A 72,089-nucleotide genomic window follows, 5' to 3' on the forward strand; every position below is an offset into this window, starting at 1 on the left:
CCACCACTTATCACCATGCACCTGCAGTGTCCAAGGCCACCCGTGTGACCAGCTTCCAGACCGTTCATCCGGGAGTCCCACACACTGTGGCCAAGGTGTCTACATACACGCCTGCAGCCACAGCCGTCCACACCGTCCACGCCTCAGTGCCAACCGCTGTGGTTGGCGCGGTGCATCACGTTCCCACTTACACCTACCTTCCTCGCTACAGCCATCGCGTTGATGCCCACCCACTGCGCTTTCCCTACGTCTACGGCCTTACGCCGTATGGTCTCAATTATGGCTACGGACTCAATGCCTTCACTCACGTGACACCCATCAAGAAATGTAAGAGCGAATCTTCGTCATCGTAAGGGTCAAGCTGTGCACTTTATTCATTACGAGCAAGGAGGTTGTTGAGCTAGTGAAATGATGCGATCATTTTGAAGAATGGTTCGATTCCTCACATGTACCAATGTTACCCAGTGATCATTTTGCTATGCTTATAATTATGGGTTCAAAACCTACTTTGATAGGTGATATTTTAATTCAGCATCTATCTTTTCTGACGCCCTGTTTCACTTTTTTAAGCAGATAATCAGCTTGCTATATACTTGCATTTTTTTTTTTCAAGCATCCTGAACACTCTCTCAATAAGCACCAGAAAAAAGAATTGTGTACTAATCATTATCTTCCTACTAATTACTAATTGTTTATCTATTCATCTTCCTTACAGAAGGACAACGACGAGCCCACCGACAAGACACCTCCACCGCCCGAAGGCAGCTTCATCAAGATTTCAGTGAAATTATATTTCAGCACCACGAACGAGCTTTATTAGTTCATTTGAAAAATAAAGACGTTTTGTTGCTGCATTTTTCCGTTTATTGTGTTCGTCAGAATCTCCTACCTACGCGATCACAGCAGGCTAGCTGCCGTACTCGTCGCGTTTATAAAAGCGATGGAAGGATGCATTCGTGAGTGTTAAAATATCTTGCACGCGCAAGAAAATAATGCCTGCAGTAACCCTACTATCTCTCCATATCACCACAGTTTTTAAGGTGGGAAGGGAAACGTTAGCACCGCCTTCCTCCCACTGTTGTCCTATATATAAAAATATATTGCGTACATCAAAGTGGAGCGCAGGCTATGAACTGTGTTGTTTTGACCACGAAGCCAAATCAGACGTAGTAATGAATATCTCTTTCAATAAGCCTATACCGGTTGCCAAAGATTTCGGAAGAGATTAGGCAAGTTGTGTGCTCATGGTAACCTCTAAACACATCCTCCTTTGTCGCAGCCTCGTCAAATACACCACACTAGCTGAGGCGCGGTACGCGCAGGCACAGATTTCTTTTTTTTATGATGTATAGAAGTGAACATGATTTTGGTGATGATGCTACTCACAGCGGCACCATTTTAGCAACACCAGAAAGACAACTCATAAACTTTCAGAAGTTTCTTTATGATAGGTTTGTCTGACGACAATACCGTTTAGTCATTAAGAAAACTGCGCTCGTTTTCAGTTGTGAGAGCTCATCATAACCTACCGAAAAAAAAAAGTTATTTCTCTGATTTCACTTAACTATTGTCCCTTGGCCTTTCATTCAACTATATCATAACGTTAAGACAAAGAAAACACAAACCGAAAACAATAAGTAGACCTGCATCTCGTGTAACCCAACAGCCAAAGGAACGCACCCGCCATCAGAGTGCGGTTGCTGAAACGGGAAAAAAATTTCCTTCCTTTTTCTTCCTTCTCTTCCTTTCTTCGTTCCTCATTTCCTGTCATGAACCTGTTGAGGAGTGCGGGAGATTTGGAGAATAGGTGTTTAACTGTTTTTCTTTTCTTCAGGCATTAAACAATTATCTACCTTGAACTAAGCAGTGTTGAATAGTAGCTTAAGAGCGTGAAGTTTGTTGTTCAAGAAACCTGCTCGATCGAGCGACTAGTTGCGTTTTCATCGTTACTGCTTCTACTTGTCCAGCTCCGTTGCTTCTTACAGTCTTTCTCTGCGTCTTTTTTTTATTTTTTCTATAAGGTGGGGGGGGGGGGGGTATTTCATGTTTTAACTTCCTGTAGTATTGGCATAGCCAGAAATACTTTCCAGGGGTTGTTTACAGCCGCCGGTCGAAGAAAAATGAAAAACAAGAAGGCCGCACGAACAGGGGGGTGTAGCGCTAAGAACATTTCGGGGAGGAGGAGGGGGGGGGGGGGGGTGGCGTGTTTTGAAACCGAAATATCCCCATTGGCTGGGACTTTGGCCAGTACAATCCGTATTGTATAAATTATTTAGCCTCCTAGCAGTCTACACAGAACCTTGCCTTTCGCCCGCCCAGAACACTTGTGGAGCCATGTCTTTTATTGGTTTCTGTGGCGCTTTAGAACAGTTTTTTAATACTATTTTTGTATTGTGCAGATTTTCTATGTTATTGTCTCTCCAACTCTTCGAAGTACGTAGCAAGAGGACTCCGTCATCTGGCCTATATATCGGAGTTTACAACAGATATCCGTCACATCAAAGGCACTGGCAACGAGACAGCTGACGCTCTTTCACCCATCACCTCTGTTGGCGCATCTCCATCTGCGGTCAACTCGGAATGTCTTGCACGGGCGTAGCTAGACGACCTTGAGCTGCAAGCCTTACGTGACCACCCCGATTCCTTCCGCCTGAGACTGGTGCCTCACCCGTTTGTTCTCGGATCTCTGTGGTGCGACACGTAAGTCTCACTACCTCGACACTTCATTCCGGCTGCCTTTCATCGAGCGTTTTCTCACTCACTTCACAATATTTACCATCCCAACATTCGAGCCACGCAGCGCCTCCTAAGCCAGCGGTACGTCTGGCCGAGAATTAATACTGAAACAGCTCGACTTGGTGACACTCGACCTAGATTGCGACCTGGTGAGAGTGCACTGGCACTCTTCTCACAATGGTTGAACGCTTAACCTGTTGGCCTGAAGGCGTGCCCATTCCGGTCATCACTGCGGTAACGGTGCGCCAAAGCCTTTGTTTAAACGTAGGTTTTCTCTCTCAGGTAGCCCAGCATTGTTACGACGGATCGTGGCCGGCAATTGGATTGCATCCTGTTTACTTCCCACATCAATATGCTTGGCACAAAACACTGCCAAAACACCACCCTTCCACCAACGGCATGGTCGAACGGTTTCAGCGTTAACTCAAGGCTGCTCTCACTGCGCGCCTGGACCTGGAGCACTAGGTCGACCACCTTCCTATAATACTTCCGGGCCAACGCACCGTCCTTTGTCACGAATTGGGCTGCTCAAAGGCCAAACGCGTCGTCGGTGCATCCTTGCGGCTTCCCGGCTACTTGTTCGTTCCTTTAACTCCCTCGTTACCGCCTCTACAGTACCTCTAACGTCTTCAACACTGCATTCAGCATATGCACCAATGCCCACATCGATCTTCTGACCGGCATATATTTGTGTATCCTGATCTAGCTTCTTCCGCCCACGTTTTTCTCAGGTAATACGCTGTAAAGGTGCCTTTTATAGCCTCTTACGACGGATCACACCTTGTCCTCCACAATAAGCCCAAGGCTGCGACCATCGTACTGAATGGTCGTGAAGAGGTGGTGTCGCTGGACCGTCGTAAGCCAGTCTACATCTAAAAGCCTCCAGCTGAGCTTCCCTCGGATCTCGTCGTTCCTCCTGCCGCTCAAGTAGCTTCATCTCGACCTCGCATACGTGTTCATTGCACAGTTCCGTCTGGGCGGGAAGCCCTGTAGCATCCACGTAGCGGAATGTAGAGGACAAGAAAAGAAAATAAAGTCGAGCTCCGCGTGCCCAGGGCGCAAGCCGCCTACGCGCAGTTCGGTCCCGGAAGCCTGACACGTTTCACACCTACTTCTGGCGTTCCGCTGTAACCCCGTGAAGACCGACAATGTCCAGTTTGCTGCTCACAATTTTGTTCCTAAATTTTCTGCGAACTTATTTGCATTTGCTGTTTTAATTTACTTCTCTATGTGTAATGGCCGATTTTTTGCACACCCTTACGATATTTTCATTTGGTATAGTTAATAACGTTTAACCTATATAGTTCTTTATGGGGAACTTCTACGGCCTGTAAATAATTATGCGTATTGAGTATTTAAAACTCTCTATATTTCAATGGTTCTATGACTTCTATCTTGGCCTATATTAATAAAAAATAAAAAAAAAAACTACTTACCTGACATTAGACTCCACAAACGTCATAGGCAATTAGACATCTGCATGTTATTTCCTGCCTGTCACTGCAACGGCGGCCACATTATCACCTTCTCGATAGATTGGTATTGCACACATTGGACAGGTTGGGACGAAGTAAAAAGTTTGAAACATTCCAAGCCTCAGTCTGCACCGCTAACGAGGAAATACCTAATTCATTTGGAGTGTACAAAAAAACATCGCCAAAGGACCACTGACATTTCTCACACTCGTAGGGTCGATGCCTCACAAGTGATGAAAAAATAGGAAAGGGGAAAAATTTGCAACTGGTGGGTTGAGGGAAGGGGGAAGGAAGGTGTGTGTGTGGGGGGGGGGGGGGTACTCCTGGGGACCTTGGACACTCCCGTGATTCCCCTACGAAATATCGGAAAGGGTCGGGATATGAGAGCAATCAGTAAATGTTTGTCAGATATGGGTTATGATAGTTTGGAGAAGAATGTAGAAACCCAGTTTTAGGTCTCATGTCTTTATTAATGCTTGTCTAATTTTCAAGTCTGTCGGGCCAGAACAAAGAGAGTCCCGTTACCCTTCCAGTGATATAGCCTCGACTCACTGGTGCCTTCCATCGCTGGGTGCATCCGTACTCTGACACCGGACACAGGCATCGACTTCCGGTCTCACAGCCCATACAAGCCAATGGACCCTGTCGTCAGGTATTCCGACTCCAGGGGAACTCACTCGACATATATACGCTCCTAACCGTACAGAAGAGAGCTTTTTACGGCTCCCAACCACCCCGAAACTTGTCCGTTATCATTTGCCTTAAGTCAGCCTTCTCACGGTTTACACAGGATCTGGTCCTGCTTTACTCCACTGAGCTTCAATTATGATGCCACCAATCATCCATGAATACATTATTTCCTCTAATACCTTGCTACTCACCTACCAAGGAGGAAGTGTTTAAGGCTGACTTGACTAATAACTGGGTTTAGCATGGGATGTCTGCGCCTACTCGCCAGCTCTCCACAATATCGGCTACTTTCGACTCGGAGACTACTAATCTATCGTCCCAGGCCACCTTTTACAGTCATGCGCATTGTCTAAGTCCACTTCCTCAATGAAGTTATACAAAGCCCAGCAACAAGTGAGCCCCCTCCCCCTCCCGCCTTCTTCCCGTACCAGAGGGAGACCGAAAAACCTTTTGAATTTTACGTCTCCTTGCAGGGTGGAATCCCAGGAGTCCAACATGAGTTGAAAATTCGTCTCGCCTCCGCTTAGGCATCGGATCTAATGGGTGCTGCTAGTCCTCGCAGCTCCAGTGTAGTGATTAGAGCCCCAGAAAATTAGTCCCAGTCACAGCGACCTCCAACACTGACGTTGCTACTGGACATTAGCAGGAAGCCAAAACCATCACAAATGCCTCCAGTAGCCAAGGAAGACCACGAGCAGGATCCGGTCGGCTTTTCAGGACGAAGAAAACTGTAACTTAGCGATATTGGTTCCAAACGTTGAGAATAACCGGATGCAACGAGAACTAATCACAATGAGTTTTCGTATTGTATAGAAGTGGGACAAGTATGAGAACAAACACAACACTGACTCCTTGCTGTGAAGGCAAGGGAGTGATTTTCTCATCGTGATTCGTTTATTTTCAATGTTTTATTCTTTCTTTTCGTTTTTTTTTTTTTTTTTTGCTGTCACCAACTATTAGAACTACTGGCTACATTCAGCATTCACCAGGTAAAGCTTTATTCAGCTTGGATAAACGAGACTTTGTGGCTTGTGGGTAGCATGCTTCATCTCACAATCTGAAGGGCAATGCTCGCTTCCCACCATATCTAAATAACTAAATTTCTTTTTTTGGTTTCAATATTTCCTCTTGGAGGCAGGGAAGGTTTCTGTGAAATGGCAAAAATCCTAACATATTCGGCATGACATTTTATACAAATAGTCTCAGTATCCTGCCAATTGCCAGGCACTGCTCATGATGCCTCCGCCAGCTTTCGTTGCTTATGAGCCATATAAAACTTTCGTCGTAATAAAACATCATTAAACATGTCTGCAACTCACCGCGATGTATTTGTCTAATTCAGGTCGGCTGTGAACGCCTATTGTTGCTTTATATCAGTTCACTGTGGCAGTGGTTTCCAAGCTACAACTAGCGCTGCTATGAACAACTTCTCGTTTAGTATTCAAACCAGCCACCTCACAGTGACTTCCTAAGATGGCACCAAAAAATTTCTGCGGATAAATTTTATTCGCCCAGAACTTTCCAAGTGGCCGGGATATGTACACGCCTCCGAAAGTAGTGCTGTAAGCAAACACATGGTAAACGCTTTAAATGCAGCCTGATCCCCTTTCCGCATGTCTAAAAGAGGATCTAGTACCCGTGAGTTAAAAAAGAAACGCGAGAGGTTAAACAGCGATAAGGAGCGCTTTTTTTTTCATGTAGTACTTAGGCGAATCATGACAAAAAGCCAAACGAAAACTAAAACAATAAAAGCAAGGCTATCTTCACACGTCCAAAAGTGCAGGGCTGAATCACTCAGCTCTGCACTCGACTTGCGATGGAACAATAGGAACACACAGCAGAAACTGTAGATTTCTCCTGTCGCCCTGGGTTGGAAAATTATTAACATGAACGCAACCAAAATCGTTAGATAAGTTAAATATTACAACACTAGCTTTCTTGACCATGTCATGATGGTGAGCACTGAATTTCAATGAGCTTGTGCACCATAAAGTGCGAAAAAACTGCAAGTTCGGCTCCCTGAAAAAGCACAAATAAAACTACAAGCACGCAGGAATTTCAGCAACATTAGCATGTCTTATCAAACTCCAGTCTCCAAAATCATTTAGTTTCGGTATGCCACTCAGATAAAACGCATGCGTGTCTTCCGCTACTAAGTGCTTTGAAATAGAAAGCGAAAATAAAATCCTCAATACAAACCAACGGATTCGACTACTCCGAATGAGACGAGTGCTGGCGACGACAGCAAAAACCCTGCCTACACGCGACCCATTTTGAAAGGGTATCGAAAGCACTCATCGCGTCGTCTCCTGTACAGCAGCATTAAGATAACTATCACGCATTCTGAGTAGCGCGCATCGATATCTCGAGCAGATCACCAGCCACCCTTCATCACCACGTGGAGGTTATGACGCCGCATTTGTGTATATTCTTACCCGCTGTCTGAGCGGCGGAATGGACGTGCGTATTTTCTAAGCAAGCGGCAAGCTCTATATTTAAGTTGTGTTTCTTAACGTGCATTAATTGGCAACTAATCCCACGTGCTTTAGCACGCCTTCTAAAAATAAATACTATCTCGTTTCTTCAGGTTACGGACCGCTGCCCTCCCCACTTTCCTGCTTCTATATCCTTCTCCCAATCTTATGATCACCATCGTGTTGCCACTAAAGAACCCTTATAGTAGGCTAATATTTTTCCCTTGTCCCACCCTTCTCTCCCTCGATGCATGACAAGCTGTACAAGCCGGGAATAGTGGTATCAAGCGGTATAAAAGAGGGCCTGAGGACAGTCCTCGACATCATCCACTATAGGCTCCTCCACAAGCTCCTCCACGAGCCCAAAGGAACAGCAATCATGTTGACTGTGAGTACAACTTTAAGACATTTCTTGTCACCTTATTCCATCACAAACTTGAGGGTCCGCTTTCGTGTAATGAATGTAGGCTGCAGCGGCCAACAATTTTTTTAGACATAATGGCCGTCTATTGTTATATCGAAGTTCCTGCCTTCTGTTCCCCTCCTAAGCCTATTAATAACCGTAAAGTACACAGTGAAATTTTACCGTTAAAATACGTCCTTACTTCAATTGCCATATTTTGATCTTATTAGGATGGGCAGTATTTGCACGCCATAATGTTCCTTTCTAAATAGTTCCCTTTGCGTACGTACTTCATTATAATGTTTATGACTTCTTTCCAGTCCTGCCTCGTTATTGCTCTGGCTGGCTCTGCCATTGCCAGCCATGTTCCCACCCTCGCCGTCCCGGTAGCCAGTGTCGGCACCACCTACCATCACGCAGTAGTTCCAGCACCATACCTGGCTGCCGCTGTAGCTGCCGTGTCCACCGCCTACCACCACGTGCCTGCTTTATCTAAGGCGAGCAGGGTAACCAGCTTTGAGTCGGTCCGCCCGGGTGTCCCCCATACCCTGGCCAAGGTGTCCAGCTATTCGCCGGCAGCCACCGCTGTCCACACTGTCCACGCTTCCGTGCCCACCGCGGTGGTCGGAGCCGTTCACCATGCTCCCCCTTACACCTACCTTCCTCGCTACAGCCATCGCGTCGATGCCTACCCACTGCGTTACCGCCAAGTGTACGGCCTCACACCGTACAGTCTCGGCTATGGCTACGGCCTGGGCGGCCTTGGTTACGTGACTCCTCTAAAGAAATGTGAGCTTAACTTCAATCGTGAATATTTCCGCTAGCTATGCATTTCTCTATTTCCTTTAATAGTTATAACGGCAGACTGTTCTGTCGCATGCGATGTTCTAAGAACGCTTCTGAAGAACGCTTCTGGAAAGAAGTGAAACAGAACTTTGAGACAATCCCTTTTATTGAACCTATTTATGGGTCAATTTTCTACTAGGTAACAATAAGTTCCCCTTAGGATATATGATATATATTATCACCCCCATCTGCACTTTCATCTCAGATGGCTGAACGTTAGAAAAAAAACTCAGAATGAGATCGAAATACCCCCTCCTGCACGCGCCACCTGCGACCATTATAAATCTTCAAAGTCCTTAATTCGACTTGCCCAATGGGATATGTGGTGCTGAGTGCTACGTTTACGCCTTCTTGAAACATGCTAGTTGCGTTAACAGACTACAGGTTATTCGCTGTCATTTTCCGTGACCTCTTGAATTCTACTTCTTCTTGACTCTTGATTTAAGACTCCACTAATGTATATTCGCAATTAACTTATCATGCTTTCTCCCTGTCACTTAGCCGTTCTCCTTATCAACTATCCTACCGAACCCCGAAGCACTGTTTGCAATTTCATTTCAAGCCTATTTGTTAAACTCTGAGTTGTGCGAATACAGGCAAGACGACTCCTCTACCACTGTGCACTTAAAGGTTAATGATGAGCTGATATTTTATCCGCACCTTCATAATGGGTAGCACCCCACTCCCCTCCCTCATCCGTCCGAAATTTTTAATTCCCTAGCTATGTCTCTACCATGGTTACGATGCGCGGTTACTATTTCCGTTAAATGGGTGTATATTCTTGCTGCATCGAACATAGAGCGGCTTATTGCATGCCGTTCTTCTTTTTGGAAACTGCGAAACATTCCTTCAGTTTTCTTCACATTCATTTTTATATTCATGGTGCAGCTGTCAGTACAAATTAGGCACAAATTAATTCGCCACTTTCTTGTTGTTATGAAGAACTAACATTATACCTTTGCTCTTTTCCAGAGAGAAAACGCCCTTCCGATCGAACGAAAGCCTGCTCGCCTGCAAACCTGAGATGCCACCGAATGTGATATTGCCAAACTCTAAGCCTCCTCTCTGGTCCAGTACCAAACGGAGATTTTAGTACCCAGGATAAATAAATACATTGTTGTTGTTTTCATAAGGTTTGTTCATCATGTGCTCTCTATTATCTCGCACTGTCATCTTGTGTACTCCTACGACAAAAGCTAGAGCCAATTTAATGTCAACAGCATAGTCTATGCGCCCCGCAACAGTTGTGCAGGTTGTGAAAAAAAAGGTCGTGGATACTGGTAAACCGCGCCTCGATTGTATCTCAGAGTTACGCTCAACTCAATTCGCAGCCATCCTAAACATGTCTACAGTGACAGCTATGTACGGTGTCACCACGAGTTAAGGAAGCCCTGTGGCCTAAATTAATATAAGACGCCCTGCTACGACGTCCCTCAGCGCCCATTTGTAGCTTAATGGATGGTAAACCCGAATATTTACAACTTACCAAAATGTGGTGCGATTCAGCTATATGGTAGCCTTCACGATTGCTGTACCAGAGCAAGCTGGTGAACACAGACCATCACGAATAGTGATCACATAATTTAAAAATAGATGCCGGATCAACGTCAGTACTCTACCCGCGCTACCGTCCATTTCTTGGCGAGGACCTTTCATGGACTTAACCATTTGCACTGATTCTATTTTTTCATATAACACCTCACCTTTCTGCATTAAAATTAAATTATACTAGACATTTTCTCAACAAGGTGTAGTGTCAAAGTGGCATTATTTCAGGCTGTTAAGCCGCATCCAATAACTCAACCAATTACAAGCGGTATTTATGGGACAAAAAGGGCAATCGATTCAGCTGAGTGGGCAAAAAAACGAAGTATATGCGCTAGTGCGTCGTGTTTCATTTCGCTTTCGGTTTGAAACAGGATTTCAAGGTAAGGCTTCAGGGAAAGGTCAGAGATATTTATGACTGGGAACCTTAGTGATAGCGTATGCACAATATAATTTGGAACCGCTTAACGCACCTCAAGAGTGCAATATGTTCTCTGATCCATTTATACCGGGTGAAGATTGATAAAACGAAGTACATGTAATGCACAACGGGCTAAAGTGTCAATTAGGCACGCGGTGTAATTAGCTGCGAGAATAGCATAGCGATCTCGTGCTGTGACGAGCGGGGAGAATCTTTTCGCGCTGCTGTGGGATATAGAACCCCAGTCTAGGAGCAGTTCTGGGGATATTTATTTATGCATAAGCATTCTTAGGCGAATGCTGCAGCAAATCTGTCCGTTCGCAACCTAACGCATAACGTACAACCTCAGTACCTCAGTATACGGTGTCATGTCCAGCGCAAGTTAAAGGATCCCTGGTAGCCAAAATTTCCAGTGCTCTTCACTATGGCCCCTCTCATAACCTATGTCGTTTTGGGACATTAAACACCGCAAACCAAACGACACCATGACTTTAGTGCGCAACAATTGTCATCAAATAATTAAGCATGTTCAGTCACGTACTGTACAGGTGGCGAAGCATGAGCTGTGCGTGAGTTTTGACAGCTGTCAGAATACTTAGTGCAATTCAATATTGCTGCCAAATTAGCTCATTATTCATCAGTTCTTACCTAATTATTTAAGTGTTGAATAGATGTTTACGTCTTAGATAAGAAATAAATGCTTGCTACCTAAGTTATATAAATAACTGACTAGAATTGCGAGATGACAATGCAAAGGCGAAATTAGCGCTGGTTAATACACACCAGACGTGCAGCTCTTGCACAAAACAATCGCAAAAATTGCGAGAAAATGATAAATCACATGGAAAACGTCTACGAATGTATTGGTAGTTTCTTTAGAATTTCTGGACATTTTTTGGTTATTTCCTTCGAGATCAGAGCTCCTTCCCTTCGAACCGGCTATGCGCCTGTCCTCCAGCTGAGTAGCTAGCGGGGGCACAAACGCACGCAGCCCGGCTTAGGGGCTCAGCGCAGGAACTAATACGAGTGCCTTAAAAGCTCTTGCAGAATTATTGCTCAGCTTCTCTGACTTATTCGACGACTGCCCCTGCATGATATAGTTTGTTTGTTTTTTCGATTCACTTAGACATTACTTTTATTTCACTATTCATGATCGGCACGTGCGCCGTCCTCATCCGCCTTCAATCTTTCTCAGCGTCTGAGGCCTTTACCTTGGCAAACTTCCAGCATAATGTCGAGAAATTAAATGACATTAACAAGAAATTGAATAAAATCAAAGCGGAATAATTTTATTTCACCTTCTTAGGCCATCTACAGCAATGCCGCGTTACTTCTTGGCGGCATTCTGCTTATTTGGTTGGTTTCTGTTCTTGATGTGTTACTGAAAATGTCCAGCTCCTTATAAAACTTCCATATTGGTTGCTTTCTAGCATGTATTGAGGGTCATTGATCAGTGTTACAGATTCCAAAATATCTTTGAACAGCCACACCGTGGTGAAGCAAATTTAGCCTCTCTTCCAGTTCCGACTTTTTTTCTTTTTTACTGGTATTCGAATTGTATTTTACAAACCAATGTAGCTACCTCAATAGCCAACCTTTTAAGAGCATGTAGAATACTCGAATACGTGTGCTGACCTCGGTAAATGAATCAAAAGCAAACAGGCTGCCAGGAATCAATGCTCACTGCATTCCTTCGAACGCCATGCTGACTTTCCTCCAGAGTACCCATCTGTAGCACAAAAAATGGCACACTGTATGCGAAACAGAACATGGGCATATCATATCATCGGTGAATCAGGGCTCGTTTAATTTTGCACATAGCTTTAGGGCGGAGGCGGCGTGAGATCTTCCTCTCAATAAACGCAACAATTCGCTCCTTGCAAAAAAGATGGATAACGCCACCACGTAGAGCGCTTTTTTATTGCATGCGAAGATTCCACGTGCCCTATTTATGACGCATGTCAGCTGCTTATTATGCATGCTATCAAACAGACCGTTTTCATGCTACCAACATGTTTTAGTTAAAAGTTTGAATGGCGTTAATAGGATTAGAATAGCACTAGACGTGGCAGGGCCTGTGTCTCAAAATTTTCAGTCATTACAATTCTCAATTAGTTCGCAGGAAAGAAAGAGATTATTTTTATGCATTAGATAATGATTTTACCTTTTAAACATGAAAATATCTCAACGGCAGGAACATGCGTTTTTCTGATCATTAGAATGGTTCGAAGGCCGAGTTTGAATTTCAGGTTGCTTTAATATAGCCAACTCATTTTCTGTCATAAACTAATAATTAAATATGCATATCTGCACTTCTCCAGAGTAAAGTGAAGTAATACTTTTATTCGCCACTAATACATTAGGTCAGATTTTAAAACAATAGTTTCTATTTACCACTAACCATCATTCGGCATGAGTGCTTACTTAGAAGCTCAGCGACTGACGGTAACTGAGCCGACTAAGTTCACACATGTAGGTTCCTTTGTTACGCAGGTAAAAGCAAAACTTCAAAACAATGGCAACAATAAGAAAAATTTTTTTTTTGATCCAGAAGATAGGAATTCAGTACATCAGAGGTGCCTCGAGTGCGACCCCTGGCCCAAACTAGAGCGTCGTTTGTCGCCAGGATTCTGAAGCGATTGAGCTTTAAACTACTCTCAGTCTCGCGGTGAATGCTGCTGCTAGCGGTATAACAGGACAAGTTGCTTTCTTTATGGTTTAAAATGGAATTTCGTCCGGCTTGCTTTTTCACTGCTATGCTGCTAGAAGGGTTTCATTTGGGAGCCTCATTGTACCTCCAGGCGTTACAAGTAGCATTTTGCAAGTAACAGGGGCGAGTTTCGGTGTTGTGGCACTGGCCAGGACCTCGACCTTCCATGCATTTACTAACTCCAAACTGGGGTCCAAACGTCGATTTGTCCCCACAGCATACGCACTTCACACTTCTTCACTAAAGTTCCAACAAGCAGGAGCTTCAGACAGTACTCTTGATGCCTCTAGGAGTTGTGCACAGTCTGAGTACTTAAGCATGGGCTTGAAATTGGTGCAAGGTTTTAACAGCTGGGTGCACAAAAAACACCGAGAATGGATTGTCCAAAAGACTAGCTAGAAAATTTAATTGTCTACAGCAGTGTAGAGAAGACTTCCAGAAATCTGGAAACAGAAAGACAGAAAGCTGCCCCACATAGGGATAGTACTTCATCATGTCGGCTGAATCAGTTTTGAGGTGGGGAAATTATAGGTGCGGAGCTGGAGACGCGTGGTGCGAGAGGCACGTCATCAGTTTTCCTGCGTGATTCTGCATCGTACAGCCTTGCATATACATTGCCACACGTATAGACATCACGACAGATGTATTGCATTTGAAGCAAGCTGCTGCCCACCAAACGCATGCAGTGTAATAGTTTTACTAGAGTGACCTCCTCACCTCCTCCTTAACGCTCCGCATTTTCTTTCTCCGCGACGCTCACGCACCGCATTTGCCAAAAGTAATTAGGCTGCACTGTTTACTCTTCAGCCTTGAAGTTAAGCGTTTATAGGACATGTCAAATTATTAATCACCTGTACGGAAATGAAGCCCCTCACTTGTATTTTTAAAGACCTTTTTTTGCCTTTTGGAATAGTTGAAGGGCTCCAAACACAGTTGATAAGCAAACCCTGTAGCCTGGTTACTTTTGGCAAAGACGGTACCTTGGGCCCTTAGCAACGCTGTTGCTAGTGGCCCAAGTTTTCATAGCAACAGCGATGCCATTGCTAAGGACCCCACTTGGCTAACCCTACATTTTGACGTCACTTCCGCCGCACTTTCTCCAATGCATTGGGAATGGCAAGGGCCTCTCCTTGGTTGTTTCCTTCCTCCAAGACTGCACACAACTTGTGCCCACAGATAGAGACGCGTTAATATATTTTCTTCCGTGCAGAAAAGCTAACTTCCAGATTTGTATAAACTGTCTACGCTATTCACTCGTGGCAAGTTTTTTTTTTTCTTTTTTAAACATCCGTTTTAATAAAACTTGCTGCTAGACATTACAGAATTAGACGCTAAAAAGCGGTATCTTTTCTCTGTCGGTGCATCTCTTCAATCAAACGACAGGAGTCTGAATGCTTGACGTCACGAAAAAAGAAAACATAACCGCTGGCTAGCACAAAAATCCGCGCTTTAAAACAAGAAATTATTTTTAGGCTCAACGGCAATCACAGCCGAATTCTTTTCGAGTCTCGACCTCAGTGATGCAAGTCAACGCGGCATTTTGGTAGTCACATTTAAACCTCCAATCGTAACCAAAACGTGCCCAGTTATCAGGCCTGTCTTAGTATTTGGTAAGCAGTGCACGCGCTGTTTTGTTCATTCGCTATTTGGCACCGCTCCTCCTACTAACTCGTATACTGCACTGCCGTCAGATTTACTGGCTAAACAGGTCGCCATTGACAGAATGTAAAAGCTCTTTAGCACGTTCACAACAAAAGTTGTCTGTTTTCCTTTGGCGCGTCAAGAACACTCTTTATCGCAAACCAGTTGCAGTAAGCTAAGGCAGCTTAATTTTCTTTCGCACATTTACTTTTTTCACATTAACGCACCTTTCAGCTCATGTATTCCAGTACATTTGTCACTGCATCGAATTATCTCTATCCACTAAACTAATCTCGCCAAAGCTTCAGCAATTTGTTTTTTTCGCCTCAACTTCTATTTTGGCTTTTTCGACTAGTTAGTTTTAAAAATCGGGACACGACAACCGTCACAGCAGAGCGTATAAAAGACGATCCTTGGTGGAGCATCCTACAGACAGCATTGGACGTCCCTAGGAGCGCAACAAGTCAGGACCATGATAAAGGTATTATCTGCAAACGTTTATCGGCCCACGCTGTGCAGTCAACATCTGGTGCACACAAAGTGATTGAAACTTTTAAGTCGAAGCCGCGTTTTACACAGACGCTGCAGTAGATATGAGCACCTTGTTTTCTATGCTACTAAACTGAGCCTCTTGTCAGTATTGCAGACTTCCAGTGTAAGGACAACCAGCTGCGACCAGTTCGAAGCCATAAATACACATACTTTCCTGCCGATAGGCCTTGCACCTTGTTGCAGAAAGCTAGCGTCTGATACATAGGCGCTTCTTTTTCTAACACCTCCCCAGAAACTTTCCTTCGTGCGCTCTCTAGGTCCGATTTGGTTTATGGAGTTTAACGTCTCAAAACTACTCAGGCTTTTGGAGACGCCACAGCGGAGGGCTCTGACAATTTTGACCACTTGGGGTTATTTAACGTGCACTGACAACGCACAGTCCACAAGCATCTTGTTTTCGCCTCCATCGAAAGGCGGTCGCAGCTACTGGGATTCGATCCCGCATCCTTGGGCGCAGCAATCGAGCGCAATAAGCACTGTACCACCGCGGAAGGGATCGTGCGCCCTTCACGACACATAGCTCTGCTCAGAGACAATGTACGTCAAATTCGTTTGCAGCACTAGCACTAACATGATTGTGTAGCAAACTTTTGATGCAGTCGTTCCTGTAATAGGTAGACATTCACAGCGCATACAAACAGACCGCACAGATTTCGCGGCGGCGTCATCACTGTCAGATTAGTTGATGGAGGCGAAAAGCAAGGCGCCCGTGTGCTGTGCGATGTCAGTGCACGTTAAAGAACCCCAGGTGGTCTCAAAGCCTGAGTCGCTTTGGGACGTTAAACCCCACAAAACCAAACCAAACCAACCAATTGTTGTCCCTCGAGAGTTAATGTCGCCTTATCGCATACGGAGACATCGAAAAGCGCAGTAAGTTTCGTGTCCGTAGGGTGATTAAGGGTGCGAACATGCTTCACCATTCCAGTTCTTCCTCGTCGTTGTGCTGGCCAGCGCGGCCTGGTCCAGCAGCATTCCCCCGCAAGCCGGGCTCGCTGTCGCCGGCGGATACCACCCCACCGTGGCAGTCGCACCGTACGCCGTCCCCGCAGTGTCAACTGTGTACGACCAGGTGCCTACAGCAGGCGAGGCGTCCCGTGTGACCAGTTTCGAAACCGCCAGGTCCGGTGTCCCACACACCGTGGCCAGAGTGTCCGGCTACGCACCTGCCATCCACGCCTCTCTGCCCACGGTGGTGCCAGGAGCGGTCCACCCCATTCCCGCATACTCCTACGTACCAGGCTATAGTCAACGCCATGGTGCCGACCCTCTGCGCTACCGCTACGCATACGGCGTCAACCCTTACGGGCTCGGATACAGAGCGGACACTATCGGCTACGTGGGCTTCAGCTAATCAGGTTAGCGCGCCTCCTCTTGTATTTTGCCATATCTTGTTCTTCAGAATCATACGTAAGACGTAGCTTGGACTACTTTATTATTGTGAAGTTTATGCAAGTAATATATATAAAGGCAAAATAATGGCCCGATCAGTATGAGCGTTGTACACTCCTGCAGCATTTAGGAAAGGAGCGCAGCATAATTAACTCGTTCCTTCGACTTTCCTTTATGTGCAATGTTGTCTCTTTCTCTGGTGTAGCTGACATCGTGAATGAAAGCTTGTTGAGACAACACTTGCCTTAAATATATGCCGCAATGAAGAGAACTATTCTTGACTTTCTAAAGGCCTTTGCGAGAAATATTTTTTCAGTAACGAATAAATGCAGCTTTTTATGACATAATTAGCATCTGCAAGAGGAGGTCTCTATTTCGCCCAGTAATAATGAAGCAAGTATTTCGGTTGCGTAGTTTCTCTTCAAATGACCAAAACGTTTTCGTGGAGTGTATGGTATAACATGCCACGAACTATTGCTTGCTTCTTTTCATATCAACATGCATATTATTTAAGCCTGTAATAAAATATATTGCAGTGAATTTTCACGTCTGTCCTGCAAAACGTGATATTTTATTTTGCCTTCTACCACAGGAAGAGCACTATTGACGATGCTCCGCAAGGTCCGTTCCCGGGACGGCTGACGCTGACGTTGGCCGTGTTAGCCCCGCAACTTCGCCATAGTACCAAGCCTCAAAATGAAGATTGCCATCAAATTGCTGAAGGAAAATAAACAATTTTAGCGAACATTTATATTTTTGTCTTTTCAAATATCTTCTACGTCATGCTACCTTTCCTCTGTGTTGCTGCATCACATCTTGTTCAATACATATGCATGTAAGGTACTCCAATTTAGTGAACACATTTTTATTAGATGTAATTTGCTAGAGGTTGAATTGAAAGGTGTTAACAAGTTATGAGCCAACAAGCGGGAAGTTATGACCTGAGTACAATCTAACCAGAAAAGTGATTATCTGTATGCAATGAAACACTTCGTTATAAAAAACTGTGGTAATTAAAGAGGCAAACGAGGCGAAAAAGAAAGAAAGGCAGGGAGGTGAAAGAAGAGAAGAAACCGCTTTCTTCTCTTAATTTAGGGAAGAGGACCAAATATATAGATATAAAGGTGAAGGAGGAAAAGAATGTTTATAAGAATGATTTTGAGGGCAGAGGAGGGCAGCATTTGCTTCATCAAGTTGCTATAAAGCTTGACATCATGCCTATGAGCACAAATGCCAAATCTGTACAGCGCTCTACCTGGTCCTTTGCAGAGCGTCGGAAGAAGGCTAGCCCAACTATAAACATTGGCGCAGAACAGACGGAATTCTTTCAGTAGAAAAAGAGCACTTCTTGTCCTCTGCCGCTTTTTTTTTTTTCCACTTGCCGACTGCACGAGAGCCCTCAAGTTGAAGCTTGGAACGACTGATGCTTTTGATTGTTCGTTCATGTCACAAGGAAAATATTGAAGGTCACTTGAGCTCCTCCTTTAATGGTATGACGCGATAGCGTAGTCTATCATTCGACATATAAAGCACCACTTAAAAAAAAAAAAACCGTATGAACGTGTATGCGTGGCGTAGGAGGTTATGGCTTACTAGAAAACAGTGTAATACCCCTTAAATGAGGCCTTTGAGGTATCAATAAATAAATAAATAAAATAAAAGTGTACAGAAAAGTTGGCTCTTATTCAACCTTCCCACCTTATATGAGCAAGTAGTGTTGGCAGCCCCTACCAACTTCCTGATCTAATGTGGTCGCGTTGAGTCGCGCAAGCCATCCAATAATCAGTGCTCGGCCATGTCAGCTGTCAGCTATCATCTGTCAGTTCCATACCTATGATATTTCGCTCACAAAGCCGACGCGTGCAAGGATGCCAACGCCGGATTTTGAGCGCAACCTCCACTTTAACAATAACGCTTTAAAATGTAGCGCGGGTGTCAAGGAATGAGAAGGCATAAACACACGGCACTGTTTTATTCCAGTTGTCGTTGTCAAATGAACTAGCAGTCTGGATGGCAAGCCATTGCTAGTTTCAGAGCTTTTTTTTTTTTTTTTATTGTTCTGTTAACAGCTATATGTGCTTCTGTCCTGCCCGTCCTTTTCTTTTACGCTCGGGTTTTTTTCTTCCTCAAAATTTGAAGCTTAAAGATAGCCCATGCACATTAACAAGCATCCTCGATTAAAAATGAATTATTTAGCCGTACTACTATTGTTTTGTTGCTTTCGTTAACAGTTCGCACTCGCTGGAAAGAAGCATCAAATTTTCTATTTTCCTCTTTGAAGGTTCTGTGTGTGTTCGCTTAACGGACTTCGCTTGTACCTTAGGTACCAATAGTTCGTCCCTTGAAGAGGCGAAACCGCGACAACCGTGATATCTAATGACCGGAAGACTGACATTATGTGAGAAAAAAAAAAAGTAGGCACATGAATGTTCGCTTGGTGAAGCATGCGAAACCCCTTTTCTACGCAAGCAGTTTCGCAAATAACATAATGGAGCTCATGCTGAATAATAGAAACAATTGTGGACCTCATTCTTCAAATCAAGAAGTCAGACTGCTGTAAGTAAAGAAAATCACAGAAAGATATGCGCAAAAACTATAAGCCTGAAGTCAAACGCCCATTCAATGCACCAAGTTAAAATTGCGGACAATGTACTGCTTTTATTGGCTGGGATCCACTTTATGAAGCTCATAACATTATTCTAAACCGAGAAGTAAAATGCATGATTTGCTAGTAGCGCAGAGCACGTGATCATTAGAACCTGCCTTCAATATAAAAGCACGAACTGGTCTCCCGTAACGCTTTGTTGAGGTTGAGGTTTCTACTCTGTAAACTGTTTTAGCTGTCGAAGCACAGAAGGATGACACCCAAAATGAAATGACGGACGATTTATAGTGCTATTTAGTGCGGATGTCAGGTGCGCCAGCACTTCGGTGTCGGTACACTACCAAAATTATGTGAATCACCAGACGCCATGGATATAAAGCCTCCTCACTTTAACCGAGCCATAGTAAAGCGTCTGCATGACGTATAAATATAGCGGTTATGAGATCGGGTCCAAAATCCAATCAGGACAAGTGGGCCCAATATTGGTGCTACGTTGGCAATATACTGGTCATATGTTCTACCCGGCATTGTCAACAAATTACCAATATTGGGTCAATATATTACGAGCATGGGGCTCCGATTCTCATCTCAAAAGGGCTGTCCACGTTGGAAGCTGCTGCTAATTCGGCCATGGCATGTCACCTGACGTCATGCAAACCCACCGTGGATACAGACGCGATTATGTTGTACGAACATGTTCCTGCACAAGCCCAGATACTTCAAACATCACACGACCGTTGAGAGGATCGCTGGTGCTGGCGCACTAAACCCATGGCGGGAACCTATCACCAGCTGCGACAATGTGGTAGCATAAAAGCCTGCTCCTAACAGGGTTGCTATCCACAGGGTTCATCCCATGCTAATCATATCCCGGACTCCGCCTCGTCTCTCCTAGAAGCTTACAATATCTCTTTTTCTCTCTCCCCTAGCCCACCTACCAACTGTGGCAGTTGGCATGTCACAGCTGACACTTCGATATGCCGACCCAGCTGGTGGCCGATTGCAGTTGCAACTTGCTATTGAAAGCAAGCAGGGAAGTATGTCACGCCGGATGCCAACAACGGCTTTTTTTCCACAATAGCTGACTACTGCGTGCTAGCACAATAAAGTGAAACGATGTCAGCTTGCGTGGCAGCTACAAGGCAAATGCATTACTAGGTAGCGAAAGTCCCCCAGACGTCCGCGTTACGACTGAGCGTGGCGACTGTTTCGTGCTGCCAAAACATTACGTCACAAATAAAACACGTACGTGAGAATGAGCTCATTTGGAGCAAAATATGAATTATTCTTTTATTGTAAAACATATTGTAAAAAAACATAGGGCTATTGACGACGAGTCAGGATTGTGCTCGGGCATGCATGCCGGCAAATAATCGGCACCACATCTTTGGCTCGATTTAACTTGGCAAGGGCTTTGGCTGACATATTAAATCAGCCTAAAATGATGGCATTTACGTGGGTTAGCCCCAGCCGACATCAAGCATCATTCAGACTTCTCTTTCATCGCCCATCATGTAAACGCATGCGGCGGTCCATTTCAGCAGGCAGCACTTAATAAATGTAGGCAATACAATAACCTTGCAGTCCTATGCAAACAATTAAGATAGCTTTAGTGATTTCAGTCCAGACACAAATGAGAGATACAAAACAATGTTGTGCAACATGGAAAGCCGTGCTTTAAATCCCGATTGCATGCGCAGATGCGCCGAGACATTAGAAATCTTGAACTGTAGGAAGGAGACCATCTTACGTTTCTTAGGTGCGGTCTTCGTTCAATACTAGGGATAGTAAACCACCCAGAGCGTAGCGTCTGCAAACGACGCACATGCGGATTATAAAAGGACCATGACACTTGTCAACGAGCAGCGTACTATCCAATGGAGAAAAAAGCGCAAATGGTATATAACAGAAGCGCGAGGGCTATAATGGCAAATAGATATAAACTCTTAGACGATAAATTGAAATGCGATTCCTTACTACTTACTATGATATGTTATTGCTCCCGAGAAGTACATATTAACGGCGGTACAGTTCAGTTCCATTCGGCTCAGATTTCTAGCTTTGCACGCTTGTATGAATTTCGCTTGCGCTTCATTACAATGCAGACTGAAGTCAATCGAGGCTAGACATTTAGTGCAACTTCACTGCTTAATATATCTATGAAAGGTTGCCGTTCAAGTTAGGATCCACAAAAACTGCTTGAGTACAATCAACTAAGGTTGGCGCGGTAATGCAAAATTGTAATCGAAGAGAGAGAGAGAGTAAACTTTATATGTTTAACGGAATAGCGTGGGTGGTTTCCTCAGTCCAGGATACCATTGGCCTGGGCTGTCTCCTGGGCCCTGGCGAGCAGGCTGCGCTGCTCTGAGAGACCCGTGTGGGCCAGCTCTGCCTCCCATTCCGCTTGGCTGAGCGCTCGAGCTTTATATTTCTCTAATTGCTCTTTGCAGTTCCATATCATGTGAAGGATGCACAGCAAAGGGAGCTAAAGGAAGGCTTTGCGGAATGCAATACGCGTCTTAAGAGGAATAAAACATCACATCCACGTAATGTGACGCTGTCAAAGGAAGGCCACTCGTACAGGTAAGTATCTGTAGAACTAGCCGCCACTTGTAGCGACGTGTCTGGGAGGCAAGGCGCAGCCGCAACATGGTCGCAACGTCCGAGATGACACGTACGCAGCGGCAGTTACAATTCTCAACGCGCACTCAGTGCCATAGCCTTCCTGAAAAGCTTTAACACGACCAGCAGCAAGAAATGGGGAACGTTTGACACCGATAACCTGCGTTGCACACAGACACTTCCAAAAGGCAACACGACAGCGCTGAACCGACGCCGCTGCCGCAGTCTCTCCGCCTGTAAAGAAATAAAACGTGGAGTTGTAAACCTGGGCAAGTTACTCAGCGAGCAATATATGACCGAGACAGGACACTAAAAGCCAGTTTGAAAAATAATAAAAATATGACACGTAAACTCCTAATCACAACCTAAACTTCATTTATGCGCATTAAAATATTTGCCCTCCTGCTTTTGCATTATCAATTTTTTTTTCATGTTCAAGTAAGTTCTCACTACATCCCCCAGGCACCTTTTCATCGCTCCTGTAAATCGATGCCACCGGTAATACAAGTGACTTCGGCACGCGTTTAGTCCCTAGTAAAGCAACCGCGTTACTTTGGCTCCCATCCCAAGGCAATAAACGTTAGGAAAGCCGGCTGTCATTTTGTTACTTTAGTGTTGTGAATTCAGCACAACTTCCCGCATTTTTTCTTTTGGTATAGTATCATTTCACGATTAATGAAGAGACTTTTTAAGACATCATCTGTTCACCTGCGCATAACGTCACAGCATACTCAAACGAGATCTTAGTGTAACAAAATTGATTGCCGGAAATATTCAAGCCATCAACACGAGGCATTTTCTTGCCTGCCCCTAATGTGTCGCGTTGAATATGATTCCGTCGTGAAAAAGCCTCCACTGACGAATACCACAAGTACATGGTCAAGACCGCTTTGACCTAATAAACACAATGTATCTCATTTTCTTCCCCGTGTATGCGAGACCCATGGAGAGAGATGCGAACAAAAAATGAAGTACGCAGTGGGCTCCTCGGATGAGCAACTCAAGTAAACGTGTACGCTTTGCGCGATTTACATATAGAGCTAGATAAAACTACATATTGCGAGATGGACAATAATATAAGTGCGCAACAAAGACGAGACAAAGAGGAGAAGTGGACAACGACGGCACACTTCTCCTCTTTGTCTCGTCTTTGTTGCGCACTTATATTACTGTCCATCATGGTTCACCAACTCGCCCAATCAGCCGTTCTTCTATATTGCGAGAACAGGTACAGCTGCATCTCATGGCCTGCAGCCTCCACAGTAATAGCGTGTTTCACGCGAAGAGAACTTTTTGTAGGAGACGAAATTTCGATTCTGTTTCAAAAACTAACAAATAATTGTGTGATGAAAACTAATCTGGAGACTCTCCACACTGGGGGAACACTTTGTGACACCATTATACTACTTCAATTATTCTAACAATAACACATAAAAATTACTTTTAGCTATCTATAGAGCGTTTATTATTCTCTTTTCAGTATATTCATTGTTTGAGTCTCGCATTTCTTCTAGCGAACTCTGCGGCTGCCGCATCTGGTGTTTGTGAGCACAGAGTAAAATGTTTATTAAACACTTTTAGTTCACCTTCCCACCGCCAGGCCCCATACAGAAGAAGATTTTTTTGCCTTTACCTCAGCATGGTTTATGGTTTATGGTGTTTAACGTCCCAAAGAGACTCAGGCTATGACAGATGCCGTAATGGAAGCTCAGAAATGCCGACCACCTCAGGTTTTTTAACAAGCGCTGACATCGCATATATCACACGAGCGCCTGCTTAGCGGCTTCATCGAAAAGCTGCCATCGCGGCCGGAATTTGATCTCGCATCTTCGGGCACAGCAGTCGAGCAGCAACACGGCGGGGCAGTGGAAATATGAACACGTCACTTATTACATTATATATTTGATACAGGAGTCGACATTCACACTGTCAACACTGTGTAGAATTACAAGCGCTGCTATGGCACAGCAAACTTTGCACCCTGGGCACGCAGGTGTGCCCTCCACGAAGTTATTTCTGCCTACGTAGGTATTCATATTCAAGTCATCCGCAATCAACGCACAGAGCGGCACACGTGAGTCACCCTTCTTAACACCAAAGACTCAAGCTGCAAGACTTCCCAGCAAGGCATCCGACGCATACGAAAGTTAAAATTAGCCGGAGCGCGGTAATAACAACAGGGGAATGAGTCGATAAGAGACAGGTTAGTAGAGCTGTGCCATAAGCGCAGTGCGCACTGACCGGATGACTTTCAAACTAATCACGCATGCAGGGCGACACTTTGCTCCCGAAGCAAGGTCGGAGGCCACCGGCCCGTCTATCTACTTGCTCAGACACAGTGGTTTATCAAGTTGAAAGTATAATCTGGCAAGAATTAGAAGTCATCATATTTACTCGTCAGGTTTGATCCCTCTACTAAAAGTGGTCGTCAGTAAACGCAAGGTGCAGTAACATACACCGGAAAATAGCGCAAACCGAAATTGTGGACGGTAGATTTTATTTTTACTTGATTTTTGCCGGGGGTTCGTTTTCGAATGATTCCGGTCGCTGTATGGCCACTTTTCAACTTTCCATCACATTCTAAATATCATGCTGATCGATTCCACTCCTTCCAAGCAATTATCACTCTCACTTTTGGTGACATTTTCTATCCTTATCTCCCTTCAGTCTATTTCCTCTTCATATAGTGTTCATTGCCATACATTATGCCCAATGTATTATTCATCTCAACTAAAAGTGATTCCTCGGCAATCTGTTCCCATGCATTGCAGCGCTTGAGCATGCTTTTAAACTCGAGGACCCGTGTGGTATAAAAGGGAGCACAGGGCACCCAACCGCACATCATCCCCGAACATCGAAGATACGCCAATAACAACAACATGCTCGCCGTAAGTTTTCATGCTACGTAATCGCACCGCTGAATAGTTGGCTTCTTGTCCAGGAAGTCCTGAGTGTTACTATCTGTACTTTTGTAACATGGTTCTGTAGCCAAGTGTTTATTATAAAGAAATGCACCATGAAAACTTGTCTTCAGCGTTTACAAATGCCATATCATTGTTCTACGCCAGACGGAGGCACCCGCAATATCCGGTAGCAAAAATGAAACCGTCAGCTTCCGTCATGACTCACAAAACTCACAAAGATGAGATATATATGACCAAAGACCGGCGGCATTTCTTCTTGTCATTGTCAAAATTTTTGCACTAGCTTCATCAACAGTATGCTCAACCAACTAGCCCGACAACACGCACTTTTGAGCACAGATCAAATCTCGCGTGCCCCTCTCGCAACTGTGTTTCGATCCTGTCTTTGAAAGCACCGTATTACGTTTCCAGGTTGAGTATTTGGTATTCCTTGCGATGTCTTTGGCGATGGCTCCGTTAGTGTTTCGAACCGTTTTTTTTTTTTTTTTTTGGTGACTGGATTTTTCCAGCTGTGCTTCATCGCGGCTCTGGCCAGCGTGGCGTTCGCCGACAAGGTCGCAGTGGTGCCGGTTGCAGTTCCTTCCGTGGCCACCACCTACCACCATACTCCTGCCGTGTCCAAGGCCACCCGGGTAGTCAGCTACGAGTCTGTGCAACAGGGAGTCCCGCACACCTTGGCTAAGGTGTCCACCTACACGCCCTCTGAGACCACCGTGCACACTGTTCACTCATCCGTGCCTACTGTTGTGGCCAGTGCCGTTCACGTCCCAGCTTACGCTTACGTACCACGTGACAGCTACCGCTACAACGCCCATCCGCTGCGCTACCGCTACGTTTACGGTCTGGCACCTTACGGACTCAACTACGGCTACGGATTGGATACCTACGGCTACGTCCACCCCCTCAAGTGTAAGTATATGCCGCCTCTTATACCGGTAGCAGAAGATACGCACTACGCCTCAAAAAACTGGGAAGGGGGGGAAATAAATAAGGGAAGGAAAATAAATAAGCAAACAAATAATTGAAGCATCAGAATGCAAAAAGAGCATTAGATTAAGCTACCAATCAGTAATTCCACACTGTTCATATTATTTCGCTTTAGACAGAATGACCGTCCTTGTTAGTCTGTTTAATGCTTCCTGTAAAAGGGTTCAAACATTTTCCAGTTAATTTACAATACTTGGAAAACAAGCAATACGATCTCCAGGCTCTTTATTATACTCAGAAGTATTGGCAAGAATGATTCAGCCACCTCGTACATAAAAAATTACTTTGAATAAATATAGATTTTCTTAACCGGCATGCGAATGAGTGGCTCAACAACGCTGTTCATTTGTTGTTGTTGTTTTTCTTCAGAGGCAGCCATTCTTTTGACCATTGCAAAAATGAATCATCGACCCGGACGCCACTACACCTTGCCGAAAGCGCCTCTTGGAAAACCACGTCCTCTTATCAAAATTGATGTATTTTATATGTCGCAAATAAACAATGTTTACAATGTTTCCGAATATACTACCTTGGGCTCTTCCGCCATTATATATTATACAAAAACGCGCAATTTGCCACGATATCGAAGCACGTTTGTCGACACAGCTCTGAAATCCTCTCATTTCTTCCTGCATTTTAAAAATGAGAAATATCGGCGCGATAGTTTAATGCTATAGCCGTGACAGCGCCTGTTTTCTCGAATTCTGTGGCCGCACCCTGCATCGACAAACTGTCACATGTGCAGAAGAAACTATTGAGTATACATTGCTTCCTTGTACCAGCTAGTAGCCATCCATATGTGCAGACAAAATAAGTAACTCCAAGGAAGTGAGACTCCGGCATAACGAAACTATAATATGAATGCATCTACGGTCGAACTTGGTAGCAGACTGTTGAAGAAATAGTGGGCTAAATGCCTCGTAGTGTCTTATATAGGGCCAGAAGAACGTGGCCTTCGACATACACTGCAATTTACATAGCCCCCAATAATGTGTTATAGGTAAACTACACACAGAGCGCCCGTGCTTTGCCACATTTTTGCATGTTTGTAACATATTCGCTTCCTTCATTTCATTATCTACAGATCACAAAAGAGAAAAGACCTGTGTGCTAGCAGTAAACGAACATTTTCTCCCACACCATATTAAAGCGGTGAGAAAATATACGGAAATAATGTGCACTCAATTAAAGCAAGAAACTTTTCGGTCGTGCGTTAGCAGAGAAAACAAAATTGAAAAAGCGCTTTTAGAATCACAAAAGCAATATAGTGACTGGTTTAATGCCTAGCGATCATACTGGGATCAGCTCACTGCTAAGGTTTTTTTCACGTGACATTTACTTTCAACTTCCTGCACAATGGTAAACTGCGCCTACTTTTTAAGAAAGAGCAGCGAAGATAGCGGTATGCTGAACATTTGCTTTTTTATTTTGTCTTGCCACTACGCTTAACATTCACGGAACAGTAAGATGGCAAGCTCGGCCTGAAAGTACACAGGCATCTAAAATTTGCCTCTAACGCATATTAAGCTATTTGTTTAGGCTGCAGTGGCATCAAAGGACATTTACTTTCAGCGCAGCTAGTTTTTATTGTTTTATTTCTTTTCAGTCGGTTAATGAGAATAAGTTGCTCGTGTGTGTCTCCCGGTATCTTCCTTGCAAAGAAATTTCTTCCTACCAAAAAAATTGCACATGGCTGTTAACATGGCGCTTAAGATAAAATAGAGTACAAGACAAACACCTTCCAGACAACTAATGCAGATTTAAGATGCATGCATAGCATTCAGATATGAAGCGAGACTTGTTGACACAATTACAACAGCTGAAATAGTGTTACCGGAATCAATTCAGTCAACAAACCGCAAATATATTAAAATATAATAATATATACAGTGCACCGACACTGAAGATATCAAGCTTTATAAGATACACAAGAAAACCGTCTGAGACGAGAATACGAAAAGCCGCTACTGAACGACGACAGACTGCAGTCTTCCCTGCATTCCAGTATCCATTGTTAGTGGACCTTACTCTTTTAAGATTTTGTAATCATTTTGCAGGGAAATGTAGCTGCAGCAAACAGTTACTTCAGTCAGCGGGTCCGTGAGAGACTGTCCCTAAACAACAGCTTTTTAGTCTCACAAGAACTATTTTCCCATTATCGCCAGTATACAGTGAAACGTGAATGCGTTGGTCGTACGCGTGGCTGCACACGAGGCATTTTGTTTTTCATTTCTTTACTTGCAACTCGATGCAGAAGTTTTCAGTGGCATTCTAAATTTGATAGCCTCGTTGGATTGGGATAACGATTCTGAATAAGTTGTTAAACGCATCGAAACTGCCCTCACGCAAAACAAACATCATCTTCAAATGCCTTCCAGTGTTTTACTTCAGCGGAGCTTATTATATCACAGCTCTCTCGTCGTGATTTCCATAGCAATCCAGTTTGAAACAAGAGCGTATTTTAAGAGAATGTGAAACGATGCAGGTCTGCCATAGAATGCGTCACAGGAATATTAATAGCTACGGATAGCTAGCTATGCAAATCGTAGCGGAAGCAGCCAAGGCTCTTAATTGGAATAGTTGGTTTCTGTATCCAGGCATAGTATCTAAGCCACAAAAACACGCAGAGAAAAGAAAATATAACAGAAAGCACATTGGGAAACACTGCTGATTTTGTTGTAACCAGCTTTCTGCAATGTCACAGTGTTTACATTAAAGGGTTTCTTAAACATAATTAAAGGGCCGGAAAATGCCCTGTGTATATGCCCTGCAAAACAGTACTTTTTTGCTTCAAACAAACATACCACAACAACTGTTGTACCTTTATACACTGTAGATTTCATTTCGACGACGCTTTTGCGAATGGCAAGAACCTTCATCAACGTTCGGGGCATTTTTAATATGCTACGACAAATCGGGTGCACGACATCGGCTTCGAAAAGGATAAAACATGTTTGCAAAGGTATAATTTAGTTATCGTTGTTGTAATAATTAATGCAATAAGTTCACAACAATTACAGGTCTTTGCAATGAAAATGGAGCCGCCCTGCCCCCAGCAGGATTCCCCAGATTCCCCCAACCCCTCCCTCCAATCCTGTACATACTGCTTCTTTTTGCGCGCTGATTTTATCGAATGGAAAATAATGTTGATTTTCCCGATTGCCACTTGTGCAACTGTTACTTAATTTTTCTTTTATTCCTTCCTCTGCCTTAGTTGTATGAACAAATGGGCCGTGTGCAGAAATAAAAATCAATTGTTATTTGCGTAATAATATGTGGCAACCAACGGGTACTTTTTGCACTGTTGAAAATGGGCACTTCTTTAACCTCAAGGCGGAACGTTTTCTAGCTACTTATAAATACTCCCATCTCTTTGCATGAACACCTACCTCTTGTGCAAACCGAGCAGATAAACTACTGAAGAGAGCGTGCCCTCAAAAGCGCGAACAGCCGCGGGACGTTCAACAAAGGTGTTATAAAAAATGTCAGCGCGTGTCCGTACAAAACGCGTTTGATAAGGAGGTTGCTGGAAAAGGTACTATTTGCAACCGTGACACATTGTCAGCAAGACGATCGGCCGTACCTAGAGCTCTTTACAGTCCAGGAGACGGATGTGCGATACTGTCTCGAAACAAAGTTCAAGGTAACAGGGATCATGACCCCACATATGGCGCTAAGAGCTACGCACTGTACTTGAGAAAGGAGGCTTGAATGTAGAGAGCCTGCACACACGTATTTTATGCAACAACAAATTACGTGAAAGTGGTTTCGCTACCGCCACCATCCCGGCCCCTGCAGATGTAAACCATGTACCCGTTCGCACGATAGCACGATAGAAAAGAGCAGTAAGAAGGAGAGAATGCGCACCTGTCGTAAATATATCGCCTATCTGACAGCAAATCTTTATAGGAGAATGGACCACAGTGGTCACATCAAGACCTTGAAACTGTAGGCGCAAAACAAACCCGAAAGGGCATCTAGTCCAGCTCATTTGCGTGCACATCGACTGATAGAGGGAGAAAAACAGGGCAGTGAAGTGGGTATAAAAGGAGGCCGAGCAACCCTTTAGAGGCATCGTTCCTTCGGGCATCACAAGCTGCGAAAAATCAACTCAACCATGATTGCCGTAAGTAGCTCCTTTTCACACAATTCTGAAGTCAGACTAATATATCGACACGCATTACGTGACATTCGTTTTTCTGTCATGGCTTGGAATTAGCGTAGTCGAACTTCGGAATTGCAGCATGTACTACCTCTTCACGTCTCCTTATTTTTCATCGTCAGCAGTGAACTAATACTTATAGCGTTCGTCTACAAAGCATTAGCTCTCCGTTTCTATCCCACAACTGCTCGTCTATTTCTATTGAGAAAAGCTGTTTATGCGCATATAGTATTTTCGGTGCACATTAAAAGACCACAGATACAAAAAAAAAAAAAAAACTTTTAATTTGGATCCCTTAACAGAGCCCGTATTCTACATTAAATATGCAGGTGAAGAAACAAAAAAAAAAGAATAGCACTCATGTTTCCTCAAATTGCAATCGTAGCTATCGCAACTGAACATTTATACCCCAGAACAGCTTGTAAATGTTGCATTCCCAGGTTTTATTTTGCAACTACTAAATAAGGTCCCACGGAAGTGAAAGGCTTCTTTTACTTCTGTTCGTACCTGCACTTTACGGAAACTAGCCTATTCGTTTATCATTTTTCTCGCTGATAGTCTTTGAGCAACGCCCTGGTACACTGCACCACTCGGGTTATTATAGATATTTCTTTCTGAAAGTGCCGACTTAGTGCAGTCATACAAAATCATCAGCGTTAATATAACTTAAAGAATTCTATACCTTCGTTCTCAGCGCACAAGCAATTACAACTTATTCACATTAGGCAGACCTCATATGCATGAAAGACCTACATTCTGATATGTTTTACAGGTCCTTTGCCTCTTCGCTCTGCTGGGCAATGCCCTCGCTGTTTACATACCCACGTACGGATTGCCGGTGTCCGGCTATCCAACTGTGCCGGTGGCCGGTTACCCGACAGTGCCAGTGGCTGGTTACCCCACCGTGCCCGGTGTCTCGACGGTGCACGCCACTCCCGTCGCCGCCGCCTACACCGGCGTTCACCGCACGGTGCCGGTGACTCCAACCGTGCACAACGTGCAAACCCCGTACGGCTACCGCACCACCGGCGTCAGCTACAGCCACAGGGTCGAGCCTCAGCCCCTGCGCGTCCGCTACGGGTACGGCCTCAGCCCGTACGGCCTCCGCTACGGATATGGATTGGGTGCTTACGGATACACCCCAATCCTCAAGTGGTACGTAGTGAAGACTTTACATAGCCCTGCACCTCAATCCACTTGTTTCCAAGGTCAGGTGGTTCTGGTGCGGCAGTGAACGTCGTAACATGCGGCAATTGATTAATTCCAATTACTGAATTCTCGACGTTGTATTTCATAAATTTTGCCTGAATAACGCGCGCAGCAGACAGGACGAGCAGAAGTTTACATGAATGCTTTCAGTCGTGATTCTTGAAGGAACAGCAGAAGCGCGTTGACTTCGTTGTAACTGTTAGCCACAGTCGCAGCTGCCTTTGTCCAGCCGAACGCTTGTAGAGCGATGAGAGACAACTCGCTGTTGTACGTCATTAACGCAGACAACAGTTTCTGTGTCGGCCTCAAACGCTTGGCACTATTCACTTGGTCAGCTATGGATGACTATTAGGGTGAATCGGTCTCGGTCAGTCCTAGAGGCGTTCTGGTGAGGCTAGAAGTGACTTTGTGAGCCTTATCTACGTTGTTTTGGGACTATCTCGGACTGGTGTCAGACAATCCTGTGTATTGCAACGACGTAAATATTTTAAAGAATATTTCTTGCGTCTTAGCTGAAGCTCTATCCAACTTTTTGCCGTCCTTCATTCAGCCGCTACAACCCTAAAAGTTCCAAATTGACGCCCTATCATTTCTATTTACTATCTATAGGCAGATCTATTCGTTTTATTTAAAAGTAATTCTAAAGTTTCTTGTACTGAATTTAAAAAAAGACTGCTATATTGGTGCATGGCACAACCCTTGTTACAAAACACGTTTGAATTTTTCGCTTATTTTGTTTTCCTGTTTTCAGAAACGCACCGGGAGCCCCAAGCACGATGACTTGACAGCGTCCTCTCCTGAATCAATGGATACTGACTATTTGTTCTTGACGACATTGTCGTTGTCTTCTATTGTTTTTGGCCAGAAATAAGGCCAATAAGTGGATATAAAGGAGCTCAGATATATTCTGGTCAAGTTCATTTGCATGAAATGCACACTCACGAAAAAACGCTGAATTATCAAGCTCGCATATGTCGCCTATATAAATTATCATCTTGGAAACAAAGATGTAATGTCTCTAAGCTCTGCTTTGAAGGGCTAGGAAAGGTTGGAAACTAAATGCAGGCATCACCGCAACAGGCTGTTTTCAAATGCTAGCGGCGATGATACCAACGCTTTTTTTTTCTCTGTCTCTCTCAGCGCGCTGGACCTATACGGGTGTAGAGCGAAACAGCTGTGGAGGGTCATCCCGATTAAACCTAGTTATCCTAGCGTAGGCTGCGTTGAGCATGGCTTCATGGTCATACTAACGTTTCTCCTCTATGCGAGATTCTCGTTCTTCGTCGGTCTCTGCCTCGAGCCGCACAGGCTTTCTCTTCGCTGCTGCTTCTCAGCGAGCTATATGGGCTGGATGATCAGACTCAGCCTGACGCGTGCACAAAATCGTTGACGTAATAGAACCGCCACGTAACTCATGCATGGCGAGATTGAACGACGAAGCGCTAGCGAAGCAGTTATTAGACCCCCGCTATTGACGTGGTGTCCCAGCGGAAAGCCTCCCTGTCCAACAATCAGGACGATCGCTCGGCGGCCCCGGGTAATGCATCGGACGAGGAAGACGAAAAACGGGCATTGTCGTGGGCAAGAGCGCTCGCGCTAGACCCTCTGAAATCAAATGCGCGAGTGAATAATGGCCTTGAGAGTTGCAGTTCGAAGAGTAGAGCTCGCTCTAAATATCATTGTGTGTATGGCAAGCATTTGAGTGACAACATCGCGAGGCTCTTGCACCCCGCTCGTGTCTGTCTGTGTTAAAGACGTTCCGCTCCGGTAGCCTCTAGGTGATTTTGCTGCTCTGCGATTTAGGTGGAACCAATAAAAGTCGTAATGCGTATCTTGTGAAAAGCTGTCATGTCACTCGGCAGCCGCTTTTCGATGGAGACAAAAAGCAAGGCGCCCGTGTGCTGTGCGATGTCAGTGCACGTTAAAGAACCCCAGGTGGTAGAAATTTCCGGAGTCCTCCACTACAGCGTCTCTCATAGCCTGAGTCGCTTTGGGACGTTAAACCCCACCAACCAAACCAAACCACTCTTTAATGGGGTAACTGAAAGATACGCGAAGATAAGTAAAGCTAGGTTGAGATAAACAAGGAAAAAACGTTCTACCACGCCTTTCGCATTTAGCTTAGCCTTGTTAATCAAGAGCCCATTGTTTGATTGCGAGCCTACGACAAAAAGCTACAACGCCATTAACTTCCAATAGATTATCACAGCATTTCTCCGCCTTGGCATCATTACCAAAAGGGGGACAATGATTAAAGAAAAAATAAACTCATTCTGTCTTGACGGAAAATTTTATAGGGGGTAAAAACGCATTTTTTTTACAAAACGAACCTCGACAGCGGCCTGAAAAGCGAAAACAAAAAAGTACCTTGCTGAACACAAATATTTTGTGGAATTGCGATCCTCTCTGTGCCTTTATCCCACCGTACTTAAATAAATGCGCTCATAGAAGTAAGACCAGTTGAATTTCTTTTATACCAGCAAGGTAATTTTGTATCCTTTTTCAGATCCGTTCCCGTTGGTTGTGAGATATTGTCTAACACCGAAATCTAGCCGACTGCTTAAGATGGTACTGAACTGACGAAGGAAACGAGATATTTCCGCTGACATATATTGATTGCAACATAAAACATCCTGAACAGCGAGGCAAGACAGCGTGAAATTTGTCGATATCATATTTATCAGGCCGAGCATAATACAGCAATTTTTCTCCGCCTCTTTTCCTTGTTCGCTCTCCAGCGCGGAAAGAGGCCTACCTTAGCAACAGTAGGGGCGTGACGCGGTGACCGCTGCAGAAAAACAAAAGGGAGGGGGAGAGGGGGGAGGGGGGGGGGGTCTGAAAGAATCAATATGATATAATGTTAGGGTACAATCGACATATCCACGCGCATCCCACGCTCACACAACTGCCCACAAATTATTAGACGCAACCCTTTCGACGCAAGTAGTGTTGGCAAAGATGCAAGCGATGACGTCAAAGGAAGAAGCATGATAGCTCATGCGTTGAAAGGAAGGGTATTTTGAGCAGAATCAAAGCTGTTTCATGGTGGCAAATCGCTCATTGAGCATTTTGTGCACGCAGTCAGGCTACTTACTCTTAAAAGTTGATATCCCCGTCGCAACCGCGACGAATAGCCCCTTGCGGTAAAACACGCCTGCGGAGATCCGGCGTGATAGTGAGTGACACACCTGCACCGCATAGGAAATAATTATTTCAAGCACATTCACACGCATTTATCTATTTCAGTAACATTGTGATGTAAATAATGCTGTTTCTTAATCGAATCAAATGCGAACGGTGACGCTGTCTATCTATTCAGATAGGAACAATGTAGTCTAAAATCGAATCGAATACGAAACAAATTGCGAATTTTTCCAATTAGCCAATATTTCAAAATTGTTGCAAAGACATTGAACAATGTCTTTGCAACAATTGAACGCTATGAACAAAGCGAATGAAAGTGCGAAATGACGAAGCCAGGTCGGCAGCGCTGTGGTGCGCCTTGATAAGCCACAGGTATATCGGTGATTTGAACAGAGGCAACACTAGGCTTTATTAGGGGCTACGAACAAAATGTCAATGCATCAACCCAGTGATCTTCATTTGGAACAGAGAAAAGGTCGCTATTTTCTACGGATGACAACACCAAGAAACTAATACCATCCCACTCGTGGGAAGGGCAAGTTAAAGTGTGCTTAACGTACCTGAGCACTTCCGCGTCATGCAGAATTTGAGGAAATGTATGAGCATTACAAGCCCTCACAGTTGAAAGGAAACTCGCCATGGAGCTGAACTCACCACACCTCCCCGACCAATTTCAGCTGAAAGCTGTGCGGCATCGAAGCAGACGCAAATTTTTCGAAGTAAACTGCAGCGTGTCTTGTTTGAACACCGTAATATATATTCAAATTTATCAGGAAACGTAATAACGGAATCTATTCGTTTTTAGTATTATTTTATTTTCATATTTTTGTTCGTTAGACGAATCGAATGGAACATTCTAGTCTTTATTGAAACTTTTCAAGAATATTCGCACACTCCTATATGAACCAGCGTATGCAGGAACAGTAAAAGGCATCCAAAACTACATGCCCGTAATATCCCTGGTCATTACCCACCCCCGAGTCGTCGTTCAGCCCCAATTTAGGCAAAGTATTGGTTATACCAAAACCCCCATGTGATCGCCGTCTCTAAAAAACGTAAACCGCGGGCATATCATTTTTCGAAAACTACCGTTCCGACCACAGCGACAGCAAAAAGAACGAGAAGGGCAAAAACAAACTGTTCTTCGTGCATCATACCCACTTTCTGCGACCCCATTTGGTCAAAAGACGGTCGGGCAGAGTCGGACATGGATTGCAGTTTTCAAAGATAATGTACTACATCGGTCTTTTGAGCGGTGGCCTCTCCAGTGCCCTCGATGGCTCGGAAGATGACGTGTTCAACAAGCGACTCGTGTCCGCAAGTGACAGCATCAATGCTGGAGCCGCAGCCCCGAGAGGCTTTGGTGATCGAAACCCTGAGCATTGTTTTTAATTCAGAATAAGGTGCTTCCATTGATGGTTTTGATGAGGACAACGAATGAATACAACCAAATAAGGGGTTTTCTCTGACGTTAAAAAAAAGTTTTCTTCCAATTCTTCTAAAAAAGCAATCGTAGATTTGCTTTTATAAAAATGCATATTTTCAATCTTTTCCCGATTTGTTCCTCTTGGTCCCCGCGACATGACCCACCCTACTTTCTATCTGAATTTCAGTTGGTGGTGGAGTGGGTGATGACACAGGAAAATACGGTAGTGTGGTGAGCGAAGCGGATTCTTTTTAGTGCATTCACAGGAGTATAGCTTATTATAGCATAGTCATATCACATTTTGTAAACATGTTGTAAGCATATCTAATGTTATTGGACATGAAGCAAATAAACTCAGAGCCCTTTCGCAGATAGAATGTGTTGCCACTGCGTTTATTATAATGGTCAAATTAGCCTACAATCGCCTGAAACGCGCACAAACAAGGTTTTGTAGATGTGCATAGTATATTACAAATAAAATAATTATTTTGCAATGCCATAACAGTCCTCAACTTATTAAGACCTCCGGAGCGGTGGGCGCCTACTTAGCTGCTACCACGCAATCTTTACCTTGCGTCGAAGCCTTCACACAGCTTCCATTTTTCATTTCACATTTAAATTAAAACGCCATAACCCCTAACTTAACCTTAAAGACAGGTTAAGTGACTCGTTGTGTTCTTTTGCTCTTCGTGCCTAAGTGTGCTCATTTTACGGGCGTTTTACATTATGCTTGTGGTGGTTAATTTGTGAAGCCCAGTGGTCCCCTTGTGGTGCCCGTTCTGAATCATTATTTTTGTCATGGCCCCTTTTCTAATTCTCGTTTTGGCCTCACCAGCAAATGTTATCCTCCCTTAACCTCCCCACCCCCCTCAATTAATGCATTCGGTCGCTCCTGGTTTCTTTATTGAAACCAGATATAACACTGAATCTCTCACTCTCTAAACTGTCATTTCGGCTGTTTCGCACTGTCTCTCATTTGCATATGTAACAGAAAACCAGCACAAATGGAAGGAAAGGCTGTGCGCTTACACGAAAATCAAATGTCTCTTCTTGGCAGAATACGCGAACATGGCGAAACCAAACTTAACCACGCATGCCGAATACAAGCAATCTTCTAGAAGATTCTTTAATGAGTTTTCTTCAGTGATAACAGAAATTGAGGCAAGCAATATACGCACAACCCCAGCTCCCCTTCCAGAAACGGTTGGCGTTATAGCTGCCTCTCACAGCAAGCATCGACGTAGAATTCAGAAATACTCGAGACAGGCGTGGTCACCGGCGTCCGTATCATGCCAAATAAAAATCAGCATCATCGTACGGAATCTTAGGCATTATATATCCTTCCTATAGGAACTTCCTGTTTGCATGCAAGAGGACTCAAGTGAAGAGGCATTTACCTGACTTAATGTATAGCGCCTGTAAGCACTGCATGTCGGTATTGGAGCAGGTCATCGATACAGTAAGAACTTTATACTTATCGAGCTGTCTTTGAGCTGATACAGCACTCTCAGTCACAGCTCTTTTAGTGTTAGGCAGACACGCAACAACTGTGGTGGAGACTAGATTAGTGGCGGGCGTCCCTGCGTGTTTCACGTCAGGGGCGTCCGGTAGTTTTGTCACCATGGCACCTTCAACGCCATGGAACCCTTCGAAGGCTCTAGTCTTCGACATAGTCGTCCCTGCGGGGACCAGTCCCGAGACCGTCGTCGACGCAGCGGCCTCAATAGTGGGTTTACCCGAAGTTTACTGCGTCCAGCTTATGGGCGCCCAGTCTTTTCAAGTTACAGTGAAGAGCATGGCATCCATGTCTCTAATCGTTGACGCCGGCTGCCTCTTCATCGGCAGTGAGTGTATACCAATCGTCCCTGTTGGTCCTCAAGGTACCACCGTGGCCTGCCTTTTCCTACCGTCTTACGTCTCAACCGAAACGCTCATACAGGTCTTGAGCCAGCATGGCAAAGTCCTGTCCGTCGCTGCGAGCCAGAGGGGCTCGCAGCGGTGTTCTCAGGGTGTTCTCACTGGGACGCGGTATGTTCGGATGGCGATGTCTGGGTCGTCACCAGTATCCAACTACCTACGCGTCACTGGGCATCGCGTACCCTTTCACTACAAAGGTATGCAGCGTGTTTGCCGGCGATGTGGCTCCTCGGAGCACTTTCGGGCACAGTGTTCAGAGCCTTTTTCTGGACGCTGTGGTATCCACGGTTACTAAGACGAAGGCTGCGCCCTGCCCTGCCGACGCTGCAGTGATGACCACCCGACGGTGACGTGCCCGGTGCGCCGTTCCTATTCGGACGCAGCGGCAAGTGCGTTTCCTCCGCTTACACCCATAAAGCCTACAGTGCCGGTCCCATCTGCCAAGCCAACTGAGTCGGCTAAAGGCAAGGAGGAAGTACAAATAGACTCTGTGGAGGGCACGACATCAAAAACGTTGCCGAATTCGACTACTGGTACACTGGTGGAAGGAACGGCCAGCAGTGATGACGTGCCGTTGGACAAGCATACGACTGGTCCATCCCAGCCTGAGATTGCTCGCGCGAACTCGGCTGACACCGCGGTGGTCCCCGAATCATCGTGCGAGCCTTAAGCTATCGAGGCCGCTCCTGCCACATCGTCCCCGGTACCTCAGTGCACGTCTAAAGTTCGCGGCGTCCAGTCCAAGCATAGAGTTCGCGGAAAAAAGGTGCAGACGGCATCTAAGGCTTTGGCTCCACCGAAAACCCGCGGTGCGCTCGGAACGCAGGCTGGTCGTATTATCAAGCTGGCGGCGACGCCGGCCACTGCTGGCGTTTCTAAGATTCGCGGAGCCTTGGAGAAGCAAATGGGGTGCGTGAAAAAACTACCGGCAATACGGAAAGACTTAAAGGAGTCATCTGAGGTTGTGAGCCAAAAAGAGGATGTGGACGATTCCAGCAGCTCGTTCAGCCTTGGTGTCGGACACTCCCCGTCGCTTTCAACGCTCAGTGAGTGTGATATGGACGTGGAGCTCCAGCGAGAAGGGAATAAGCGCTGTGTTTCGTAGCCGACCTCAGGATCGGATGCGGCACAATGTCGACCGGAGGAAAACACTCCCAAGAATTCCCGTCCTTCTTCAGGAGGGCCTGGGAACTCCACCTAATGTGAGTACAAAGCACTTTCGTGGTGCCACCTCAGGGCGCGCATCTGCCTTAATGGCGTTCCGAACTCAATACCCGATATTAGGACTGAAAATTCTTTCTTTAAACGCCCATGGGTTTCTTAATATGCAAAAACAGACAGAAATAGTAGATTTGTCTTTCAGAACAAACTGTGATATCTCGTGTCTTCAGGAAACAAATTTTACTACTCTTTCTGATGTATTGGCCTTTGAGCGCGATTTTCATTTGGAGTGCTTCTTTTCGTTCGCCACTTCGCGCTCAAGTGGCGTAGGAATTGTGGCGCTAAACAGATCCCTATTGCGCGATCATCACTTCACATACGGGCTTGGGCGTGTGCTAGCGTTCGATTGCTTATTCGCGGCTTTGAGGTTGCGCATCTTGTGCTTTTATGCTCCGGTGGACTCCGGCCTTAGTAATAACTTCTTTAAAGGGTTGGATGTTTACTTTTTAGACGGCCGCCATGTAATAACAGTGGGCGATTTTAATTGTGTTATAGACTCATTAGTAGATATTCAAGGCCCTGGTCGAGGGCGACCGACGTGAAACGCATGTGAACTACAGCGACTGGTTCAGCATTTTGCGCTTGTTGATGCCCACGAACTCATGCATGGGGCGCAGTTCTGCTGGACATGGCGTCGTGGTTCATCTGCGAGCAGGCTAGATCACGCAGTGCCACAGTCCTTTTCAACGTATGTGTCGGCTATGGATGTTGTGACCTTGCCTCAAGCGCCCATTCATATTTCTGACCACCGGCCAGTCATGCTCGGCCTTTCCTTTCCTAGCGCTGGCTCATTTCGTCCGTGGCGTTTTGATGTGCACGTACTACACGATTCGCGTCCGCGTGAGAGCTTGTCGCGAGCTTTACGCGTTTCGTTTTCTGACAGTGAAGAAAACGAATGGGACACCTCAAATCAATTTGGCGCATGCACAGTTCGGTAGAGGGTCGTGCACTACGTCGTCGCGTGTCTCAGGAGCTGGTAGACACGGCTGCAAAGATCCGCATCGCACACAAAGCGGTTTGGCATACCCCTCTGATGCGCGCATGGTGCGACGAGTTACATAGCCGGTATCAGTGCCTTATTGGAGCCTCGTCCCTTTCGGCGGCGGCCTGGCGTGGAAGACATAGTCCATCTGCACATCCTGAGGTGCTTCGATTTGCATGGAGAACTGACATCCATAGCTCAGCGTTGAGCGGAGTGCCCCACTCTGCGTCCCATCAAACTAGGTATTGTATGCGTTTCTTGACGCACTTCAAAGGCATGGCGTGTTCAGATGCTACGATTACAGTGAACTAGAATTCACTGTACTACGATTGATGTAGGAGCCGTAGAGACGCATCTAATGTTAGCTGGGTTGCCGCTGGTCAGCCCTGAGATGCATGATGTGCTTTGTGCACTTCCCTCTTTAAAAGAGGTAAAAGACAGCTTTAGAGTCAATGAAACGCGCGTCAGCGCCTGGGCCTGCTGGGCTCCTTGTGGAATTCTATTTGCGCTTCTGGGACGTTTTCGGTCCAGCACTGACCAATGTCCTTCGACAGTGCTTTAGCATTTAGATTTTCCGGCCAGTTTTCGAAGAGAGCGAATAATTTTGATCCCAAAACGTGATCCTGGATCATCTCGACGAGAAGAGTGGAGGCCGGTCACCCTTCTAAACGTAGACTACAAGGCTCTCTCAGCCATCGTGGTTCGGCGCTTGAGGGGTGTGATGGCCTCCCTTATTGGTTGTCATCAGGTGTGCTCTGTTCCTGGCAGGGAAATACACAGTTTGTCGTATGCCACTCGAGACATTATTGATTACACACAGAGACGCTTAGCTAGTGGCCTCCTTGTTTCTTTAGATTAAGAAAAAGCTTTTGACCGGATAGAACATGGCTACATATTCGGCGTTTTGGATGCTTTTCAGTTTCCGCAAAATTTAATATGTTTAATTAAAAGCATGTATGATGGCATTTAAAGCATACTGGTGATGGATAGGTGGGAAGGTGACCCTTTCCCTCTGACCCGAGGTGTCCGGCAAGGTTGTCCCCTCTCGCCTATTTTGTTTGCTCTTAGCTTAGAGCCTTATTTGAGGGCAATAATTACAGACCAAAATATCCGTGGCCTCCCGCTTCCAGGGTGTCAAACGCTGCGTGTGACTGCTTACGCGCATGATATTGCGCTGTATCTGCGTGATGAGGCGAGCCTGCTGCGCTGCTTTCATCTTCTTGAGAGATACAGCAAGGTGTCTGGGGCTGCTCTCAATTTTGAAAAAAGTAAATATATTTTAATTGGCAGGCCAGAAGCGCGCCTTAATCCCTACCAATTATTCACAACACTATCCGCATACTTGGCATTGATTATGAGGGACATACGATAGCAGCTTTGGTGTTGACTTGCGTCTTAAACGAGGTGCGCAGCAAGGTGACTACAGCCAGTTCCTTTGAACTACCCATGTTGGAGAAACACTACCTTGTCCACACTGCTTTGTGCGGGCGAATATGGTACCTCGCGCATCTAATGCATCCACCTCTCAGAATTTTGCCATCCCTTCAGTCTCTTGTAAGTTCATTTTTTTGGGCAGGTCGCACGGACCTAGTATGCAGTGCGGCACTCGGCCAGCCACGTTCGAAGGGTGGGTTTGGCTTCCCATCTTTGTCAGTCTGCTGTCGGCTGCTGGCTCCACGCTTCCTTCTTCGTTTGCTGCAGGGTGATGAGTGCCCAGAACGAGTGCTTGCCTTCTATTTTTTAAGCACAAATGTGAGGGAGCTTGTCCCTGACATACCACTCAATAGGGGACCTCAGGCTTTCCGCATGCCTGTTTTGTATTCGTGTATGATGGCCTTTCGTCACCACGTCCGCCATGTGAGCCCTGACTTAGACGTCTCGGCGAACAGAGTAGTGGAGTCAATGGGAACGTTACTACTTCCGCTGGTGCCTGCAGAACGTAGGCGAAGGGCGGATTCCACTTGTTGGTTACCACTCACAGCGTCGTTTCTGCCAGGGCATTTACGTGACTTTATGTGGCATTTGGAGTGGGGGGTTTTGCCTACACGAAATCGGCTGCATTGTGCGAAAAGCGCAGTGCCCCAACTGCCCACTTCAGGAATCCAATCGTCACATGGCCCAGCCATGCGTCATTGCTCGTGTTTTTTGGAGGGCAGTTCATGCCGGTTTCAGATGTCTAGGTATTAATCGATGTCAGGTAAATGGTAGATGTCCTCGCGATCGCTTTGCACGATTGCTGATTGTAGCTTGAGCTTTCGCGTTATGGCGCAATCGTTGTGAGGCTGTCTGCATCGAGCCGGCGTCGACGTGTGCTTTCTCCTATCCTGGCGCGTTAACCAAAGGAGATCGTGAGCTTTCTAGCTGAGGAACTTTTCTACCTTGGTGAACGAGAGTTCCTTCTCCAATGGTCTTGCCGTTTTGTTTCCGTGTCAGATAGACGTCTACGAGTGGTTTTTAACCCACCTTGGTACCTGTAATATTGCTACGAAGATGACGAAGCGGGCAGCGGCGCGGGGGGGAGCGCTCGCGCTAAGCCCGCTGGCCATTAAAGCATATTTCATCGTCATGTCATCACGTCGTTCTGTTTCTGTTATGTCGCCGTGTTTCATTGCTTGTCATGCCACCACGTAACATTAGGTTGCAGGTGCGGTTAATCCCCATTCTCGCCTTGCACCGTCGAAGCCAACCGTACGCAGGGTCCATCTGCTGAAAGCCCGTGGAGATCGTCGCCCAGCTCTGCCCCAGCCCTTTTTGCTCAGACCCGACAAGCCGCTGTCCCCTGCCTCGTCCCCAGCCCTGACCACAACACACGACGATTAGGAATAGCCCAAAGCGACCCTACCGACCCCACGACGAAGCGACCTCACGACCACTTGAGCGAAGACAGCACCCCCGCCCAAGCCATTCGGCGTGTCCATGAGCCTTGGCCTTCGGTAAACGGTGAACATTGGACTTGATGCTTCGGTGCAAGCATTCTTGCCATCTTCGCATTTATTGCGGTGTCCAGCGTTTCATGTCCCGATCCTGTATCTGTGTTCATCGTCACGTCATGCAATGGATTTCTAGCAATCGTTCGGGACGATCGCTCGTTGGCCCCGGGTAATGCAACAAAGATGACGACGAGGGCAGTGACGCGGGGCGGCGCGCTCGCGCCAGGCCTGCTGGCCATTAAAGCATATTTCATCGTCATGTCATCATGTCGTTCTGTTTCTGTTGTGTCGCCGTGTTTCATTGCTTGTCATGCCACCACGTAACAATATAATGTAAATATTTGTCAACTAACTCCGTTATACATCGCAACACACATATGCATCCACACATGTCGAATGGACGTGTACTTAGTGGTTTTCAACACACCTTGGTGCCTGCAATGTAATGTAAATATATATGTACACTCACATCTGTTCACATTGCAACCCACATGTTCAATACATACTCTGCATGCGATTGCTGTATATGTTCATATTTATTTCATTTGGCATATTTTCTACACTGTCTATACCTTCATGTACATTGCCATTCAAAACTGTATATATCATCATACGAAGTGCCCAAATTTTATTCTGTATATAAATACTGATCTGTGATGTATTTGTTCGTTAGGATGTATTTTATGTACACTTTCCTTTGTTGTAATCATGTGCAATTCCTGTTTTTGTCATTTGTCGCCGCTCATGTAAATGTCTAATGTGAGTGTCTTATGTCTAATAAAACTTTTTCTAAACGCTTTTTCTAAACACATTTTAGTCCAGACGCGGGCTGCATGAGCAACGCGCACAACACAATAGAAAACGGCGCACATCCCTAAAGTTCGGCAGTATTACCTCATATGGAAAGTCCATCCTCAGACTTTTTGTACACGAGTAAGTTATTGTCTGTTAAAATAAGCGGCCTCAGGCGAAACGAAGAGGCGTCCGCGTGCTATGCAATGTCAGCGCACGTTAAAGGTCTCCCGGGTGGTCGAAATTACTCCGTAGCCCTCCACTACGACTCTACTTTCTCTCTTTCCACTTTCACTCCCTCCTTCCTCCCTTCACTTACGGCGCGGTTCAGGTATCCACTGAAACAAGTGTGACAGATACTGCGCCTTCCGGTTTGTTTGGTTTGTTTTGTGGGGTTTAACATCCCAAAGCGACTCGGGCTACGAGAAACGCAGTAGCGGAGGACTCCGGAAATTTCGACCACCTGGGGTTCTTTAACGTGCACTGACATCGCACAGCACACGGGCACCTTGCTTTTCGCCTCCACCGAAAAGCGGCCGCCGAGGCCGGAAATCGATCCCGCGTCCTTGGGAACAGTAGTCGAACGGCGTAACCACAACGCCACCCCGGCGGGGCCCCTGCGCCTTTACTTTCCTGAGAACCAATTATTATTGATATTATTATTATTAGATTGGCACAAAGCAGTGAAATTAATTTTGAAAACTTCAGTTAGTTAGGCGTAGGCCTATTATTGCCTGCATAAATGGCGATTAGGCATTGTTTCATTTGCATTGGCTAATCCAAAATTCGATTTACATTTCTTGATTCGAGGACGATCGATATATATAAAGCCCTTTTCGCGAAAAAGAAAATATATCATTTTCCAAGCACCACGATTTCTTGAGAGACGCAAACAAACGCACGCAAGTAACAAAAACAAAAATAACACCGGCAGCACGCTGAGCAAGAAAAGAAACATATCAAAGGTGAGTGAAGGAGAGCAGCTGAGGGGTAGTAAGACCGAAATCCTTTTTATCTCTTGCGACATTTGGCTTTGAAATCACTGAGGCACTAATATTATTTTCCAGCCGCATACCCATTCCTTAAAACGCACCCATTCCATTAGCTGAGTACCTCTCAAACCAAACTCGAATGACACAGTAGCCAGATGTCAGCCAACATAACAACTTCACTTCTGTCTAAATATCCCAAGCTAGGACCTGCACTGACGCCTGTACACAACCAGCGCCTCTGAAAGCAAAGAGTAGACGCACCCCGATTTTATGAAATCACATTTAGCCTGCCAGGTATACACTGTTGCCTAGTTTACTTATCAAAATTCATGATTGAGAGTACATGCAGTAGATAAAATGTGCGTATCTTATGTCATATACTTACCACCGCCATTGCAGAAACAGCGTCTGCGAGCCTATGACTATCTTCCGACCTTCATGACACCACCAAAGAAAAATAAAATATGTATAGCTGAGCGATTAGGCTTACCTGTTTACCACATTATCCAGCGAAAGCTACTGCCCTGATGGGGCTGGTGCAGGTGGGTCACCGCTGCTTGCGGCGGGGGCTGGCCTGGCACCGAATTTTTATCTGTTGTAGGCCGTCATTGCACACGCCACCGCTGGTGGTGGACGACGGCTGTTGTTGCGGCGCGCGTCTTTCTTTCCTCTTTCTTTTCTTTCTACTCTATATTCTCTTCTATCCGCACGAGGCAGCGGAGGTGGCTCAGCTACAGAGCCAGTAGCAGGCCCGTGCATTTTCTTTTCCTTCTTCCTACAGCCACAACAACTAGTTTCTATTAGCGGATCGACCCTAGCGAATGAGACGCCTGAAGCGGCAGACTTGTTCTGACGTTTCACAGGCGTTTCATCGCAGACTGTTCCTGCTTGATAGGCTTAACTTCTTGCTGAACCAGTGATTAGCTTCCATGAAGTCCTATAAATGCCGGCTATAGAAGCTTATTACACAAATTTAGAGTTTAAGTTTGGTCTTTATGAATCTTCAATGAGCCGTTGAGTCACTCGCACCATCGCCACGTCTATGCTAACATTACGTGCAGAGACTTGCATAAAAACGAAACGTTTCGCGCGCGCATGATTACAACAAACATCTTGCTGTGTGCGAAAAATTTTAGAGTTTGTTTCGACAGTGGCACACCAAATCTATAACTCTGCTAACAAGTAACCGTAACGCAACAAGCACATTTATCAGGCGAAGCAGTTTTGCCCAAGCATAAGCTTGACAGAAACCTTAATATGAGCCCGCTCAGAACCGTGTGATAGAAGGCCGCTGCACCTCGCCCAGCTTCATGTCGTCTTGATTAGACTCCAATTTGGCGGGGAATTCCTGTCAAAGGGACAAAACTACCGTAATAAATGAAATTCTTCTTGAACATCCTGGTAGAGCATACATGGCGTCGAATAATGCACAAAAAACGTTCCAGCAGTGCGGACAGCATAAATGATCGCGCAACGACATGATCGTTCAGACAGGAATCGCTCAAAGCGTGTCGACATCAAAGACCGAGGCTATTGAAAATGACTGGTACGAGAGGACCAGCTCGATTCCCTCGGTCGCTGACCAGAAGATTGGGTGATAGCGAATAGACGGAAAGTTCAAGGTGACACGACGGGTGGCCGTTGCTATAGGCAGAGAGAACAAAACAAGAAGCTTCGCTGAAAACGGATTCGCGTTCGTGAACGCGTCGTTATCGACTACCGTCACTTTGGCGCAGAAGACTCACTAAATGGCTCAGTGAAAGCGCACGTACCTGCAGACATGATACCTCCCAGAACAAGGGAGGGAGTGACAAATTGTACATTACTGCCGAAACAACCATCAAATGATGTAACCCTGCTCTCCTGCGCTCATGGTGCCACCGCTTCAATCGAAAAAAAAAAAGCGCTACCTTGCTAACAGCCGTTCTGTCTACAGGGAATGAGGAAGCTAAATGCGACCATCGCCTCACGTCAGCTACCATTACACACGCCCTATTATAACAACTATAAGGCACTGATCTGAGCGTATATATATCCTCCCTATGAGTATAAAAGACATCTGAGTGCAGCAGGTAAGGTGACATTTCTCGTGGTATCATAGCAACTGCAAAGAACACAGTCCATCATGAAGGTTGTGAGTATGACCGATGTGCTTCCGTTCCACTACCATGAAAGCGCAGGACTAGACATCGTCATGACAAGAAAATTGATCTTAACTCGATTTTTTCTCTATTCGCGACACGTAGTTCACTTTGCACGCTGTACGCCATTATGCGAATAATCTGATAAAGGTAAAACTAAACCGATGAGCATAGCACTCGACTAATCAAAGCAATGCGACTGCCACCAACTGCGATGCAATTTTATGATTGTCAGATTCACTTATTTCGCAACAGTGGGATACTACAAATAGCATTTGATGATGAATGACGATCTACTCTACTCTCGCTATAGCAGCTGGGTTTCATTATCTTTTCTTCGGTAATGCTCATAATGCCAGTTAAAGCTGGCCATCATTATATTCTCACGGGAGGAAAATAAGCCTTACTTTTCCTAATTCTACACTGCCGCTTAAGGTTAACGGTCGTTTTAAAACATTCGAAAATGGTAATACGACATGTTGCGAAGGTGTACTTTATAACCAATTCTCTCTAAAATAGAAAAGCCTATAAATAATTGTCATGCAAGACATTGTTTTATCGTTAAACGCATTAAAACCAAGCACGATTATAACTGAGCGCAACCAAACGTACCAGACAAAGAATTTCTTGAAACTTTCCTTCTAGGAAATTAAGAAAAATGTCAACCTAACTGCTGTTGGTTGCAAATTTCTCACAGCCGAAAAACTTTTTATTCTTTAACACTCGATACTATATGTTGACAGGTGAAATGGTTAGGTTATTTGTGCGAAGGCACTATATGAGACTGATATCTGTTTGATGTACTTCAAAAGGTTGGTCGTTGAAGTTATTTAGTTTAGATCATAATTGAAGGATTATGGGGTACCGCAAGTGCTGATCCCAGCCCTGTTCAAAATGAATGAGATACTCCATAATACTCGGTAACCCACGTGTGGTCTTATATGCAGGTGAAACTACTATAATGTGATTATCACGTATATGTAATAGGTAAGGCGAAAGTATTGTTGAGTACGCTTTTTTCATGGTTGTCTCATGATTCTCACGAGCCAAATTTTTCAAAAAAAAATCTATATTTCATCGCTATATATCATCATCATCAGCCGGACCGTACAGACTGAAGGTGCGAAGGCCTCTCAAAATTCACCCGATCCAGTAAGCTGCAACCTCATGACCCCTGCCAATTTTCTAACCTCGCTAGCTACATACCGACAAATTAAGCCGTATTGTTAAAATAAGATGTAATCATCAGACTTAGAAAATTATTGGGCGTGTTGTTCAAAAACGTTTGAAACTACTTTAAAATTATTGCTATATGGCCACCTCTAGTTACACACATGCGGATTAAGTTCTCAAACAGTATTGTCATATTGACAAATAATAAATTTTATGAACGCGATGCAAACGCTACCTGTAATCTGCGACCGTCACTCGCATTGTCTGAAACCATCCTATATTAGCTTTAAAGGTCAAACTAAGCATGGCTCAGAATCAAATACACCATGCGGGACCCATTTATTGTGAAAAATAAGGCAGTCCAATTCGTTCGTAATAATCCAAGGCGTTAAAAATCGGAATATTATCAGCTGCTAGCTCATTCTTTACGGAGGATTAAATTCACATCTTTCTTGAAACATGTAATATTGAGCTACGCTTTTTTATATATGCAAGCAGCAGGATTTTATGTAGCCCTAACGTAGAGCACCATGTGTATAAATAACAGCGCTTCAGATATTCCAAGGAATATAATTGATCGATCGACAAACGCGGATTATTAACCACGTAAGATTTATAAAAACACTGAAGTATCCTTTTTATCAGAACGCCACGTTCATCGATTTTGTAGGAACTTAGTGACATCGATGGCGAAAATGAAAAGCGCAACTGAAACACCAATTAAACGCTCTGAGTTATTCATTCTCTTAATAGATACCTTTCTTCTCCTCTCACAATCTTTTCGTTGTGGGAAACGCGATGAATTAACAGCCTCGTTTTGGTGGCGCTTGCATCTCAAAAGTGCTCTCACCAACCTCTCAATATCGTCCAATATCCTGTTCAGCATTCTGTGTGGTTCAGAATTTTGTGCCCGGTGATGGAGAATGCACGCCAAACATTTCTCTTGTGAACACAATTCTACTGATCAGTTATTCAACATGATTATATTAACTGTCCCGATATGCCTCAATAAAAGACACAAGAGACCCAGCTCTGCTCTGAGAAACATACTGTGCTAATAGGCTTTCTACGACATTACCGAGATTACTTTTTAGCCAGTTAAAAAACGTACGACAATAATACATGCAGGTGCTGTGCTTAGTTGCTGCTCTGTTGGGTAACGCTATCTCCGTGTACGCGTCCACGCACGGCTGGTCAGGAGCCGGCCACTCCGCCCTGCCAGGGAACATCATTTACCACGACGTGGAAACCCCCTTTGGCTACCAGAGAACTGGTATCAGCTACCGGCATCGTTACGAGGCTCATCCGCTGAGCGTGTACGGCCTCAGCCCGTACGGCCTCAACTACGGCTACGGACTCGGTTCCGTCGGCTATGGTGGACTCTGGAGAAGGCGGTAACCACATACAATACTTCTTCGATGATATGCATATAATAATCACGTTCTTATGTCATATGACGATTTAACGTGAATACAAAATAGTCAGTTCTATGTATATTCATGACACAACTCTTCTTATTGTGTCTGCGGCCCACCTGGAATACCAAGTGCAGGGATAAGCGTTATGGTTGTGTTCATCCAACTCATATTAAAGGGGCGTAGTGCTGATTTCAACTCCCTCCTGATAAAATTGCGCTTGCTACTTCAGAACTCAGTTTGTGGTTTGGTTTGGTATGGTTTGTGGGGTTTAACGTCTCAAAGCTACTCAGGCTATGAGAGAACTCAGTTTATGTCCGGCATATAAAAAGCTCCTTGTAAACGGACCATTTCCTAGGCTGGCGTGCAAAAGACTGTTTTCACAGTGAGCCCAAGCAGCTCAGGAGCATTGAGAGGGCGATTTGTCACGATATACGTCTTTTTCCTTTTTCTCTGCTAGTCACGCTAACTATACAGGTTGCAAGGTAAACTCTATATGACCTTCTTACGCCTTACATTTCAGTATTCCGCAGTTGATTGGCTCGCTGCTTCTCAAGCCTAAACTTTTCAATTGGCAGTACTTTTGTTGCTAAGTTCGCTTCTTTGTGATCTTACTGACCTTGATGTACAAGCAACAGTCGCAGCAGTAAACATTGAGCAGTTTTATAGAAAACGATGAGGTTAAATTTTCGTCTCTTTGTTGTTTCAATAGGATGCGGCCTTTGTGTGGCTCTATGAATACAAATACTATGTTATATTGTGTTTCGTTTAAGTTCCCAGTGTGGTTCATGGGCTCCAACAGAGGCTGTAGGCGAGAGACGAGCAGAAATTATGACGTATTGGTTGTTCAACGCGCACTGACCTCGTGCAGAACATGGATCTCTTTCCACTTCGGCTGAAGCGAAATGGGACCACCACGATCAGGACTTTTTCCAAATCATTGAGTGCAGCCCGAGCATTTGAGGCACTAACCGCTATACGAATAGCCTACCCGCATAAACAAGAAAACACGTTTTGTGCTGAGTAACCAGTTAAATATCTAGAGACACTTAAAAATAAAGCGTGGCTTTCTATTCATACCGACTATAATCTACGCTATGTCAAAACATCAACCCGGCGGTATTTTTCGAACGATTACATAAGAAAGTTGAAGTTGAAGTTGAAAGTTTAGTAGGGAATCCAATCAACGTTATAAGCATATACAGCGAGAAGTCCCACAGTACAAAACCGTTTTGCGTGTAATAGTTCCTCAGATTTCGTATCTGTGAAATCGACCACATGAATCACATATTAGGGGCAGTGTCCTTGCAGCAAAACGTCGAGTAGTAGTGATATGTCATTAGCGAAAGTCCGAAGCTATTTTAACTATTCGAATAAGGCGTTCGATCCTTATCCCCGCTTATATCGGGAATATTCCATCTGGTGCCTGTGTGTCTGGATACTTTACCAATTATCTAACGCTCTTTCTCAGTTCCTTTACTCATATCACTTCTTTTTCTTGCAGGTAACAAATTCAGCTACCGCAGAAAAGGCCGGCTTTGTAATTGTTGAGCAGAAAATCTTTGTGGTAGACTGAAATGCTGCTATTGTGATGCTTTTTCTGGCCTAAGGGTTGAATAGTAATAGACCTTTGTCCTGGAGACAATCCGACTTGGCCTCAGTCCCAAGTCATACACATTTTGCACTGGTTTTTTGAGAGCCTTTTTTTTTAGTCAACGTATTTTTTTTCTTAGTGAACAACACCCAATTAGAAACTACATTTAGAAACTACTGTTCGTTAATCTGATTGGATTGTCCACGCGAATTCATGAAGAACACCACGGAGTGTCAATATCCGCAAGGTGACATCGACATCCACATTAGTTTCGTCGACAATATGTCATCACACATCTCTGATAATCCACCCATCATCGCTCACGTCTGGCTTGCGCCGAAATCGTGATAAGCTCTTAAACCAAGTTAACCGCAAGCACGTGCCAGCTACACGTGCCGGATCAGGAGCAGCATTTCTTGGTAGCTGCAAAGGCGTCGACGTCGAAAAACGGAAGGCGTTGCTTGTTGCACTGTTCTTGACATTTTTTTTTTTTCGATTTTATTTTTTGCTATGTGGGGGGGGGGGGGGGGGGGGGGGCGGGGGGGTGATGCAGAAAACTTTCAGTGGCCGCCAGTGCCATTAAATTCATGTGGCCTAAATTATACAGTTGCATTATTTGGTGAGCAACATCGCCTGCTGATTACAATTGTGATGGCCTGAGGAAGCGATCGGCCGTCGTTTCTGAAGTTCGTGCCAAGAATATCCAAAGCTGTACACAAGGAAACTCACATTCCTGCCTCTGGTGACTCACCCGGCCATGTACGGCAACTGAAGTCTTCCAGAAGCGCGGGACAGCATTACCGTCACTCTCCTCTGGGAAAAGCTAGAAAACATTTTGGCAGAGAATCCGAGCAACGACGACCATCTGCTCCAGCCGGCTTGACAAAAGTGTGTCCACACGCTCGCACTCATCCCTCGAACAATGCGCTTCTGCAGAGTTTTTAATAAAGCACGTGTTTGTATCACTCATAAACTGTCAAGTGTGAACAATAAAGTTTAACTTCCCAAATGATGTATGAGATATGTGGGATGTGTAGTCACAACTCCGCAATAATTTAGAATACGCGGGGTCCTTCCCCATGCGCTGACATCGCAAAACATATGGTCTTCAACTGCATTTCGGCTTCGTCGAAACTCGGATTGTACCATCGTCGTCAGACTGAGCAACCCCTGTGAGTATTGCTATCATTAAACTCATCATTCAATCAGATAATGAAGGCCAGTCAGTTCTTATAGATTTGAAAGCAGTTAGTCTTAGACCTAAGTTCTTATATCCTAACGTGCTTAGTACGTTTAATCAAAATCCCGTTCTCTAACGGAGATAATTTTTAGAGTATAATAACCCTTCCACAAGGAAGTTTTCATCAAGCTTGTTAAAATTACTGAGAAGCTTTATCAAGCTTGTTGGAACTACTGTAATTTTTTCACACGACATGGTGTCGAAAGTTGACCGTGAAGTTATCTGATCTTTATCAAAAGTTCTCTCAAATAGAACGGGGAACATAGTCTTCCAGTCACCTCGTAGGTGCACAAGTTCAAAGCAATTTACTTGTCTAGTAATAAAAACAACGCAAGTTCTGAGCTTGGGTACATAGGATAAAAAATAAAAAAAAAAACTTTACAATCGTCCTTCACGTGAAAAGCGACGTTACAGCCGACTCCGCACTCCTCGCACGGGTTCCGCCTAGGATGCACAACACAGGTCCGGCATCGTGTGCGCGACGTACACCCTACAGGGTGTACGTCGCGTATAATAACCCTTCTACGTACACCCTACAGGGTGTACGTAGATATAAAACATTGTCTGAGGTTCCGTCCTGCTTCTATAAATATCAGAAAAGTTTATTCAGAAATTGAAAAAATGGACTCAATTTTCCATTTTATTTTCCGCGCCTCAGCTGTACAGAAAAACCTCACAGATACTAATAAAGATACTTCACCGTATGCTCCGCTAGAAAGATTCACTTCGAATTTATGTGCATAAATAGAAGTCAATAACCAAATTAGACATCCTACTCATATACTGTCTTACTCTGCTATATGAGTAGTTCTACTTGTACATTCACAATATTCCGTCAGCTTTTCTGGCTAGAAATCGCCTCCAAGAAACATCCAGTTTATCAAAATTAAATAGCTAAAAAATCAATTTGACCCACTCTATGAGAATAAATTTCACCTCCTATAAGCCTCATTAGCTTAAACAGTGCCCACACTAACACCTTCAGAATATGAGAAGGGCGAAAAAAGGTGTGACGATATGCGTATATCACCGAAGCGCCGATGAATCCGAAAACGGTAGGCAGATAGCAGCCGATAGTGGAGTTCAAGGCGACACTGCGCCTGGCGCCGGCCTGAGAATGGAACAACATATGAAACGAGCCGGTATTAGTCGAAGGTTATTCACAGCGTTGAACGTGCCTTCACTGGTCGCCGCTCGTCTTATGCTCGACAAAGTACGTGTGAAGGAGTTTTGCTATTTTTGAAGCCCCTGTTGGCAAGATGCTAAAAACGGTGAGGTAGGGTCGAAGAGACAGTCCGTTTAACTATCGCAACGGCCACTGAGCATCAAAAACTCTTAACACTCAATCTAGCTCCGGCCACTCAATACCACAAAAAAAAAAACTGCAGAGAAAGAAAGGCACCGTATCTGTAACACTTCTCACTGGACACCTGAACCGCTCTTGTAGGGGAAGGGAAGAAGATTGGTATGAAAGAAGGCGAGAAAGAGGTGCCGTAGGAATGTGGGCACCCGAATAACTACCATTACTTTGTCGGCGGGAGCAGGGAGGGGTTCTTCAACCTGCAGTGACATTGCGCCTGCATTTTCGGGTTCGATCCTGGGCAGCTCGGTTCAGTAGCCGAACCTCTTGACTACTGACTCAACACGATTTTTTTTTATTTATTGCATGAACCACCGTGACAGGTAGAGTAAACATGAAAAACCAATTTTCAGACCCCTCATTAGAGATATTCATGGTATGTTGTCATATTGCACATGACGTCTCTGAGCTCAGAGTTAGGATTAAGTATATAAAAATGTAAAAGAGCAAGCCTTACGCTGTAGATGTAGCTTCATTTTCAAGTAAATAATTTCGCTAATAATTTCGGGGATTCATTTTCTGGTTCTGCTTAACACGCGTCAAAATATGCTGTACGATACACGAGGTACCCAGCGGTGTAAAATACTTCCAGGGCGTATCAGTGCCCTTACTTGCTTCCCACAACTCCTTGAACGCAACGAGTTACCTGAGATATTCTGAAGCATTAACATCATTGCTATCCCAATGTTTAAAATCGGCTTAAGGTCATTAAAGTGGGACATTGTTTCAATTTCTATTGAATTGTGCCATTACCGTCAGCAGCCACTGAACTTCGCAACCAAGCATGAAGGACGTCACGTGAGAAAAACCAAAACTAGGATTGTAGAAAGTGGTAGTCGTTGTACAAATATTAGTAAAATCTCACAACCTCTATTAAATCAAAAGCAAACAAAACTAGTAACGGTTTGCCACAGCATTCGATTTCTGCTGCAACAGGCAAATGATAAGTCAAGTCGAAGCCTCCTGAAAGCTGTGCTCTCGTCTGGATGCACGTCTAAATCTATCAGGTATATCAGGAGCACCAACAGATAAACTTTTAACCTTATAAGCATCACAATTTTTGATTTAGTCAAATTTCATACCAGTTCAGTACCATTTAGAATGACAAAATTGGGAATATAAATGATACTAATAATTTTTAGCACTACACGTCCAGTTCTAGAATTCCTACCTCTATTACTATGATACATCTTGGCAGCGTAACCTCAGTGGCAGCAGCAGTCGGTAATTACCATGTCAGGTATATTCTCAATGATTACGCAGTTTATATCCTCAGCTTCATGTATCTTGCTTGTTGTCTTGATATCTATCAGCTTAAGGTTTAAAAAATATAAATGTTACGCCGTACCACTCTTTGTAGCCATTATACAGTCGTAACTATCACCGGTCTGTCGCTGCAAGCGGGCAACTGGCCATAGACCATCAGTTTGTCAAAAATGCCTTCACTTTAATAATAATAATAATAATAATAATAATAATAATAATAATAATAATAATAATAATAATAATAATAATAATAATAATAATAATAATAATAATAATAATAATAATAATATAATTAATTGGTTCGCGCATTATCTGTCACACTTGCGTCTGTGGACACCTGAATCACGCCGTAAGGGAAGGGAAGAGGGTGGGAGCAAAAGTGGATAGAGAGAAAGAGGAGCCATAGCGGAGGGCTACTGAGTAATTTCGACCACGTGGGGATCTTTAACCTGCGCTGATATCGCACAGCACACGGACGTCTCTTCGTTTCGCCTTCACTGAAATGCAGCCGCCGCGGTCGCGATCAAACCCGGGTACTCCGGCAAGAGTAGTCGGGCGTCTTACCCTGCACCACCACGGCGGGGCTCGCTTTCCCTCCTGTTTTTCTTTTCTCTGCCGAAGATAAGCATTTCCGGACTGGCACAAGCTTTTTCAAAAAACAGCTTCAAGGATTGCAAATTTATTATATTCATTTAACCTTGTAGTCGCTAAGAACCAATTTTTGCTGCTTTCATCAACATCAAGAATTACAGCATTGGCTTTGCCTAAGTGTTTTTTTTCCTGATCCACGTTTTCATTTATATGAATCCGTTTTTTATTTTTATTAACGATGCTACTGCTTCACTTCCTTTTTCTTTATGCCACCCAGTATCAGGTTTCTTTCTCCTTGCATGATTTTCTAATTTGTCATCCTTTCTACAAACTACGCGTAGTATCTAATTCCATCTCTTGATCGCGAAAACATTTCTCAAGCTTCGCAAGCCGCGATGTACGTCTCATCCTGGTTGCGATCGGTTTTTGCACAGCCCCACATCCGCCTTGAACCTCAGGCAAGTAAGATTCCGACACTGCTCGTTTTTGTTTTATTTCTGAGATTTTGGATAAGACTATCCTCTGTGTGTCCGGCAGGTTTTTTTTTACGATATGATTAGTACTAGGTCCAGAAACTTATTCAAAGTCACTAGGCCGATACCGAAAATGGTTTTGTGGAGAGAAATATCTCTTAAATATTATTCTTTATGTGTGTGCAGGCCAACATTATCAAACAAGGTTTATAAGTTGCCTAACTAAGTCACAGTGAGACAAACGACAATCACAACCATTTAAAACATCCGTCCCACTCCTTAGGCAGCTTCGTTATATTTTCGAATAAAATGCAACGGTCCCTGCATATGGAAACATACACTTCAATTCTACATTGCAGACAACAGTCAGACTGGGATGGTCTTTCCAGAGAACAGGCCTCGAGCCATGTCAGCCACGGATCATTCGACTTCATCTGTCTAGCATACCTGACGTAAAAACCAACCACGGCTTCTTTTCGTCCCTTTTTATTGACAAATAAAGATATATAAAACATGTCAAATTAGAGAAACAAGGATACTGCAACAAGACAAGACTTCCAGCTTCATGGCCCAATCTTTATTACTGTAACTTCAGACCTAGCTTAAAAAAGAGGCTGACTCTACTTTGGTCGCTCATAGTTCCGGTCAGTTGATTAGTGCTACTAATGCCTTTCAGCCCACTTTTAAGAATGTAGAAGGTTGACGAACATCACCATACCTTGAGCCCTGCTACTCGAACAACGATAATGCAGCCCCGGTTCTTCAATAGATTTTGTTGGACAACAATGAGACGAGGTGCATCAGTAGACAGGTAACTTCCGCCCCTTCCGATGCGTCCATGGGACTTGATCTCAAACATATGTCAATTCTGGACCTGACGATTCGGCGACAAGCATTCTTCGCTTCCCCCCGTAACAAAATAAACATCAGTAGATACGTGATATTCACCCGGATTGGAACTCGGGAGTAGTCCTAACAGCAAAATGACAAAACAAAACGCGCACGACTGATAATGTAACCACTGTTTCTTGATGCCAGTTCCTCAGCGCGTAAGATTTTGACACATTTCTCTCAACGGCCAGTTTAAGATCAGCTGTCCTGCATATGCAGTCCTACAGATACCGCAGGTAAACAGATACCGTGGTACACATTAAAAATATACGACTGAAATACCTGGGGTGCGATTATAATTTCTGGCAGTGGTGTCGATTAGACCATGCCACTCTCCATTTTACTTTGAAGAGTCTAACGTCAGGAAGCCTTGGGAACCATTTACGGTTTCTTCATTAGGCTCAGCACTATAGTATCCTTGACTTATCAGGCCTTTTCCGCCATGATCGAGCCTTTGGCATTTTTAACGATTGGGACTTTTTTCTTTTCCGATTCTGAAATTTTAAGCGTAGAGTAGATGGCTAGAAATATCATCGTTGGTTAAGTTAGCGCGTGTTACGAATGCGCTGTAATAGTTTTTTGATATTCTGTCCATCCCAACATCAATCCGCAAATTTCGTTCCCTAGAATAGGAACCACCCAAGTTTTGAAGTTCAATGTAGAAAAGCGATACCGGAATACCGTACTCTATGAATTGGTTCCATCCTTGAGACCAGACTATCCGAACGTCAACTTTTGTAAAATAAGGAAACCATTTCTATTTTCAAAAACATCCTGTCGGAGTTTCAGCAAGGGCTAGTCTTACTCTCTCATCGTCTTTATATCTTTTTTTGCATAGAAACTCCCGTTTGCTGCCCGCATCGAAAGAAAAGTAACAATTTGTCTAAAGTGAACTTGCGATAAAAATAATCTCATGATCTTCAGCGCAAGACAAAAATAAATATCAGCGCATAAGTCCCAACCTAACCGCAGTTACTGCATGCGTCGGTGAAGGTTTCGTCGAAATCAACAGCGGCGGACATGAAAACGATGGTTTGGAGATACACGAAGAAACTGGAAGCGGCCACCACTGACGAGACCGTGGAGAGGTAGTGATTACCAAAAAGGTTGCAGGCACTCTAACGTATAGCGCTCTCTCAGGACCAAAGAAAACGATAAAAAAAAAGCTGGTTTCCAACGGGCGATTGGCGAAATTCAAGCTTCCTTTCTTGGCTACCGGTTTCAGTGCGTTTACGTCGATTTGTTTTTTTGACTCCACCCGTGCTCGATGGCGCTGAACATCGTCTCTGGGTAGGAAAAGACAGCACTGCCCCAACGACCGCTAGGTCGTACTGAAATTAACACAGCAAAAGTTAACCACATTTCCTACATAAAAACGCAAGCGGAAAACTTAAAATCGTCAGCATCTTAGCACGTAAACACGAAAATCTAAACTGCTTCTAAACTCTAAATCTCTCTAAACGTTTCTCTAAATTTCTCTACACTCTAAACTTCTAAATCTACACTCTCTTGAACAGAGGTCACATGATGGCATACTACCAGACGAGGTTGCCTACGTGGACATTACGTATTCCGCCTTCCTAACGTCGATTATAAAAGAGGTCTGAGTGTCATAGCAAAAAGTATACATTTCTTCGAGCAGTTAGTAGGTGTTAGAAATATAATCAACCATGATTGCCATAGGTACCTCCATTATGCGTTTTCCTCGGTCTGAGAACGTTCGTGCATAGCATTCAGGCCCTGTCGGCTACCATCTGTCAACAGGATTATTCTTTCAACAATTACAACAGCTACAACATTCGGCTGCGCTATAAATTTATTATCCTAGTCTTATTTCACGCTCAATACTTTACCCCTCTTAAACCACTCAATTTGGCCACTGAATTCACTGCATGGTTTAGTTTTCTTCAGGCAGATTTTGAGAAAGTTGTTCATGATTGTGTTATCTTGTAGTAATTTTTCTAACAGGTGCGTCTGTTGTGTATTCCTCTTCTAATTGCCACAAGATGATTAACTTGCAATATTATGCCTCACATTTTCTACAGATCCTGTGCTTCTTGTTTGCTCTGCTAAGCAATGCTTTCGCCGTGTACGTCCCTACGTATAGCGTCCCTGTGGCCGGCTACCCGACCATGCCCGCTGTCGCGGCTGTGCACCCCCCCCCCCCCCCCCCCGTCGCTGCTGCAGCGGTCACCACAGTCCACTACGCGGTGCCTGTGAACCCCACGGTGCACAACGTCGCCACACCGTATGGCTACCGCACCACGGGCGTTAACTACAGCCACAGGATCGATGCCCATCCGGTGCGCGTCCTCTACGGGTATGGCCTCAGCCCGCATGGCCTCAACTATGGCTACGGACTGGACGCTTACGGATACCCCATCCTGAAGAAGTGTTAAGCACTCAAAAAAACGCACCTGCAATTTCCTCCATGCCTCTCGAGATGACAGCGCGATGGCCATTTTCGTTTGAATCGCTTCTAAGTTTCTTACCTTAGCAGGTCACCGCAGCGTCGATCAAGGTCTTGGAAATTTTAGAGATTAAATACTTTGACCTGTTTTGTTGATTACCTTTCACAGCTTGTGAACAATTTGATTGGGCGGACACTTAATAGTAATATCATATCTACTAAGCATGAAAACCTCAAAGCAGTAAACTGTTCCCAACTATTTAAGCACCAGCTTCTGCCATCACGATCACACCTTCTATAAAACACTTTGCGTTTTTGCTTTTGTTGCACTTGAATCATTAGAAGCAATACCTTCTGTATTTGCCATCATTAGACTGACTCAACATAGTGTGTTTTAGAGAAATATTTATTTTAAACAATATATTGACTGCACTTTCTGGTTTAATTTGCGTGCGACTTTTTTTTTTTAGCAGAAAAAGCCCAAAGCATTCAAGATAGAAGCTCGTCAAGAAACCCACGGAAATTCCACGGCCATATTTAAAGCTCGCAATCCTATTCGTATTGTGATTTTCTGCAGTGCGAGGCTCAAAATAAATCCACTGAAACAAAACAAGCCCCCCTCTCCCTCCCCCCCCCCCCCCCCCCCCGTTTTCTTGCTTTTCTCCTCTTTCACCACGTTCTTTGGGTTTTTACTCTGAGTGACTTCTTTTTATTTCGAAATTGTTACCTCGCCTGCCCGAGTCTTAGAAGTAACCACTGTCTCAATTTGTTTAACGAATAAAAAGATCTCTTCTGTAATGTATCTGATTTCTCGCTTGATAAATCTTCTCAGGGACAAAGTATAAAAATGGGACAATTCGCAAGGATGATCTAGTATGCCACACGTTTCTGAGGACATACAAAACAAGTTAACGTCTGGAAATGCTTGCGCAGGGGTTAGGGCGCTCGACTACTGTGTCCAAAGATATAGTATCGAATCCCGCCCTAGGCGACCGCTTTTAGATGGAGGCGAAGAACAAGGCGCCCGTGTGCTGTGCGATGTCATCATCATCATCATTAGCCTGACTATACCCACTGCAGGGCGAAGGCCTCTTCCACATTAACGTGGTAGCGTTACGGAGCTCGTGTCGCAGAAAAGTCGGTGTCGGCGGCGGCGTTGGCCGTGAGCGATAAATCCCGGCATGCACTTCATAAATAAAAAGCAACTTCCAAGACGGGCTGGGTGGTAATAGAACCAGGGTCAACGGAGTGTGAGACGGAGACGCTACCACTCAGCCACGAGTTTTTTTTTTCTTTATTGCCGACTTGGAAATTCAAAACAAGACGATGAACAATAAAACGTGCCAGCACACTTTCGCGTGACACGGCGGGTTAAAACTTTTTCAGTTTTACCAAACTGTCAAGCACATGAATCCATTGTGGCTGCTCGGGGAGTGTCATATGCACTTCCCTGAACAGTTCAAGCATCGAACTCGTGGCTGAGAACATTTCATACACTCAGCCACGAGTTCGATGATTGGAAGCGGTACAAAAGCGCTTCTAGTGAATGCGGTGTTGCCTTAGAAACGTGCCGTAGAACGTTATACTGCGGTGTATATCGGTAATTATGAGCATGTTACAGAAGTCGCAGTTACACGAGTAGCGAAGTACGTTTCCGCTACATTTCTTCTGCGCTCTGCGCACATGCAGAGCCATCTTGCGGCAAACACAGATGAACCCCTCCTCGCAATTCTGTTACCATTTAGAATGATAATTGCGGTATATCAAGCAATAAAATGCTTTCACGTCATCTATACAGTCACATTGCATGGTACAAATTATCCAACTATACTCCATCCAACTCAAGCGACTCAACACGCAACATCGCGTCTCCTGTCAGTTTCTTCAAGTACATGATTCAGTTGCATCTCTCGTATCAACTGCTAAATATGCCGCTCTTAACATCATCCAATATATATCCTGTTGTAGGTTTACAAACTGTTTCGTTCAGCTGTAAGCTTTCCTTCTGTAACACTCTCAATACGGGATAGTTGGTAGTTCATCTTAAGAAAGCAGAACAGCGCATTCATCATACACGGACAAAGAAAGAAACAACAACACAGCGCTATTTTGTTGTTAATTTGTCCGTGTGTTAAGAGCGCGCTGTTTAGTATTCTTAAAAAAATTTGTTGTCGGCAGAAATCGTTTTCTCGAATCCATTACAATCCACAACAGTGCGCTGCTCATGTGTGATTAAACAGCAGATCACTGACTTTTCACGACCTATTGTTATTGTTTAAATACATACGCTGCGATCGATTTCATCCAACACGCCGGCTGGCAGATTTTGAATTTGTGATAATGATATCGCCTTTATTTTGCATTGTAACCGCACACACATATAGCACCAGCTAACAGTTTGACCCGCAGCAAATGGTGGTTGCATTTCATGGCGCATATTACGAGTTAGAATGCCCTGACCTATCTTAGTGGATACGGCACTCGATCATTGGGCACCGAATCAGGTTAAACAATCTGTAGACATTGCATCTGACCTACATTTCACAATTTGCAATTAATTTCGATCGCGTAATGTTGGATCAGCAGAAGCTAAGTGTAGTTTTCACATAAATAAAAGCAAATTGCTAAATAAAATATAGCTGCCATATGTTCCTGTGAGTTGCCATTTTTACATTCTTGCTGCTTTATGCGGCACAGATTGAAAGACCTTCTTCTCAATATCCTTCCCCCGTAATAATTTAGCAACATTGCTTCTCGATGCGCATGACATAGAATTTGACTGGTATGATAGGGATCACTATACGAGCGTAAAATGCGTAGTTTCTATTCCATGCCAACGAATATTATATTGTGATCACCATGAAAATTTTATAAAGGGAAACCTGCTCAGTATTCCTGAATATACAGCTAGTTGTGGGCCATTAGGGCAACAAAGGTGGTGGTCATGATCTGCTAATTAAGCTACGTCTGCTGCTTTGAGGCCTCTTCGCTTGGGAATAGGTGCCCGCAGGGAGCGCAGGCTATGCAGCATTCGCCATCTCTTCTTTACCGCAGTAGAAGCCAGAATGCCTAAAAAAGATGCACTTGCTGCAGAGCTGGCAGCAAGAAGAAATATCTGATTTTGGCTTTCTAAATATTTATTTACCGTCTCCGTGGAGACGAAACAAGCGCCCATCAAAAACATGAACATCTGAATGTATGCTCGTCGGCGATCGTCATTCTTCAAGGCTTGATCGTAGTTGTTCCGTCAGGAGAGTGCCATTCTGTAAAAAGAGGCAGATATAGGAAAATAAATTGATGGGTATGATAGTGTTTTCGCGTTTTCAGGGATAGCTAGTTTTGGAGGGGAGGAACAGGAAAATGATACGGGCCTGTGGTGGCCCTCAGTGACCTCAACACTTTGGCGGAGTTTTATAAACACTTTTAGATAAAAATAACCTCGGCCTTTGTCCTGAATTAAAACTCTAAATTTCCAATGCTAGAAATATGTGCTGATCTGCGGCATCATCTGCATACATCAGCTGATACGTTCACAGAATGTCCGGGCAAGTAACTTGAGCTTTAAGGTTTCAATCGCGGTTATGTGAAAGCGTGTTGACAGGTTGTTTAGTGCACGTGCACGTCTGTTGTTTGTAAAGGACGGGCTCGGAAAATTTTGATGACCCTCATCTGAACTAGTCAAACCTCTACATCGCTAACGACATTAGATGCCCGACGAGGGTGGGCAACAGTGTGTCAGCGGACACAAACCCGGTCTTGACTCTCTGCATAGAACTGGCACAGTCAAGTGGACGAACAAGCATCAGGATCTAGGTAGCGACCACTACGTGCTGGAGGTAGAACTAAGCAGGAAAGTGAGCGTTAAGCCCGCTGTGTATCGGACGGAAACCCAAGTGGATTGGGATAAATTCAGACAGATCGGAGAACAGGAGGAAATTGGAGATATAGAGTGCATTCAAAATTGGGCCGCCCAATTAATTACCCATGTAAAAGAGGCCACCGAAGAAATTAAAGGCGAAGCTCTGCCTGAGGCGATGGATAGCAGGCTATTCGGCATGTTCAAAAAGAAAGAAGAGCTAACTAAGAAGCTCAAAAAGCAAAAGTGGAACCGCAATCTCAGGAGAGAGATAGCCAGACACAACGTCAAAATAGAAAAATACGCCTGGAAACTCGAGTCGCAACGTTGGGATAATAAATGCGACGAGATGGAGGGCACCATTAATGGGGCCAAGACCTGGCAACTGCTCAGGTTCCTGATAGACCCCACTAAATCCAAAACGGCCGCCAACATAGAACAGGTCAAGGCGAGGTATAACTTTAAGGGTACGGACAAACAGCTCATTGACAAGCTCAGGTCCACGTACGTAGCTCTCCCCACCACAGTGCATTACAGAGATTACAACGGACCGGCGACCAGCGAGCTTGACGCGTCCATAACAGTGGCAGAAGTCAGAGCGGAGCTGCACGGCCTAAAAAGACGCTCGGCTCCCGGGCCGGACCTCGTTAATAACAAGATGCTCGCAAATCTGGACGACGAATAGATCAATGCCCTAACCAAATATTTAAATCAGATGTGGGAGAGTGGTCAAGTACCCCAAGAGTGGAAGAGGACTAAGATCACCCTAATTCACAAGCAGGGAAAACCACCGGGCTTGGAGAATCTCCGCCCAATATCACTAACATCCTGCGTAGGCAAACTACTTGAGAAAGTCATTCAGAGGAGGCTAACCAAATACACCGAAGAGAATGATGCGTGGCCGGCTGAATTGGTCGGATTCAGGCCCGGCCTCTGTACGCAAGATACCATGCTCAGACTGCATACCGATGTAGGCAGCGACTTCAGGAAAAAAAATACGAAAGCTATTCTAGGCTTAGCTCTTAAGAAAGCTTTTGACAACGTCAGCTACGACACCATTCTCGATGGGCTCGCTGAGCTAAGAGTAGGCGAAAGAACCTACAACTACATTAGATCATTCCTGCGAGACAGGACGGCGATCATCAGCTTTCAGGGCTTATGTTCGGAGGAGTTTCCGCTTGGTAACAGAGGCACTCCGCAGGGGGCTGTGTTCTCACCTTTCCTTTTTAACATCGTGATGAGGAAGCTCCCCCGTAAGCTTGGCCATCTCGATGACTTAAAACTAAGCATCTACGCGGACGATGTGACCGTCTGGATGTGCGAAGGGAACGACTCGTACATCACATCCAGGCTCCAAGAGGCAGCAGATATAATCAGCAAACACGCAGAGGACGTAGGTCTATGTTGTTCGCCAGAAAAATCGGAGCTCCTGGTAATGACCAGCAGTAGTGGGATGATAACTCCAGATATCAAAATTAAAGTCAACGGGAACGAGGTTCCGCAAGTAGATGAAATTAGAATATTAGGTATGATTATCAACCGCAGGGGTAGTAACAAAAGCCTGATTAAGAAATTGAAAGATCAAGCGGAGCTCGTAGTCAGAGTATTTAAGAAGTCGTCCAACAGAAGGAGTGGTCTCACGGAGGCTAGTAGACTCAGACTCGTACAAGCTTTTGTCACGAGCAGAATGTGCTACTCGACTCCATTCCTAAATATCAACAAGACCGAAGAACGCGAATTAAACACCATAATTAAGAGATGCACGAAGTGCGCTCTAGGACTCCCCATAACTACTCCTAACGACATTCTAGAGAAAATGGGGTTGCATAATGAGGGGAAAGAGCTAGCTGCGGCGGTCAGGCTGTCCCAGAGAGAGCGACTCGCAGGAACGGCGGCGGGTAGGCAAATCCTCGACTGGGTAAACCTACTAGCGCCCGGGGAAGGCGAAAGTGTCAGAGAAAGCATACATCGAGAAATCAGAAAGCATCTATACGTCTCGCTCATACCGAAGAACATGCACCCCGTACACGACGAGGGGAGGAGGAAAAGCAGAGCTAAGCACCTCGCTAACAAATTGGACAAACTCCCGCCGGGATCGGTCGCCTACACCGATGCCGCGATCGGGAAAGAAGGCGACGTAACCTCGGCCGCCCTATTAGACACCGGGATCGCCATAGGATTCGAAAGAAACCGAGATCTACCGCCGGTAGAGGCGAAGGAGATTGCAATAGCCATTGCCATTGCACGACCAGGCGTGAAACACGTCATCAGCGATAGCAAAGCGGCGGTTAGGAATTTTAGCAAGGGTATAGCCAGCAATCGTGCTGCAAAAATTCTGAACGAGTCGTCTCTCGCCGAAAGCGTGACCATAATCTGGACCCCAGCACACGCCGGTCTCGCCGGCAACGAGGCTGCCCACATGCTCGCTCGCTCCTCGCTACTTCAGGGTGCTGCGGACGCCTCCACAACATCTAAACCAAAGAATGTATTGGTACCTTTAGGGATGTAACCGACAACCTGAAGAAAGACCGGAGGATATATCCGCCACCGGTTAGATCCCTGAGTAAAAAGGAATCGTACGACTGGAGAAGACTCCAAGCTCGAAATTTCTTTTCGCCCCTGTGGAGGAGTTGCCAGAGGGCGGAAGAGGGACGGTGCAGAAACCGAAATTTGTAAATTTTGTGGCCACGTGGCAACATTAGATCATATAATATGGAGATGCGTTCGTGCCCCAGGGCGAAACGCGGTTAAAACTAGCGATGAATGGGAGACCACGCTAAGAAGCTCCGACGAAAAAACGCAACGATTCGCCGTCCGCCTGGCGACCGAGGCTGAAGACCTCTTTTCCTAGACGGGGCCGGGTGTCCTCTGGCCGCGGTGCGACAGACTGCCTCCCCGGACGCCTGCGTGCGGACCCGTAGGTGGCTGCCGCGCCATATTCGGCGGAAATAAATGTTATTCCTCCTCCTCCTTACCACTTCTTTAGGATGGGATATCCGTAAGCGCCCAGTCCGTAGCCGTAGCTGAGGCCATACGGACTGAGGCCGTACACGTAGCGGACGCGCACAGGATGAGCGTCAACCCGGTGGCTGTAACTGACGCCCGTGGTGCGGTAGCCGAACGGGGTAGCCACATTGTGCACTGTAGGAGTCACCGGCACCACGCTGTGGACAGCGGCGGCAGCGACGGGGGCGGTGTGCACTGTTGCCACAGTGGGTATGGTTGGGTAACCGGCCACCGGTACACCATACGTGGGGACGTACACGGCTAGGGCATTGCCCAGCAGAGCGAACAGGCACAGGACCTGCACGAAGGATTTTATATGATATCAGTATGGTTTGTAAAGTACTGTAAACGGTTAAAAAAAGAGAAGTTACACATATTAGTGGGTAGTTTTAAGCTGGCATTTATAGGAGAGCTATATGTTCCGAAGTTGTTCGATGAAGAACATACTCTTAAAGCACACATTCTCCGTAGTGCACCCCAAAAAGTGTGTGACTAGAGCTTACCGTTGAGACCACTGAAAGATCATAGAAAATTCTCTTAGTAGTGAATAAATGTGGCAAGAATTCAATTTACTTAGTAGGTATCTGGCAGGTAACGAGACTCGGTTATATGCCTTATCAGTAGCTGATAAAGCAGTTGTTTATTCAAGAAATACTATGGAATATAAAAGTGAAATGTACGGAATGAGTTTGACGTAAATAGAAGTAATATACATTTGAAACATGCTAGGTGTCTCAAGGAAGCCCACAACCAGTTTTCGAAACAGACGTTTTGAAGTATGTCTGCTGCACAATTATGCCAATGCTGGAGCAGACTAGAAAACAAGAGAGGAGTTCTAACTAGTAAACTTTTTTGATAACTTCTAATAATTACCTTTTAATTAGCACATTTAGGTGTGTAGTTTCAGATACAAATTGGCAGCGGAGTATTAGTAACAGATTCACCACTTTTAGAATCTGGATGGTACAGTGGTAAGACGCCCGACTACTGTCCGGAATACCCGGGTTCGAACCCGACCTCGGCGGCTGCGTTTCGATGGAGGCGAAACGACGAGGCGTCCGTGTGCTGTGCGATGTCAGCGCACGTTAAAGATACCCAGGTGGTCGAAATTACTCCGTAGCCCTCCACTACGACTCCTCTTTCTCTCTTTCCACTTTCACTCCCACCTTCCTCCCTTGCCTTACGGCGCGGTTCAGGTGTCCGCAGACACAAGTGTGACAGATACTGCGCCTTTCCCTTCTTGTGAACCAATTATTATTATTGTTTAATATTATTAAAAGGCGATTATTTTCAGGACTTTGCTTCAACGATATTTGGCTATTTAGCACCAAACGACGCGCGTTTTTACAATACGCGCGCTGTATTACTGCCATATAGGTGCCAATGAATGACGCAGTGCAACGCCTCTACTCTGTCCCGCGAGGGCTGAAGCAACAAGTAGTGCAAAGAACCGATTCGCAGCTGGTCAAAGAATGCGGCATGAAACTTCTGCCCCTGATTGACGGCGCGGGGTAGGTGTTTAGGAGGGGAGTTTCTTAGAATGCATGCGTCTCTTGACGCGAGATGGCCAAGCTTTGTTAAGACAAAGCTCTGAGGGCAATTGCATTTTTTAAGCATTAAAACCTAATATGGTCTATAATCAATGGCCGGTTAAAAATTTCTAAGTGTATCTAGCTGACTAACTGTATTGGGTAAAACGGTATCATCGGATATTAGTTATCGAGCCCACTAGTTAAGACTATTCTTTCGTTTTCTGAGGGGCGCCATTTCACTATTGCACTGCAGAAGCAACCTTCATGTCAAAAAAGCATATTTGTATATCTCAGTGACGGCTTTTCTTGAAAGAGCTGTTATATTAACATATTCTAAGCGAGTTTGTTTTCAAAGGGTTCAGCTTGTTCCAGTGCTCTTTATTTCAGTAAAATGCACTATGAAAATGAATATCTGGCTGTGTCTCTTGATTAGGACACCAGAAAAGGCCCGATCAGATAGAATAACACAAAACCGTTTCGCGAATTAAATATGAATGCCTCATAAATGTTCGAGAAAACTTCATACCAGTCTTCTGAATATAAGCCAGCCTCGCATTTAACGAGAGCGAGAATTACGCTCGGCGGTGGTACTCACGGCGATCATGGCTGACTTGGTTTTTTGAAGTTTTGTGATGCTCGACGAAACGATGCCTTGGAAATTGTGCTCAGTCTCCTTATATACGCGCGGCCAAATGCGATAGGAACTGATTTTCTTGAGTTTTTAGCCTTTCATTCATTGGCTGTTACCGCGCCTCGTGTTATGGAAAGGCGGAGCTAGGCTGTGTTGCCATTCTTGTTTGACATTATCAGGATGTGCGCTTTCTGCGCGCATGGACGTTGCCTTTTTCTTCATTTTTTTTTTCGCTTCAGGTTTTGAAACCACTGGTGGCCAATAGGCACGTACGTTTCAACTCTTCTCTCAACATCAGCGTATACTAACCGTCTCTCCATCTCTCTTTCATCAAGTGTCGCATTCTCAGGCACCGGTATAATATTCAGAGATAAAGATTTCAGTAAGTATAACCTAAACACTAAACCAGGTAGCATGGGAGCTCTCTCAAAGACAGCGAAGCGTTCATCGACGAGAATAATCCTTCCTTGTTTAGCTGGAAAGGGGGTCGCTCAACGTGTTACCTTGAACTTTCCCTGTAGATGTTATCGCGCCCTCGTCTGGTCACTGCTCGGCCGGAACTTAGGCAACTGCGCCTATCTTATTGCCATCTCTCCCTGGCTTTCATTTGTTGCCGTTGTCGATGTCAGTACACTTTCTTCGACACGTGACATACTGACGGCGTTTTTATACACATTCGCGGGGCTGTTTACTTTGCACAGGCTGATACTGCGTCTTTCTATGTGCGCCGGCATGTCCCTTTGCAAAACGTGTGGCCTTGATTTATGCGCTTCAAGAGGCGCGCATTGCTCGCCTAATGTATCCAAAATGAATCGAAACAGCATCACAAAGGTGTAAATAGAGTACAAATTTTATTTTAATACTCGATACTTTCATTTAAATAGTAGAATGGGTGGAGAGGAAAAATTTCATTTCGGCCATAGGTAGAACTAACCACATGCAATATTTCTCCTAGAGATTTCATTATTTTATTTAAATAATTGAAAGTAGCTTTAAAAACACGCATTTGTAAATCCTGCTGTGTTACTTGGGGCTGTTAATATACTACTTTTATTCGAGTGGTAACATCTTCGTAATTCTGCTTATTTAAAAAAAGAAGCATCAAGTCCTTCCCATGCCGGAAAATACACACATCTTCTGCTTTTGATTTTGGAAATTATGAGAAGTCTGGTACAGATTAATAAAAGCACGTTCTTAGCACCAGGGCAAAACTATCATAGTCAAGAGGTCTCCATGCATAGATGTCGTCGAAAATCTTCAGGCCGACGCGTTCACTTGCGATGAAAGGAACTCCCGTTGAATGTTCTGTACAATGGAGCATACAAAGCACACATCAAACAACAAGCTTTGTACAGTGTTAAGAAACCGCTTGCAAACATTTCAGGGAACTTTGGCATTTACAGATGCTGTGATAGTTCCATTAACCAGCTGAAATAAAACACTGTCGGTGCCTAACACACACACAAACACGCACACGCACACACACACGCACACGCACACACACGCACACGCACACACACACACACGCACGCACGCACGCGCGCGCGCACACACACACACACACACACACACACACACACACACACACGGCACGCACGCGCGCATTGGTCACCCAAAATCTAGATACTTTTTCTTGAAACGAGAATTCGTGCCATTTCATGCGGTAGACTGCATGTTGAGATAACTGTGTTCTAGTTACGCGGAAAAAGATCACTCCTTACAGTCTCTAAAAGACGGCAGCTGGAAACGCATGCCAACACGAAAAAATAAATAAAATGAGGCCTAATATGGTGATTTTTTTTTTCTATATACAGATTGTCTTTTTAAACCTTGCGATATATCCTTGATAGCGGTCTGTGCAGGTCGATTGTACCGTAGGACGGATATTATGTATACGTGACAGAACTCAGTAATAAAAAAATTCATACTAAACGAACAAATGAGCATTTATATTAGATTTTTTGTGCCAAAATTATATGAAGAAAATAAAGGCCGCCGAAGTAAAAGCTTAGTTCTGTTTTTAAATTTTTCTTATTAGCAATGCAGTTTGAAATGTTGAACCGACAAAGTGCGCATTTTTAGCTCGTAAATTTGGCTTCCTGCATTGCACAGAATTAAAATGGCATGACAGGAAGGCAGGTTTACGAGCCAGAAAATGCGTATTTTAGACGTAAATAATTCGAACAGCATTGCCGATAATCAATATTTAAAAACTGGACGCGGCATTTCTGTTGACAGCCCCTAACATTAAAAATAAACAAGTTCATTAGAAGATTTCAGTTATCGTCTAATCACTGATTTCTGTCCCCTACCTAAGTCCGACTTGTAGAATCCACCTTCCCTGACGGCACTGGTGAATACCTCAAAGAGTTCAAAATAACGACCTGTAAGCAGTTAAAAACACCCTCTATAACCTCCCAAGAGATCTAAAGTGGACGTAACGAGATACATTTGGTGCAAGGCTTTTGAGACGTGATTTGAGGTAAGCGGGCGAATATGCCCAAAAGCTGTATCCTATAAATTTTAACGTCTTGCTTTTAGGAATGACACTGAGCTGTGCACTCGTTGCCTCGGATTTTTTCTATGTCAAACTGATTACTTTAACTGAAGAAGCAATTAAGTCTAGTAAATTAAATAGCAATGAAAAGTTACGAAGACGTACAAGCACACCAGGTCGTTCTGAAGGGATGTGATGTCAAAGAAAATTTTATTTCGAGCATAAAATGAAAATGTTGGATTAATTAAGCGTCTGAATGCTAAGGTAGCTTTTTGTTGTCGCATTTAAATGCACGTGCTATTGTAATGAAATAGCCGAGAGAGGTTGCATTGGGTCAGCGGGATAATCATCGAATCTACTACACACGGCGTTATACATCTCACAACGTAAGGTACTATCCACACAAGAATCCGCGATTTTTTTTTACAGCTTCGCATATGCTGCAAAAACTATTGGTTTTGAGGAAAAAATTAAGCCGTTTTTTGAGAGCTTGTCCTCGTCGACATAGAGCTTGTCTGTAGCTGTATCCACAGGCACGTTCTACCGGCGAGCTGCGAACGAAAACTGACAACGTGCGCAGCTTCAGCCGCATGTGAGTTTATAGGGAGCCTCGAACTGTAATCCGAGGTATATACATAATTCACCACGCCTGGAGTTTGGACTGCTCTTTGCTGCATTTGTAGTAAATATTTTGGATCACGGAAATAGTAATCGTTTGTTCTGGTGTAAGTAAGCCGGCCAAGCTACTTATAGCACCGGTACACTGGCACAAAATTAAATTATCCGTAATCGACACAGCAAAGAAGAAATGCCGCACAAATAGCAGAATATATCAATGCTACTTTGCTGTGCTGTCCGAGCAGCTCGCATTACGTTATATTGTTGTGGTTTGGTTGATGGGGTCAAACGTCCCAAAGCGGCTCAGGCTATGAGAGACGCCGTAGTGGAGGTCTCCGGAAATTTCGGCCACCTGGGGTTCTTTAACGTGCACTGACATCGCACAGCACATGGGCGCCTTGCTTATCGCCTCCATTGAAAAGTGGTCTCCGAGGCCGAGATTCGATCCTACATCCTTAGGCACAGTAGTCGAGCGCTCTAACCCCTGAGCTAGCCTTGCGGGGCTTTATATTGTTCTTTATGTTCTCCAAAACTTGTGGCCGTGACCCGAAAGCATTGCAATATTTTGAACGCCAGATCATGGTTCTGATTTGTCCGTTC

At 44.8% G+C, this 72,089-nt stretch overlaps 3 protein-coding genes across 3 annotated transcripts; 2 read left to right on the forward strand and 1 right to left on the reverse strand.

The window, feature by feature from the left end:
• The first annotated feature begins 20,181 nt into the window (after positions 1–20,181).
• On the forward strand, positions 20,182–28,124 carry LOC146196416 (uncharacterized). Its single transcript, XM_084596998.1, has 3 exons — positions 20,182–20,292; positions 25,543–25,942; positions 28,078–28,124. The coding sequence occupies exons 1-3, from the start codon at positions 20,182–20,184 to the stop codon at positions 28,122–28,124; spliced, it is 558 nt and encodes a 185-aa protein (XP_084453124.1).
• Positions 28,125–30,948: 2,824 nt separating this feature from the next.
• LOC146196417 (uncharacterized) lies at positions 30,949–31,416 on the forward strand (the record flags this gene model as incomplete). Its single annotated transcript, XM_084596999.1, has 1 exon — positions 30,949–31,416. A coding segment is annotated over one exon (468 nt), but the record flags the coding sequence as incomplete, so codon positions are not given.
• A 34,760-nt stretch (positions 31,417–66,176) lies between these two features.
• Positions 66,177–68,347, reverse strand: LOC146196418 (uncharacterized). The gene is made up of 2 exons (XM_084597000.1): positions 68,339–68,347; positions 66,177–66,509 (listed from the first exon to the last, which is right to left on the reverse strand). Exons 1-2 carry the CDS (start codon positions 68,345–68,347, stop codon positions 66,177–66,179), a joined length of 342 nt encoding a protein of 113 aa, XP_084453126.1.
• Between the last annotated feature and the right edge of the window lie 3,742 nt (positions 68,348–72,089).

The sequence above is a fragment of the Amblyomma maculatum genome, chromosome 3, assembly GCF_055883805.1.
Source record: "Amblyomma maculatum isolate TAMU_Amacu chromosome 3, ASM5588380v1, whole genome shotgun sequence".
NCBI classification, from domain to species: domain Eukaryota; kingdom Metazoa; phylum Arthropoda; class Arachnida; order Ixodida; family Ixodidae; genus Amblyomma; species Amblyomma maculatum.

Excerpts from the sequence above, each read along its gene's own strand:
- LOC146196416 (XM_084596998.1), top strand. The coding sequence starts at position 20,182 with ATGTTCCTGCACAAGCCCAGATACTTCAAACATCACACGACCGTTGAG. Across the intron at positions 20,293-25,542 it reads TCACCAGCTGCGACAATGTG|CTGTGCTTCATCGCGGCTCT; the intron begins GTAGCATAAAAG and ends GGATTTTTCCAG. Across the intron at positions 25,943-28,077 it reads CTACGTCCACCCCCTCAAGT|GGAAATGTAGCTGCAGCAAA; the intron begins GTAAGTATATGC and ends ATCATTTTGCAG.